This window comes from Papaver somniferum, chromosome 4 (genome assembly GCF_003573695.1).
Source record: "Papaver somniferum cultivar HN1 chromosome 4, ASM357369v1, whole genome shotgun sequence".
NCBI lineage: Eukaryota > Viridiplantae > Streptophyta > Magnoliopsida > Ranunculales > Papaveraceae > Papaver > Papaver somniferum.
In genome coordinates this window covers 41,245,777-41,317,865 of record NC_039361.1, presented here as the reverse complement: position 1 = coordinate 41,317,865, position 72,089 = coordinate 41,245,777, and the positions used below count along the sequence as shown (strand labels likewise).

Below are 72,089 nucleotides of genomic sequence, written 5' to 3'. Positions count from 1 at the left end.
GAAATTAGGGGGTTTTTTTTTTCTTACCTTGATGTGACAAATCTCCTCAATAAGCATCGACCCATGTCTTCTCTGCTTCTCCTGGTGCCTTTCCCATACCTTGATTTCTTCTCTAGGTCACCTACTTCATCAACCTCTCACGCTTAGGGTTTCAGGGAAGAAACGTGAGAGATTGAGGGAATAGGGGGATAGATAGTTAGGGGGTGATGATGGGTTGGTAGTTTAGGGATGTGATGTGAGACAGGTAGAGGTGGTGGCGTGGCGTGGAGTGGGTAGTGGTGATGATGGAGAAGGTGGTTCTGTTGCAGAGGGGGGGGGGGGGGGGGGGGGGGGGGGGAAGAGAAGAAGTCGATGAAGAAGAAGAAGGAGGGGGCGTTTGGTTAGGGTATAGGTATAGGATACTAGTGTGTTGAGCAGGTGTAGAGGATTTTGATGTTTCGCGAAGCGGGACCGTAGGATTATAGGATGATGGAATGATCCAACGGCGCGATGGAAATGGATGAGGGGAGACCGTTGGATGACGAGATACATCAAAACTGACGGCGAAGATCGAGTTTAGGTGTTGTAGTGTTAAGCGGAAGTATCGAGATTTGATGAGCAGGAAAAGAAGCGACCGTAGGATCTAAATGTGATCTAATCTGAAGGCTTGGAATTTAGGTACTATGGTGTTTTGCAGGGACTTCAGATTTTGATGAACGATGAAGAAGCGACCATTGGATGATGAGATGGATCTGATCTCACGGCTGAGAATGGAGGCGGGTATGGATATAGAAAATGGGTTTGGGTAAGGGTTTTGGGACTTGGGTATGCCAAGCCCATATCTTCTTTAAGAACAATTCTTCCTTCTTGAGCCCATTCCTAGCTTTTTGGACGTGCGCTCCATTCTTTGCGGCTTCCTTGCGTAATTCTTCCTGGATTTTCACCACTTTTCTGCTCCGCAAGTCATCCGACTTTATTTATTACCTAAAAATGCAAAATTAATTAAGAAAAATATTTATTCTTGAAAACAATGAAAATACAGAATATGGGATAAAATGTAGAATTAATGCACAAAAGATGAGTTAAATGCCAAGAAAAATATATAGAAATATGCGCTTTTTAGCACTCATCACCTAGCAATAGGTATGCCTCACATAAATCTGTAGAAATATTGTTCTTCTGAACTGGTGTAAACCCTAGCCGTGGGCATGCCTTTCATAAACTTGTAGAAATACTTCATCGTAAACAATTCCTCTTCGATATCACCGTAGTAACGTCGGCTACCTCATGAATAGTGACGTGATGGGTAATCATTATTATGCAAAGTAGACACTGTGTTTTGTTTTTCTTTGAAAGGAAAACAAAGCGCCTGGTTTATGGTTTGATTTGAATTGATAGATAACTGTTATCTATAAGGGTTTCGGATTATTCTTCTTGGAACGAATTGTTTTAGAATAACCTTGTCTTGGTTCACGCGAACATCCAGGAAACCATGGAACCGTGAGCGTTGCGTGTCAGTAGAGAGCATGGGATAAAACATAACATGGCTATCGGTTTTATCATTCCCGTGAAAACTTGAAGTAGTAAACCATGTATTTTGTCTAAGCAAGACTTACTCGGTTTTTCGGATCTCCTGACGAAAAAATGAATCTTCCAGGTGAAAGTCCAAGTTTTGTGGGAAGCACCGCCGTGATTGTGGAAAGTCCCCAGTCATCCCTTGTCGTCCCATGACTGGTAATCAGGCCGTATGGTAACTGAGTCGTCGATCCCTGGGCGGATCGTTTGCTTCTAACCCCTCGGAAGTCCCCAGTCGTCCCTTGTGTCACGACTGGTAATCGGGCCGTCTGGTAGCTGAGTCGTCGATCCCTGGGCGGATCGTTTGCTTCTAACCCCTCGGAAGTCCCCAGTCGTCCCTTCTGTTACGACTGGTAATCGGGATGTCTGGTAGCTGAGTCGTGGATCCCTGAGTGGATCGTTTGATTCTATCATCCTGATGTCTGGGTCGAAATATGAGATTGAGGAATGAAAATTGACATTGTAACTGAAAGATCAATCTCCCAGTGTGGTCGCCAATTGTTTGAGGGTGAAAACGGTTTCTGCTGATTCCGGTAATTCGCGTGAGTGGGTGAGAAACGAGTCTAAACCCTAAACAATGTACTACAAGGGAGTATTAGATTTGAGAGATCAATCTGTACAAGTACGGCCTAAACCACGAAATGGCCGTACAAGACTTGCTTCAGTCACAAAGAGGAGGAGAAGGGTTGGTTTTGGGGAGGGAAGCGAAGAGAGTGTTGAGACCAGAATAGTCGGTTATGGAAGAGTAGTTGTTTGACTTGTATCAGAAAGTGAAAGCTAACAGATGGGAAAGCTAACAAGTGATTTCTGAGTGTTGTATGTTCCTGACCGAAAACTTGTCGTTCGGTGGAAATAGGTAATGCCTATTTATACAAGTCGAAGTGAAACGTACTCTGGTCTCATTAAGAAATGGAAAACGGGTGAGTAAATTGGAGGAGGTGGTAACTGGTAACTCTTGGAATTGATATTCCATAAAAGAAAGCGTTTTACCATTACTCCCTGTATTTACTAACCGCCTCATCCTTATGACACTTTCTTATAACGAGCGTAGTGTATGTCGCACGCTGTAAACCGCCAAAACGATACCCAATGAGCATCCCCCAGTTTGTGACTTGTGTTGATGTCTCGAGTGTTTTCGTGGAAAACATGTAGCATGTTGTTGTTGTCTGGCAAGTTGAGCTTGGGAGACTTTCCGGCTCGGTGGTGACCTTCAACGGTCGAGATTTTGCATCTTAAGAGGAAGGTAGCCATTGATTATTGAAACCTTTCGTTTGGAAGCCAATGACATGAAAGTATGATCAGTATGGCTTTAATGTGGCCCAGTTTAGGCACATCCAAAAGTTAGGGTTTTGGCTTTGTTTAGGCGCGACCTAACTAGGGCCAAAGGTTGCCACGCGTTAGCTGGTAACCTTGGATGGCTAAGATGTGCATATTAGATGAAAAAGTGGCCGTTGATTGTTGCAGGCCTTCGTTTTGGTATCCGCAAAGGGAAGGCCGGCATGGTTTGGCGCAACAAGGTGGTTGGCATGACATTGGCACATGTGGCATGGCATGCCTTGGCGCGGTTTGGCGTGGCCAAAACTAGGGTTTTGGGCCAAAGGTTACCATGCGTTGTCTGGCGACCTTGGACGGCTAGGATTTGAATCCAGGATGGAAGGGTGGCCGTCGATCGTCGCACGCATTCATTTTGGTAGCCGCATGGGGAAGGCCGGCATGGTATGGGGCGACAAGGTGGTTGGCATGCCATTGGCACATGTGGCATGGCATGCCTTGGCACGGTTTGGCGTGACCTAAATTAGGGTTTTGGGCCAAAGGATACCATGCGTTGTTTGGCGACCTTGGACGGCTAGGATTTGCATCTAAGATGGAAGGGTGGTCGTTGATCGTCACACGTCTTCGTTTTGGTAGACGCATAGGGAAGGCCATCATGGTGTGACGCAGCAAGGTGGTTGGCATGCTATTGGCACATGTGGCATGACATGCCTTGGCGCGGTTTGGCGTGGCCAAAACTAGGGTTTTGGGCCAAAGGTTACCATGCGTTGTTTGGCGACCTTGGACGACTAGGATTTGCATCCAGGATGGAAGGGTGGTCGTCGATCGTCGCACGCCTTCGTTTTGGTATCCACATGGGGAAGGCCGGCATGGTATGGCGCAACAAGGTGGTTGGAATGCCATTGGCACATGTGGCATGGCATGCCTTGGCACGGTTTGGCGTGGGAAAAACTAGGGTTTTGGGACAAAGGATACCATGCGTTGTCTGGCGACCTTGGACGTCTAGGATTTGCATCTAGGATGGAATGGTGGTCGTTGATCGTCGCACGCCTTAGTTTTGGTAGCCACATAGGGAAGGCCGTCATGGTGTGGCGCGGCAAGGTGGTTGGCATGCTATTGGCACATGTGGCATGGCATGCCTTGGCGTGGATTGGCATGGCCAAAACTAGGGTTTTGGGCCAAAGGTTACCATGCGTTTTTTGGCGACCTTGGACGGCTAGGATTTGCATCCAGGATGGAAGGGTGGCCGTTGATCATCGCACTTCTACCGCGCCAAGGCATGAAAACCATGCTAGACGCACCATGCGCCAGTGGAATGCCAAACCCTTGGCCCCACTATGCAAAGCCAACCGCACCTTGCCTTGGCCCCAACTATGCTAGCCGCACCATGCGCCAATGGCATGCCAAACCCTTGGCCCCACCATGCCAATCCAACCGCACCTTGCCTTGTCCCCACCATGCCAAACCATCCGTGCCAAACCCTTGGCCCCACTATGCCAAGCCATCCGCGCCATTAGCCTTGGCCCCACCATGCCGGCCTTCCCCATGCGGCTACCAAAACGAAGACGTGCGCGATCAACGACCACCATTCCATCCTGGATGCAAATCCTAGCTGTCCAAGGTCTCCAAACAACGCATGGTAACCTTTGGCCCAAAACCCTAGTTTTGGCCACGCCAAACCGCGCCAAGGCATGCCATGCCACATGTGCTAATGGCATGCCAACCACCTTGTCGCGCCACACCATGCCGGCCTTCCCTATGCGGATACCAAAACCTGGCATGGTTTGCCATTGGCACAGTGGTTCGGCTGGCATGGTTGGCATGCCTTGGCGCGGAGATGTGGCTGACATGGTTTGCCATTGGCACAGTGGTCCGGCTGCATGGTTGGCATGCCTTGGCGCGGAGATGTGGATGTCATGGTTTGCCATTAGCACGGTGGTGCGGTTGGCATGGTTGGCATGCCTTGACGCAGAGACGTGGCTGGTATGGTTTGCACTGGCACGGTGGTGCGGTTGGCATGCCTTGACGTGGAGATGTGGCTGGCATGGTTTGCCATTGGCACGGTGGTGCGGTTAGCATGCCTTGGCGCGGAGACGTGGCTGACATGGTTTGCCATTGGCACGGTGGTGCGGATGGCATGCTTGGCATGCCTTGGCGCGGAGACATGGTTGGCATGGTTTGCCATTGGAACGGTGATGCGGTTGGCATGGTTGGAATGCCTTGTCGGGTAGATGTGGCTGCCATGGTTTGCCATTGGCACAGTAGCGTGAGAATTAGGGTTTGGTATAGATGATGTCGGTCAATGCTAAGGGTTCCTCCGTGGAACATGACATATGTAGAAAAAAGGTACCTTGGTAATTCTTACGTAGGCATGTTGATTGGTTCAATAAATACGCTAATGGTCATAGTGACGTCATGTCAGATGTGTGGTTTTACGATTTTAACCCCAAGGTAAAAACCACCATCAACACCGTTGGAGTTTGTGAACTGAAAACAAACTTAATCTGGGTACTTAAGTCCGCGTACCAGCATGCATACTTAAGTAGGTTATTTTCTAAAAACAGTTTAATTCGTGAACTAAGACATTTATATTTTAAGGAATGCAATCTTTGCAAACCGTGGATATAATGTTCATGAATCGATTCGAGTGAATCAAAAATGTTTTTGTTTCGATTGTGTCTTGTATAGTTTTATGAGATCTAAGCAATTGAACAACTTTCTAACTAGTGCATTTGAGTCATTTGAACAAGTTGTGGTAAAGAAGAATAAGGTTGATATGAAAGTGCTCATATGGCTAAACTATGGTTAACTACCGTTGAACCAATGAGTTGTACACGTTTAGGTACGGTTACTAAAACCTAAATGAAGTTACATTTCATGTGTGTATAACAAGCTAAGATTCGATCTAACGGTTGAAAGATATTAGCTTGAATCTAATTAAGTTTTCATCTAAAGGTGAATATTGAATGTTTTGTTACCAAGGTAGCATTGATTGCAAACCATGATTTGAAGACTGTATAAAGGAGAACTCTAGCAACTGGGAAACCTAATCCCCACACCTCATATGTGATACTAGTTGCGACTAGAGTCGATTCTCCTTTAACCTTAGGTTTCTATGGAAACCCTGTAGGTTAACGACTTGAAGACTTCATTGGGATTGTAAAGCCAGACCCAACTATTTTCTCTGTAGTTGCGTGATTTGATCTTGCTGTTTCTATCATATTTGAGTAAAATCGTAAGATTGGCTTGAGATTAATTTCTCTGATAGGCAAGATAGAAAAGTAGTCACAAACATCTTCGTCTCATCGTTTGTGATTCCGCAATATCTAGTTTCGCCATCATACGATATAAATAATTGTGAGGTGATTGATAATTCTAGGCTGTTCTTCGGAAATATAAGTCCGGGTTATTGATTGGTTCATGTTCACCTTGATTTATCAAAAGACGGAACTAAATTCGTAGGTATTTATGCGAGAGACAGATTTATCTATTCATGTAGACTTTTCTGTGAGATACAAATTTATTTATTAAAGTCTTCGACTTTGGGTCGTAGCAACTCTTAGTTGTGCGTGAGATCAGCTAAGGGAATCAAGTGCGTAGGATCATGCTGGGATCAGAGACGTAAGGAGCGGAACTGTACCTTGGATCAGTGTGAGATTGATTGGGGTTCAACTACAGTCTAGACCAAAGTTAGTTTGTAGTAGGCTAGTGTCTGTAGCGGCTTAATACAGTGTGTGTTCAATCTGGACTAGGTCCCGGGGTTTTTCTGCATTTGCGGTTTCCTCGTTAACAAAACTTCGGGTGTCTGTGTTTTTTCTTTTCCGCATTATATTTTGTCATGTAATTGAAATATCACAGGTTGTGAGTTGAATCGATCATTGGAAAATCCAATCTTTGGTTGTTGATTGAAATTGATTGATCCTTGAACATTGGTCTTTGGTACCGCTCAAGTGATTTTTCTTGTATTCAATTAGACTCGCAGATTTCTATTTTCTTGAGTAAGTATTGAATCGATAAATTGAGATATAACTCATTGATATACTTTTTATTAAGATTGAGTCTGATTGTCTAGTTGATTCTCTTAAAAGTATACTGAAGTTAATCCATACAGATTGCTTAGCGAAATATTGGGTGTGGTTGTTAGACCCCAGCTTTTTCACGTACCACTAAGTCACTATCGACATATAGGTACTCCGTTACGTGTACTGGGTACATGTACTGTGGCTCCGAACCTATAACAGTTTTCCCAGTTTGTGAAACTGGTACGCATATTTTCTTGTATCCAGATTTTCAGTAGTTCTATATTTTTCTCTGAATCAATTTGAAACATTCCTATAGTCTAATTATCTATGCGACAACGTCTCATAGATAGAAGGATGAATATAACTTGAGAAATAGGTGGTCCAGTCTTCACATACCTTTTGTTGAAGAAGTTCTCCAAAAGCTTCGGTTGATCTTCGACTTCAAACGGTAGATAGCAATGATGTTTGATTCTCAACTACATACTTCTATCCTAATCCGAGACTTAACTAATTGTAGACTAGAAATCAAGATATTGTTTTGAAAACTAAATTTTATAACAAGCTTGAGATAGAAACTCTTGTGAGTTCGACCGAGCAATGCTCTAAAAATCTCCCTCTTTGTCAATTTTAGTGACAAAACTATCAATTTTACTAGTTGCAGACTAGGAATCTTGTGAGAATTCTTGATTCCTTGGTTTCTTCAAATCCTTGAATTCTTTGTTGCTTCAATTTGCAATGATTCTGAACGTGTTCAACTCAGCATCGTTTTTGTTGAAGATCTGTAGCGATAGCAACCTTGAAAACAAATATTCTCAATCGTCTTTATACAGAAACATAGTATTATTATCTTCTCCAAAGTTGAATTGTATCACAACTTTGAAGTAATACTACGGCGATATGTTTCTACCCCTTAATCAATACTTACATCTTTTGCATAACAGGTGAAACCTATAGATATTGATTTACTCCCCCTTACATAGTGATCCGTAAACCATATATATGTAGTGCGAAACTACTAATTAATTCTTCCCCTTTTTGTCAATAAAAATTGGCAAAGGTACGAAAATCATGGGATTTTAATAAATTCAACCAAAAGGTACTTCAAGATTTAAAGGAAATTAGAGACAATACATAAGAACATAGTTAATATGTAACTCCTTATATAAACTTTTATTTAGATGATATCACATAATATGAAATACTTCATCTAGGAGATTTAAGATACAAGCATCCCCTGAAAATTCCACAACCACACACCCCACAAAGATATAGCAATTAAGCACAAGTTCATTTAAGAACTCTCCCCTATTTGATGTCATTACCAAGAGAATAACATGAGTGACCTTACTTTAATGAAAAATAAGGATTTTGTCGGACATTAACAAAACACATGGATTTGTATCCTGAACATCGACTTAAACTATTCTCAACGTCAGTCATGAACAAGGAGATAATTTTAATCGGTATGACTCAACATAAGAAAACCTTACAGAGTGAAAAGGCGAGGGTACCCAAATATACCTCAAGCTAAAACTTTTCTACCTATAAGTCCTTTCTCCGAAAGTGATCGTCTATGGACTGAGTCGAGACAATACAACTAATCGGTTCACACTTCGTGTGATCGTCTATGGGTACGAGATCGAAACAATACAACACGAAGTATGTTTACTTGATATAAAGGTTCGGACTTAACCAAACACAATAGGATTGCTTATCAAGTAAATAGGAATTAACGTTTGTGTAATTTACTTTAATTATAATAAAACAATTATAATGCGAAAAATAAAAGTAAATGACAACGCAAGATTTTGTTGACGAGGAAAATTGCAAATGTAGAAAAACCCCGGGACCTATTCCATAATTGAATACTCTCAGGATTAAGCCGCTACACAAAATTACACTAACTTCGTATAGTTGAGACCAAGTAACTAACCCTATTGTTCACCTAGTTCCGTCTGTATTCCCACGCCTCCAACTTATAAATAAGTCACGTACTTGGATCAATCCCTTTGGTTCGTATTCCAAACAGTAAAGGAACAAGAAATCTGTTTGGTATCAACTCTATTCAACCAAGTGATATGAGTAGGACAAAGGCTCTTCCGTTTTTCTCAACATAAACTCCTTTGTCAGGTATAGATCTATCTTATGTTCAATCACCCAAAGGTAATCGATTAAGATTAAGCCAACAACACCTTTAATTCGAAGAACCGTGTTGATGTCGATCTACTTAATTAATCAATCCAATCCACAATAAGGATAAACCGATTATTAATTGGATCCTCTTTTACCGAAACAAGTATTGTGCACACCACATATTGTAATACCCAAGTCAGATCTTCAATGTCTTCTTTGTCTTCAAATCTTCTTAAATCTTCAGTAAAACCTACACACAATCACTTGAATCTCTTGTGATCAATCACGCACAGAACGGAGTCTGTTAACAATGGATTATCACAAGATCGTCTTTAGAACTAACAACAGTGTAAAGATCCTTGTCAAAACTTTGAACTAGTTTGAGTGAATCTTATATCAGAAGAGAAGATTCTCAAGAATAAACAAACTAGGTGCATTCAGATTTCAACTACCGTTAGTCAATCAAATCAATCGAAAACAAAGATAAACCGCAATTGTCTAGTTTCCCACCAACGGGTCGCGCTAGAGCTTCTCAATCCCAAATAAGACTTTAAACTGAGCGGCCTTAAGAGATTTCACCTAATTAGATTACTCTCCTCTCCGATAGGCGGCTACACCAGTCACATCAACAAAAGAGTAAATCTGTTGTTACGAAGGATTAATTTGCTAGAAAGGCAAACTTCGTGTATTTATAGACAAGGAAGTTTGGACACCAAGGAATTTTCAAAACCGAAAATATTCTCAATATATTCATTAATACAAAAATTATGTTTCCATAATTCCTGGAAATGTTCTGTCCAAAAATAAGGATCGAAATCTCTCGGAAAATCTAATTAGTAAATGCACATTACTAATTTTGTAATTTCCCTACAAAATGAAATTAATAACCTTAATTGAAAGATTCTTAACTTACTTATGTTTCGATCCTGGTATTCTCTTCCCTTAGCCGTTAAGGAATATCTTTGAACAATTATAGAAATAAACATTCACAGCACGTGTTCAAAGTTTGTCGACATCTTTACTTTATAAGTTCTCTTTAACACTTACAACCTTGAAACCGATTTGACACAATTCCAAACAAGTTTAGAATTGGTTAATCTGACTTTCAATAACTATGTGATTGATCAAACCAAAATTCAATCACAATCATGGGTTTAACGGTTCTACCAAAACAAGTTTCAGTTCTACCTCCATGTGAGTACTACGCATAGTCACACTAACTTCCCAAAGATTCGGTTGACTAGGTACTAGGATCGGTTCCCCACATATATATGGTATCTAACTTATATGTGTTGCACATGTCCATAGGATCAGTTCCCCTTTCTATTATAAACCTTGATGCACCCCATACAAGGATCGGTTCCCCTTGATGTACTGCACCCCTTACAAGGATCGGTTCCCTTTCCCTTACAAGGATCGGTTCCCTTTCCCCAACATAATCAGATCATACCACAGGTGATTACTTAAGATTGGTTTTACTAATAAAAGTTATACCAATACATAAGTCAGGACTTTGTGAATAGTTCTACCAAGAACACAACAAGTTGTGAGCGGTTATACTCTATCACACATATTGGTTGTTCATAAGATATGCAATAAAATAACAAAACCAATAACTCCTAGAAATTTTGTTTTTTGTTCACAAACAAGTTTATGAACTTACTTCCTTAGAACACATGTAAAAATTGTTCCCTAGGATGAAATCCTCACCTCATACCCATACATAATCACAATAACATTCAAATGATTATGGCGATGTCTTATCTACAAAGTTTAATGGTTAAGAAATAAACCTCGTATTGTATTCCTTAATAATATGTTTATCTAGAGTTCAAATATGCTTCGCAGTTATGTTTTCAATATGCACGACTTGAAAGATACGTTAGGGAATGAAACAGTTCAAGTCAAATATCACTAACCTCAAGTGGAATGATGATTGTTGTCGTTGTAGCTCCTTGCTTCTTCACATATTTAAGACTTCGCAATACTTGTAATGTCTCATATACTAATACTTTCAAGCTAACCTATACGAAGTTTAACTCTAGTACATAATCAAGCGACTCTTAATATGAGTTTTGATTCACTAAAATATGACAACTAAACTTGACATACCAACGTTTGGTGGGTTCAACCGAGCAATGCTCTAACAATCTCCCCCTTTGTCAATTTTAGTGACAAAACTCTTATATCATATGGATAAACAAATTACAAGAATTCATGACACTCCGCTTGATTCCCGATTCAACAGCACAGTAAAACTGCTTACATTCAATCCTTGAAAATGCCGCTGTTGACATTATAATAACAAAAAAAATACTCCCCCTAAGGAAGATAGGTAGATATTCAATCCGCACGTCTTTGTTATACCAATCTATATGACATGTTACTCCTCCTTCGTCTGTGATTTCACTATTTCTTTAGATAAAACATTCAAGTACCAATAATCTTTTCCCTAGCGATGCCAATCAATATAAAATCAATACCAGAACCACCTGTTTATTCCATATATTTCTCCCCCCTTTTGTCACAAAAATGACAAAGAAACGAAAAAATAAAGGACAACATGAAAAGAATCTTACAAATCTCAGAATAGACTTGCAAACCTGTAGATTTAGGCACGAGGGTTCCACACATCATGTTCTGATAACCACTATCAAAACCGAAAATACAAGTAGTCTTATTTTGATATGTTACCAAGGAAACAATTGTCCGAAACAATATTTCCCATTTAGTTTAGCAACCCAAATACAACTAATCACATTAGTCCCTTTGCTAAACCGATTGTTAAAAAAAAATGCTTACTTCGATAAGACCAAAATAAAGATAAACTCCATTTTTCTCATCAGGTTCTAATTATCCATAAACTTGGACCTTTAAATTTTAAACAAGACAAACACTAGGTTAGTTAACTAGCGTTTTCTTATTTAGGCATTCGATTAGACTTGAATAACCGAAACCTCACTTTGATAAGACAAACTAAGATCAGAATTAACTTAGTTTCTTATCCGGAATTGAATTGGACTAAACAACTCATCTCGTTCACAAATTATTTCGTTAAGCCATAAATAATTCATACAAACCAAAATAAATCAAATTGCATAATTATTCACCTCAACCGGAAGCAATTGAAACAACATAGACATTAAAAGCACCGCAATTGCACCGTAATTTTGTAAGCCTAAACAATTGATACCATACAAAAGCAAGATAATAATAGTTTTTCTTAACCGGAACCAATTTAATCACACATACATCAATTGTACTGAAATTTTGTAAGCCTAAACGATTGATACCACACAATAAAGCAAGATAACAATAGTTTATCCTAACAAGAACCAATTGAAACACACATCCACACACACATCATGGAATAAATATCAATTGAACCTAAATTTTGTTAAGCAAAAGCAACAAATATATATAATATAAACTCAGGCTTTTCTTAAACAGGAAAACAATTAACTAACAAGATTGTTACCTCAAATTTCGCATCCACTTCTCTAATATGATAACATCTTCGTCCAGGGAGAATTGATATCGAAATATCACCACGTTGTCATCCTTATGCATAAACAAAATAATAACAACACACCTCAACCTTTACCAGAGAAAGGTTGAAAACCGGTTTTAACAATTGCAAGCAAAAGTTGAAAACCATCGAAACACATATGCTTTTATGCTAAACCAAAACCGATTCAACATATTGTGACTTTTTCACATACTGTTTTTATTATAACCCCTCATGATCCTTTGATAAATCCTACCTACTAGGGCTATAACTTAATCCCGCTAAATCAAAAAGTCACCCAAACCGAAAGGGTTCACAATATATGGGATCGAATATTAAGGTAGTAAAAACGAAATCAAACATCTCATAAATCAATTTGCAATACACCATAAATGTTTAACATAAAATCAAGTATTGCAATTACCTCAATCTTGTAGGAAATTGAATTACGAAAACAACGCAAAAAGAACGAGGTCATTCCGAGTTCGGACGATGAAGTTATGTGTAGAACAGTTTTTACACTTCTTCGTAAGGGGACCTCTCACTAGGATCGATTACCTTACCATGACATGGTACTAGGATCGATTCCCTCACTATGACAGGGTACTAGGATCGGTTCCCAACAGTTACTTGTGACAGATCACAACACTAAACTGTTTTCAACATAACTTTTGCATACGATGTCCGAATTCAGTGATTTTTGGCTCGTTTTGACCACAAAAGCCAGACATACACATATATGATCAGTATATATCAACATAATAAACTCACAATTACGGTTTCTTTCAAAACCCAAATATAGATAAAGAAAGTATGAGTATAGAAGAAAAGAAATCTCCTAAAGATGTTAATTAGTCATAAAGTAACCGAGAGATCATGTGCTCAGTTTTTCACGTGCTTCCTCACCTTTTAAAAATATTGAGCACTAATGGTGAGCATGCACATTATAACACAACTAGGTTGTGTTGAGTTGATCCTTGTCTAGTTCGTCACGAGTGACTAAGACGGAATCATCATTCTTGACCTCTCGCTTGGTTTGTTTTCTCTTATTCCATCTCATGTTTTTCTTCTTTGACTTTTGATGTAGAGTGTCATTATCACAACCTTTACTAGTACAAGAGATTTCAGACATAATGTCTTTCTTTATCCTTTCAAGAAGACTCTTGTAATTATTGTCACCAACAATTAACAGCTGAGAGTCATTCTTGTGACTAAATTTTGGTCCCTTCTTGGATATGGAGGACTTAGGGACCCATTTAGAGTTGGGTTTCGCAGGAACAACTTTCTCCTTCACAATACCATTAGGATCATCTCCCTTTTGAATATTTTGCGAAACACCCTTTCTCAAATTTGGAACATCATATCTTGTCTTTGCATTTACAAAGTTATCTCTCTTTCTATATTCGGGTCATTTATGAGATGACCTTGTCGAGTGATATGCAAAATTTGAACTATTATTATAATAATTCTTTTTCCTAAACTTAGGACAATAACGATCTGAGTTCTTATGAGGAGAAAACTTAGCCAATTTGTTTGATACAGAAGAAAGTGCATAATGCATCTTACAAATTTTGCAACCCCATTGCAAGTGTCCTTTATATACACAATAATAACAATGCTTAGTATAAATATACGAAGTATGAGTTTTAATGTTACCTTTTTGTGGATCCTCTTGCATTGGAGCTCGACGAGTTTTCTTATTCTTCTTCTTCTTATCCGTGTTCAACGTTGTTGCTTTCTTGACATTAGTGGAAGCCTCTGATTGAGAAGAATTTTTAGCTTTAGCAAATTTTACCTCTTTGTTAATATTTGAAGCATCTATTCCCTTATATCCCAATCCTCGTGTATCACGATGATTTCTACTTGCTTCTAACATTGAGGTTAACTTGTTTGAGCTTTCACTGGATTTTTTCAGATCCAAATTTTCTTCTTCTAACGTATTGATTTTATCAAGAGCACCGGCTAGATCAGCCTCAAGGTGTTTTTCTCGTGAGAGATATACACCTTCTTACTCTTCAAAACTCTTTTGTTGAGAGTTAATCCTTGCATCAGATTCAACAAGTTTCTCTTCTAACAAGTGAATTTTTTATAGAGCAACATCACGCTCTTTCTCTAAAAATTTTGTTTGAGAGAGACTAGCACTGGCTTTTTCTTCAAGACCCTGTACTTGTCGAGAATTAAACATTGCTTCCGATTCAGCACGTTTCTTTTCCGATAAAAACAGTTCTCTTCGAAGATTTTCACATTCTAATTTCTTAGAATTTAGATCGTTTGTACGATCATTAAGAAGATAATCATGGTTTTGGAATCCAATATAATAACCTTGAAAAACCTTCTTCAATTTCTTGGTTTCACGACAAAGAGGAGTCATAAAACCAAGAAAATCCGAAGTTCTCAGATTTTCATTTTTCAAAGGTTCCATCAGCTTAGAGTATTCTAAGATATCCTCTTCTACTTCTTGTTTAAAATATGAGTCATCATCATCGGAAATTTCATCTAACCCTTCTTGTAGATGTATTTTCCAGTCATCATCGGTTTCTACATTATTAACAAGATTAACTTGTCCCGTAGAATCTCTAGAGATGATTTCTTCAGATATTGAATCGTAGATGCCATCATCAAGTGTTAATTCAGAACTCTTGATGTCTTGCTTTATGTTAATTGAATCATTCATTAGATTCAATTCTCATAGGTTGGATCGTACCAAACACAGATTGTTAGATCTTTTCTTGTTCGCCTGCTCTGATACCAATTGTAAAGGCGAGGGTACCCAAATATACCTCAAGCTAAAAAAATTCCTACCTATAAGTCCTTTCTCCGAAAGTGATTGTCTATGGACTGAGTCAAGACAATACAGCTAATCGGTTCACACTTCGTGTGATCGTCTATGGATACGAGATTGGGACAATACAACAACGAAGTATGTTTACTTGATACACAGGTTCAGACTTAACCAAACACAATAGGATTGCTTATCAAGTAAATAGGAATTAACGTTTATGTAATTTACTTTAATTATAATAAAACAATTCTAATGCGGAAAATAAAAGTAAATGACACAACAAGATTTTGTTGACGAGGAAAACTGCAAATGCAGAAAAACCCCAGGACCTAGTCCAAAATTGAATACTCTCAGGATTAAGCCACTACACAAAATTACACTAACTTCGTATAGTTGATACCAAGTAACTAACCCTATAGTTCACCTAGTTCCGTCTGTATTCCCGCGCCTCAACTTATAAATAAGTCACGTACTTGGATCAATCCCTTTGGTTCGTATTCCAAACAGTAAAGGAACAAGAAATATGTTTGGTATAAACTCTATTCAACCAAGTGATATGAGCCGGACAAAGGCTCTTCCATTTATCTCAACATAAACTCCTTCGTCAGGTCTAGATCTATCTTATGTTCAATCACCCAAAGGTAATCCATTAATATTAAGCCAACAAGACCTTTAATTCGAAGAACCGTGTTGATACCGATCTACTCAATTAATCAATCCAATCTACTACAAGGATAAACCGATTATTAATTGGATCCTCTTTTACAGAAACAAGTATTGTGCACACCAAAGATTGTAAAACCCAAGTCAGATCTTCAATATCTTCTTTGTCTTCAAATCTTCTTAAATCTTCAATAAAAACCTGCACACAATCACTTGAATCTCTTGTGATCAATCACGCACAGAACGGAGTCTGTTAACAATGGATTATCAAATATCGTCTTTAGAACTAACAACAGTCTAAAGATCCCTGTTGAAACTCTGAACTAGTTTGAGTGAATCTTACATCAGAAGAGAAGATTCTCAAGAATAAACAAACTAGGTGCAATCAGATTTCAACAACCGTTAGTCAATCAAATCAATCGAAAACAAAGATAAACCGCAATTATCTAGTTTTCCACCAACGGGTCACGCTAGAGCTTCTCAATCCCAAAGAAGACTTTAAACTGAGCGGCCATAAGAGATTTCACCTAATTAGATTAGTCTCCTCTCCGATAGGCGGCTACACCAGTAACAACAACAAAAGAGTAAATCTGTTGTTACGAAGGATTAGTTTGCTAGAAAGGCAAACTTCGTGTATTTATAGACTAGGAATTTTGGAAACCAAGGAATTTCCAAAACCGAAAATATTCTCAAGATATTCATTAAAGCACAAATTCTGTTTCCATAATTCCTGGAAATGTTCTGTCCAAAAATAACGATCGAAATCTCTCGGAAAATCTAATTAGTAAATGCACATTACTAATTCTGTAATTTCCCTACAAAATGAAATTAATAACCTTAATTAAAAGATTCTTAACTTACTTATGTTTCGATCCTGGGATTCTCTTCCCTTAGCCGTTAAGGAATATCTTTGAACAACTATAGAAATAAACATTCACAGCACGTGTTCAAAGTTTGTCGACATATTTACTTTGTAATTTCTCTTTCACACTTACAACCTTGAAACCGATTTGCTACACTTCCAAACAAGTTTAGAATTGGTTCATCTGACTTTCAAGAACTATGTGATTCATCAAACCAACATTCAATCACAATCATGGGTTCAACGGTTCTACCAAAACAAGTTTATGTTCTACCTCCATGTGAGTACTGCGCATAGTCACACTAGCTTCCCAAAGATTAGGTTGACTAGGTACTAGGATCGGTTCCTCACATATATATGGTATCTAACTTATATGTGTTGCACATGTCCATAAGATCGGTTCCCATTTCTGCTATAAACCTTGCTGCACCCCATAAAAGGATCGGTTCCCCTTGATGTACTGCACCCTTACAAGGATCGGTTCTCTTTCCCTTACTAGGATCAGTTCCCTTTCCCTTACAAGGATCGGTTCCCTTTTCCTTACTAGGATCGTTCCCTTTCCCCAAGGTCAGACATAATCCGATCATACCAAAGGTGATTACTTAAGATTGGTTTTACTAATAAAAGTTATACCAATACATAAGTCAGGAATTTGTGAATAGTTATACCAAGAACACAACAAGTTGTGAGCGGTTATACTCTATCACACATATTGGTTGTTCATAAGATATGCAATGAATAACAAAACCAATAACTCCTGACAATTTCATTTTCGGTTCACAAACAAGTTTATGAACTTATTTCCTTAGAACACATGTAAACATTGTTCCCTAGGATGAAATCCTCACCTCATGCCCATACATAATCACAATAGCATTAAAATGATTATGGAGATGTCTTATCTACAAAGTTTAATGGTTAAGCAATAAACCTCGTATTGTACTCCTTAATACTATGTCTATCTAGAGTTCATATATGCTTCGCAGTTATGTTTTCAATATGCACGACTTGAAAGATATGTTAGGGAATGAAACAATTCAAGTCAAGTATCACTAACCTCAAGTGGAAGGATGATTGTTGTCGTTGTAGCTCTTTGCTTCTTCGCATCTTCAAGACTTCACAATATTTGTAATGTCTCATATCCTAATACTTTCAAGCTAACCTATACGAAGTTTAACTTTAGTACATAATCAAGCGACTCTTAACATGAGTTTTTATTCACTAAAATATGACAACCAAACTTGACATAACAACGCTTGGTGGGTTCATCCGAGCAATGCTCTAACACGGAGTGTATAATGCTGCAATAACACAGAAGTGTGATCACGAGTAGATCGATACTGCGAGAAAATTCTCACAAAGTTTGTTCTATTTTTAGTTTATATAAAACATAATAGGTTTAACTTCTCAGCATATATGAGATATCAGTTCAATTTACAAAAAGTAAAGGACACATATATCTCATAAGACTTTGTAATATGTTAAACCAATAATGATTACATACTGCAAGTTCATCTTCCAAAAACTCTAGATTTTAAATAAATAAATCTAAAAACATGTAAGATGAAAATCGTTGGAAATAACTTGTGCAATCGCAATTTTTTCTTTACCAAACCCTAGTTATCCTTCTCAAAAGCAAGAATAAATTCTCACAAGAAGTTTCCTATAAAATAATATAGAAAACAAAATAAGAAGAATTATAACTCATATGTAGTCTGCGACTTGTGTTTTGAGAGAACCAAGATCATCAGATGCTTTTCCCAATTCTGAATTAAGAAGCTTGAGATCTCTTTTGGAAGCAGACAATTGTTCGAACACCACTTTGATGTCACTCAAAATATTCCCGACCAAATCATGGGACATTTGAACCTGTCTTGATTATGTATGTTCTTGAGCAGAGTAACAGGATATGGTGACAAGATTATCGTAAAACTCAACAATTCCTTTGGAACTATCATCCTCTATCTTCTTGTTATCTTTTTTTTATGTTGTTTGAAATCTTAGAAACATCCATGGTTTGTGAAGGTTCACGAGTTATTCCAGTCTTAACACACATATATATACATATATACAGTTTCTAGGTCAAGAAAATTAAAGGAAGAGAGATCCTTTATAGAATCTTCTGAAGATGTTTAACTCATTACTTCCATAGATTTGGACCGGCTTTGGAACTCATATGGACGGGTTCGTGGTCACGTGAAATTGTGACCAAACAAATTTCCAAGATAGATCATGCAGACAAATATAAATCAACCTTGTTCCTAGCTCAATAAATATATATTTAGAGCACAAGAGGTAGTTAATATCAAGATGCTTGACGTAACCATTTAGAGATCAACTTATGGAGAAACTCATAATAACAAGAGATAATGTACACAAAACAAAATACAGTATGTGTCAAGAAGGAATTGGTTACCTTTCTTGAGCATGTTGTGCGTCCTCCTTTTCATGCTACAGGAGGAGGAAAAATTTACCATAATCAAGTTATGTTATGGTAGGCATCTGTTAAAAGCCCATCATGAACAACAAGATTCTTTCATATACTCCCTTGTTTAGTACCTGTTGTGTCTTTAGAACAATTTATTTTTGATGAATTACTAAGAGATAAGGTGGCAGAATGTTACTTGTATTTAGCATTTTCCTTGTCCTTCTAATTCCTTGTAATTGGTTAACCTGTTTAATGAGATCAGAAATGCTATCACCAACCCTTGTCTAAAGGTTCAAAATTATGTGCTTATGTGTTTTTAAAAGAGCTTTCTTCGATATCCTCTTCTGAGTACGTTTAGGAATACTCGGAACCTTCTTCCCATTATTCTCTTCATGATTTCTTGAAAGAGAATCATATTGACTATTCTTTTACAAGTCAGTATTTATCCAATTTGGAGCATCGGATTTTGTATTTATATTTACAAAGTTACCCTTTTTATAATCATTACAATTGTGAATAGGATTTGCATGATGTTTATAGGAAAATGTAGGTTTATCACAACACTGATTACTTTGCCTAAGGTTGGACGTTGGCAACCCGTACTGTCAAGAGTATTAGTCTTAACATATGATCTAGGTTTAATCACTTCTTGTGATGCCCAAATAAGAACATCGTGAAGTTTTTCATTCCTTATACGAAAACGACATCCCCTTTGCAGGTGACCTTTATTTCGGAAATAATAGAAAACATAAGGAATGTTATTACCTGGATTTTGTGTATATATGCTGATTTCAGAGGTTGATATAATTTGCTCTTTTGAACTTTAACTGCCTGTGTGAGTATTCACTTTTGCTGTCAGTGGAAACATTTGGTTGAGAAGAAGCGCTATCCTTGACAAAATTTACACTTTGCTACTTGGAGTATCTATTCCCTTATATCCCAATCATCATGTATCACGATGATTTTTACTTGCTCATAGCATAATGGTTAATTTGTTTGAACTGGTATTTAACTTTTTCAAGTCCTCTTCCAACTTCTTGATTTTATCAAGAGCAGCAGTTAAATCACCCCCTAGTTGTCTTTCTCGAGTAAGAAAAACACTTTCTATGTCTTCAAAACAAATTTGTTGAGATTTAATCCTTGCTTTGTTCTCTGCAAGTTTTTCTTTCAACAAAATGAGATTTCTACGAAGATTTTCACATTCAAATTTTTTTGAACGCACATCGTCTTCACGATCTTTAAGAAGGGGTTGTATTATTTTATAATCACAATCATAACATTTAAATAACTTTCTCAATTTCTTGTTTTCTCGACATAGAGGAGTCAGAAAACCAATCAGACATGACGTTGACCTTTTTTTTCTTTATCAAATGGTCAAACAGTTTGGTATATTGTAAGACTTCCTCATCAACATATTTATCGACATCAACATCACTTTCCTCAAGAAGTTCATCCAGCTGTTTCTCTAGGCATGTCTCCCAGTTATTCACAGTATTAGATGATGCCTTAGATGTGACAGTTTTCTCTCGTGAACCCAAACCTTGAAAGTGGTCTGAATGATTCTGTACTGGTGATATGTTCATCGAGATTGCACTCTTTTCCATATAGTCAGATTGCTTCAAACACAGACTTATTAGGTCTTAAACGTGTTTGCCTGCTCTGATACCAATTCAAAACGCGGGGGGCACCAAAATACACAACCAACCTTTTCTTAGGAAACCTGTATGGACAAAGTTAAATACAATTCAGAGAGTTCAACTTAATGAATCTCAATGAAGGTATAATATTTAGAGTTATGTTTCTTTATCCCAGAATCAGAAAGTTTACAGAGACAAGTTCGTGAACCTGATTTACGTGTGAGAGTACTTGGACGATTTCAAAGATCAATATCCATCAAGTCGTATCCAACAAACAAGGATGGCTGTATTTACTTTGATTGATTTACGTATAACCTGTAATATTTCAATTATAAAGATAACCAATATAATGCGTAAAGAGAAATAACACAGACACCAGAAATTTTGTTAACGAGGAAATCGCAATTGCAGAAAAAGCCCCGGACCTAGTCCAGATTAAACACCAAACTATATTAAGCTGCTACAGATACTAGCCTACTACCAGTTAACTTCAGACTGGAATGTATTTCAGACTTAATTAAACCCTCACAACAATTCAGTCACTGTCGCGTTCCTTACGCCTCTTGAATCCAAGTAGGACTCCGTGCAATTGATTCCCTTAGCTGACATTTTTACAGGCTAAGAGTTGCTTCGACTCAATTGAAGAATTTAAACCAATCTGCCTCCCACAGATAAGCTTATATGGTGATTTCCTTTTTGATCGTAGATCAAGGTGAGACTGGAAATTGATAAAAATATACAAAGTCTATCTAACCTCAAAATCCGGAGTTAGGCTTCCTGAAAAGCAGCCTAGATTATTATTCACCTCACAAGTATTAAACCTGTGGAATCACAAAGTCTCAGACGATGAGAACTTTGCAATTCATCTATCTTATTCGAGTGAGCATCTCAACAATCAAACAAGATTAGGATGCACGAACTATCAAGATAAAAGATAGTGGGACTTGGCTTCACGAATTCCTATGAAGTATATTTAGTCGCTAAAACATAAAAGGTTTTTAGGAAGATGATGACTCTAGTTTACATCTAGGACATACAAAGATAGTGTCAGAATTCAAATATCTCAGTTGTTTCATGTTCCCTTTTTATAGACTTTCAAAGTATAGGTTGCTTTAGGTTTAAGCTTAGATAGCTTAACCAAGCAGGAAATATCCATCGTCAGATGAATCTTTGAAATGTGATTGACATATCAAGATATACACTCTGGTTAGCATGAACCGTGACTAAACCGTGTACAAAGACATTGTTCATAAACAGTTAGACGAAACTAGTCGGTTGAACTATAAGCTTAATCATTTTCATAAACACTTAAGACTTTAAGTTTGATTCACAACCATAGGTTATAATGTGATCAATCATGTCTATATAGTGTTCTTAGAGATTTATTCAAATGCTAATTATCTCATATAGATAATTTTATGTGCATTTGGAAATATTCGACAAGGTAAGTACTTGTACCAGATACGTGTACTCAACCTTGTTCGTGACTATATTTTTCATGGTATATGTACCCTTAAGACAAATATAAGTTCCACAACATAAAAAACTTTTCCGGTTTGCATACCGGTATGGATACCATAACGGTTTCAAAATCAACAGTTCTTTTTCGGTATGCTACCATTCCAGTTTCAAGAGTTCACAGACTTTTTGTGGTGTGGATACCAGGTTTGCGTACAACTAAGTCAGTTTCGACATATAGCTACTCCATTACGTGTACTGGGTACATGAACTGTGGATCTAGACCTATAACAGTTTTCCCAGTTTGTGAAACTGGCATGCATACTGTCCTGTATCCAGATTTTCAATAGTTCTATATTTCTCTCTGAATCAATTCGAAGCATTCCCAAATAACATCAATGACACATATCATTTTTGCAGGCTATTTTCGAATGATAATATTGAATCGTAATTTAGATTATGAACAATAAATTATTCTTAACCAAAATTCAGCAAGTATGAACAAATGTTCATTAAGCTTAGTCATATATATTCCTAGAACTAATTACCAAGATAAACTTGACTCGGAATTCTTGATATGCTTAAGATAGTCTAATTAGTTATGCGACAACGACTCATATATAGAAGTATGAATATAACTTGAGAAATAGGTGGTTTAGTCTTTACTTACCTTTTGTTGAAGAAGTTATCCAAAAGCTTTGGTTGATCTCCAAATAGTAGAACGCAGTGATGTCTGATTCTGAACTACATACTTTTATCCTAATCCGAGACTTAACTAATTGTAGACTAAAAATCAAGATATAGTTTTAATAACTAAATTTGACAACAAGCTTGAGATAGCAACACTTATGAGTTCGACCTAGCAATGCTCTAACAACTACCATTAGCCTCGTGGTGCTAATTTAGGACATTAAAAGTCGGATATTAAGGCCGACTTTTGAGATAATAAAAATGGATGATGTGTTTGTTCGGTGCATAACATGATAGTACCCGATCAAAATATGCTAGGAAAATATAAATGGTTATATCAGGGAATAAATTTCTTCTACCTACAAGCTTCTCTGATTGTTAATTTTGATGACTAAAGACATTATGCCACCACATAAACATGTACAACCATTTTCATAAAAAATTACCTACATTGTATTAATCCAATACGAAAATGATATGACAAATATTTGTGAAGACATCTATTTAGTAAATCTTTTGTTTTAGAGGTTTTCTATAAGAGGATGTCTTCCCATCATAATTATAATTCCTATTATCGGAGCTGCAAGGAGAATATTTTGGGGATGAACAAAGAAGATAAAGGACTTATCAAATAGTAATCTTTGAAACTCCTTATCTAACTAATTTTGGTAATTGGTAATATGCCCTCGGTTAGTGATAATATCATTGATTAAATATTAACGGTTATATGATTTGATATTTATTCAGAGGATAAGGATGAAGTTTTTGAATTTTATTTTTGAAAACCTTGGAATAATACGAAGAAACATATGTTTAATACTCTCTACGATATATTGAAAAGTTCTCGAGGATGGAAAAATTGTATTGAAAAATTCTTGAGGATGGCAAAATGAGCTTCGTAGTTGAAATTTGAACCTTTCCAATTTTCGTCACTCATTTCTAACTTGAGCTACGTCATCAACATTAGTTTCACCTCTAAGCCGAAGTTGATTGCAAATACGAAGTCAAGCCAAGTATTCTTCAACTTGTCTACGTATATCTCCAAATCGACAAAACAAGTCAACTTCATCATGGTTATTAGTGTTACCGGTTTCACTACAAAAGTTTTCATAATTTTTTTTTCCAGTAACCAACACTCACTACACGACCTTCCTTTTGTTCTTTTCCATTCTTTGGATAACATAACACATAGTTTTGGAAAATAGATAAATCTTCATCCAAAGTAATTAAGGTAATAAGTATTTTAATTAATTAGGGAACATATAATTATTTGGTAAGGATTTATCTATTTAAAGAGCTCCATGTTTTGATATAGGGAGAAGTTTTTGATTAATAAAAATTAGCAATTTCTTTGAGAGAATCATGAGTTTTAGATTTTAGTTCCATTTCACACTTTCGCCCTGCATCAACTATCTAGAGATACAATTCAGAAAAGCCTTTCTACCCTCTGGACCCGTAGTTTCTGAGACACCCACCTCCAGAGCCGATCCTGAAACTTAAAGTTCCATGTGCAAACTTGATCAAATGGCCTTTATAGATTTAAAAAGAAATATTTCTCAGTAACTTCATAACAACAATTAAAAAGAATTTTTTATCGTGGACTAACAAAAATGAAAACTCAAAGTAGTTAAGGATTGCACTATTATGTAACCATTATCAAGTTATGTTGAATTGATACGATAAAAAAAAGTAAAAGGCTTGGTTGTGTTCTTCTATAATTTATATGTCTTAGATATATATAACCTATATACTTTAGAAAACAGTTGAAATCATATAGCTCAGTGGTTGGCATCGTGTTCAAGTAAAAAATCTTCACATCTTCACCAAAGAGTTCTAAAAGCAAGTGTTATTTCCAATAATTTTGATAAAATTGAGTTTGTAAATATATTGTATTATATTCTTTATTTATATTATATTATAAACTTTCCATAAAAAGAAAAAGAAAAACATCATGCTTTAACACATTTTGTATATAGGTTAGATGTTCGAATATGCGGGGGTAAATAGTGAATTGAATATACAAGTTGTTTGTACCGTCAATAAAATTGACGGGAAGCCCGTTAATCAAGCCTGCTTAGCCCGTGAAAGAAGATTCCAGAAGTTTCCAAAAGTCTTGTTTCCCAAGTTGCTTGCATATCAAGTTTACATCGGAATTAGGGTTACATAAGCACTATAAATACATGTATCCTAAACCTTAAGAGGATATGGAATTTTAGGTTAGCCAACCCGGAGAAAAAACTTTGTATTATCATAATCAATAAAATATCTCTTCGTTCCTTCGTGGATGTAGGCAACACTTGCCGAACCACGTTAAATCCTTTTCTCCTCAATTTATATATGTTTTCTATCCCTAATTCATCATGATCAACATCAAATCATCGTGTTTAGTGCCTAAAAGTAATTTTGGGTACAAACATTGGCGCCAACTAAGGGGATTCAAGAAAACAATCGTATTTTACCATTGAGAAAAGTGCGGAAGAAATTGTACACGAAATTCTAAAAAAAAATCGCAGAAGGAAAGAAAAATTGAAAAAAGTTTAGAGGTCAGGAAATAAAGACGAAAACGTGTTGCAAACGGAAAAAAGCGTTGCAAAAAGGTTAGGCGAAAGTGTTGCCAAAACCAGAGAAACAGTAACAGAGGAAGGTGTTGCAGAAAGAGTTACCAAAGCATCTCTTTTGTACAACCATATAGGTTCAGCCTCAGGTACACCTCCAGATCGAGCCAATCATATTTTTCAGATCGACGAAATATGGACTGTTAGATCTGTCCATCCACGGATCCAGCTCTCAGTTCAGAGAACCGGTTCAGGCATGCTCAGCTAACCAGGCAACGACATGTGTAACAGGTCCAATCTGGTCAAGCATCTCCGGTCCAACCGAACCACCACCCGATTCATCTGGTCCAGACCGTTCGGGTCCGACCAGATGACACATCAGCATAAACTATACAGTCAGCAGATACCATATCAGCATTTTTTCTGCCAAGTCAGCAATAATCGTCCGGTCATCAATGCCATGTCAGCGACACTACTGCCATGTCAACAATAGTTGTCCAATCAGTAGAACTGCCACGCCAGCGCCCATTAGTAACGGTTTCGTTTGATGTTGCCACGTCAGCACCGTTCAGGTGCCACGTCATCATCTCCGTCCATTCAGCAGTTCCGTGTCAGCCTTTTGATCCAGCCAGCACTGCCACGTATGCAACAACACGCGCACATCATGAGAATCTTGTTTCGTCAATAACTTCTTCGCTTTAAGTCCGAATTGAGTGATTTTTGGCTCGTTCGAATCGTCTTTCAATTCCCTACAACATTGAAACAAACATTTTAGTGTTTGAGAAACTTTGATGTGTACTTGGAGCAGCAGCATGATCGAGTTCGAGGTTCGTGGATAGCGATATGATCGAGTTCGAGATGAGGATTGCTTAGACCCTTCAATATTTAGCCTTGCATCACTTCGCAAGCACCTAAAGACTCACCTTGCACGTGAGCACTTAAGTCTTTCTTTCGCAAGCATAAAATCTCGCCTTGCACGCGAGTATGAAAGACTTGCACCTTGGCAAGCATAAAGTGTCGTCTCGACCACGAGCCTAACGTCCGATGATGGTCGACAAAAAGTCTCATCTCAACCACGAGCCCAATGCCCGATATTGGTCCAAAGACTCGTGCTCAACACAAGCAACAGCCAGCCTGCCCGACCAACAAGAGCTACAACCTTGTTACGTTGCGAGCAAAAAGTCTTGCCCCGGCTACAAGCATGCACACTTCATTCCATTCAAGACTCGATTCGCTCTTGAGAGTCACAAGTCCACCACGTGATTAAAAGTCTCGCCTAGCACGCGAGCAAATTTTATTGCATATTATCACAGTTGGGGGCGTCTTGGTAATGCATCTACTCACGCTTGAGGGCGATTTTCATCATCAACGATCGATGCAAAAGGATAAACAAACTTCTTAACACCCAACAAGTTGGTGGTTAAGAGGGGGCGATGTTTGTACCGTCAATAAAATTGACGGGAAACCCGTTAATCAAGCCCGCTTAGCCTGTGAAAGAAGATTCCAGAAGTTTCCAGAAGTCTTGTTGCTCAAGTTGCTTTCATATCAAGTTTACATCAGAATTAGGGTTCCATAAACACTATAAGTACATGTATCATAGACCCTAAGAGGATATGGAATTTTAGGTTAGCTAATCCGGAGAAAACCCTTTGTATTATCATAATCAATAAAATATCTCTCCGTTCCTCCATGGATGTAGGAAACACTTGTCGAACCACGTTAAATCCTTTTCTCCTCAATTTAGCTATGTTTTCGAGCCCTAATTCATCATGATCAACATCAAATCATCGTGTTTAGTGCCTACAAGTAATTTTGGGTACAAATACAAGTTAAGGCAGAAATTTATTAAAATTTAGGCCCCTAAGAAAGAGACGGGTCCTATGTGACCGCCCATCTCGTGTTGCCTCAGGTTCGGCGCTCCCCACTTCCACTTTAGATGAGAAGTGAAACAAGTGGATTTGTGGATTCAAGAAAGGATTAATTGTCTATTGTGCATTTGAAAGTCAACCTAACATAGAATAAACATGGGTTCCTGGAACTGGTTTGGCTTTGGAACATACTGGCTTACCATTTTTGGTTGCACTGAAACTACCAAACGGATATAATTCGGTCGAGGAAGTGCGTCCATAAGAGTTTATAGACATTGTGAAAGGGAGAGGATACTGAGTCACCCTTACTTAGGCCTGCACATGGTTCGGTTCGGTGTGGTTAGTTGTAAAACCGTTCAACTAACCGTTTATAGTGCGGTGAGCACATTTAAAACCGTAACCAAACTCAATAGTATTCGGTTCGGTTATTTTTCTGTTCGGTTCGGTTTTAACCATAAATTAATCTGTCAAAAATTCTGACAGATTTTGTACCTGTACCTGCACATGTACAGTGTACTTCCATTCCATACTTAAAGAAATAATAGCTTACCATACTTAATAGATTAAACAGATCCATTCCATAAGAGTCTAAACTCTAAAGATCAAACACACAGTCACACACATAATGAAGTCCAAAAGCAAGGAGTCTAAACTCTAAAGATCAAACACACACACAATAGTCTTAAAGTTTAACATAATAAAGTAGCACGAAGAGTCTAAGACAAGTAAAAGACTCCAGAGTCCAGTCCATCCATCCAATTCGCAAGCCAAAAATCCCCTTAATCCTCATCCTTTCCCAAAATGTCTACAAAGAGAAAAACTCAATTGTCAGATCAAAATTCTTCACATCATGGGTAATGTACTTCAAGTATCTACAACTAGTACACCACACAACTTGAAACTCCAAGTTCAAAAAGGACAGGGAATGAGGGAATATAGAAAGTAACATAAAAAGGACAGGGATTACAAAAGTAACATAAAAAGCACCAGCCCCACACAACTTGAAGAATCAAGTATCAACCACTTCTCTTTAATCTTCATATGCAAGCCCTAAGCAATTACATAATCATAGATAATGAAAATGAGTGCAACTGACTGCAAGTTTGAAACTCCACTAACCATAAATCATGATATGCAAAATAAATGACAACTATAGAACTTTTAAGTCAAATAAGAAGTCAATCATGATATGTAAAAGGTGAGTGCATTCATTCAAGTGAAACTCTAACTGGATTCATTCAAGTGACAAGCAATTCTAACTGGATTCATTCAACTATAGAAATTTTAAGTCAAATAAGAAGAGAAGAGATTCAATTACCTTCTTCAATGCTGGCATTGTCATCTAGTACATAGTCACATATGAAATCAACTATTCTGGCAGATAGCGAGTTTCTCCATGGAGTAAGAATGGCTTCCCGGTACTGAATGCAGACTCTGAAGCAACTGAGGACACTGGTATTGCCAAAATATCCTTCTCCATAAGTGATAGTACCTTATACTTGGTACTATTAGCCTGCCACCATGCCAGAATATCAAAATCCCTTGTTGATGTTTCACAGTCATCAAGAAAATAACTTTCCAGTTCATACTTTGGATGAGTAGAGTGAACATTCATTCTTCTCCTTTTATTCCTCGACTCAAGCATATCCTCAATGTTCTCTTCTTGCACTCAAACTACCATGTCATCCACTCCTGCAACAGTTGTTGACCCAGTACCTTAGACATCAGCACAAATGCATAATCAATATTAGTAAATGATGATGATAACAACATTTATAATATATAAGTATGTAACCGTAGAACAAAAGCAGATAACTAAAGTTCAAAAGCTGATGTCACCTTCATCTGCATTAGCATTTGAATACATGGTGTTGTACTCTTTATAAAGTCTACCCATGTCTTGTTTCACAGCTTTCAAAACAGTCACAAACCTGAAATCTTCTTGCTCATACAAACATTCAAGATCAAACTTCAAACCAGACTCTTTCTCTCGAGGATCAAGCAACTTAGCAAAAAAAAAAAAGAACAGAGTTCATGTCTTCATAATCCCCCCAATATGAGTTGTACTTTTTAAACATTACTTCTGCCATCTTAGAAATATGAGCATCTCGGTTTCCTAATTCTCTAAGATGAACCAACTGTTCATGAATCAAAGCTAACTTCCATAAAAACTCATGCGTAGTAACCTGTGTTGAAGCAGAGAATTTAATAGTAGCATCAAAGAAATTTTTTAAACATTTTACAAGACTCCTAGCATATGATCAGTCTGCAACATATGGAGCATGATGACGAGGCATGTTGCTTTTCTTCGTGTTCCTCTTTTTATTTACATCACATTCACTTTCATATTCACTAGAACTAAGAAAATAAGCTTCATCATCAATTACAACAGTGTCATCATCAGTATTAGGTAAAGCTTCACATTCAGATTCTTTAAAAATATACTTATCTCGAAAGCTCTTGTCTTCTCTTTATAACCTCTTAAAGACCTTCTCATATGGGATGGCAGCTTCAAGAATTAGATATGTAGCATTCCACCGGGTCTTCACATCCAAGAAAACAATCTTCTTACAATCAATCTTCTCAAGAGCAACACATTCTTTGAATTTGGTCAACCTAGAGGGAGATCCAGTGAAATAATTGACAACTGATCTGATCCTGCTAATTGACTTGTGATACAACAACATATCATCTCTAATAACAAGCACAAGAACATGCGCAACACACCTACCTGATAAAATAATGAAACAAGGAAATATAAACATGTTGCATATACAGAAAGCATGAAACAAGGAAATACAAAGTGTACAAGCAATGCTACTGATAATTTGTAACAGTAATGTAAACATGTTGCATACTGATTATCTAAGTACTCATGCTTTCTAAAGCTACATTTAGGATAAAATAACACTACAACTTAAGTACAAATGGAAACATATTCTCCATTCCATACAACATGACTAAGCAAAATAACATCAAAAGATTCAAAAATACTCTACAGCTTTACATAATTAATAAATTTCATGGTTGAAATGAGCAGTACTCAAATGGCTAAATGAAACAATCAAACTAACAACAAGAAGAAAAGCAATCTAACCTGTATGTATTCATCTCTAACTGTTGCTCCAGTCTAATTAATGACACTGTTTTGAAGATACTCGATCGCCACATTATTTTCACTGACATTGTCCAAAGTCACACCAAAAATATCTTTTATCCCCAATCCAGCAAACATTTCTCAAGTGTTTTCCCAATATCCACTCCAGTATGACCCTTGATTTGGCAGAACATGATGATTCTCTTTTGGAGCTTCCAATGAATATCAATGAAGTGCACAGCCACATACATGCAGTTGAAGTTGTTTGGAGAGGTCCATGTATCAGTTGTGAGAGAGACTCTTTTTTTACATTCCTTGAAACATTTCTTCAACTTATCTTTCTCATATTTGTAGATTGTTAAGAGATCTCTGTATATGGTCATCCTGCTTGGCACCTTGAATCTAGGATCCAACTGTTCACTGTATCTTCTAAACCCTTCTCCTTGTACAATTCTAAATGGCAGTTCATCTATTGTGACAAACTCAACCAATATTCTTCCACACATATCCTTGTCATAGCTAACAACAGCCAATTGGGATGACTGTCCTGGTCTTGGTGGTGGAAACAATAAACTTTGTTGACCCTTCAGCTTCTTGTTTGGATTCTCAGGACATGTGATGAGTGCTAAAAAGTGCATATTTCTATATATTTTTCTTGGCATTTAACTCATCTTTTGTGCATTAATTCTACATTTTATCCCATATTCTGTATTTTCATTGTTTTCAAGAATAAATATTTTTCTTAATTAATTTTGCATTTTTAGGTACTAAATAAAGCCTGGTTATCTCACGGAGCGAAAAGAGCAAAGGAACGTCAAAGACTCTCGCTAGGAGGAAGCGAAGAATGATGTTTGCAAGAGCCGGATCAACTAGAAGTGGGCTTGAAGAGGAAGAATTCTTTTTAAAGAAGATATGGGCTTGGCATACTCAAGGCCCAAAACCCTTACCCAAACCCATTTCCAATATCCATACACGTCTCCATCGTTAGCCGTCAGATTGGATCACATCTGAATCCAATGGTCGCAACATCGCCAGTACATCAAAGTCTGAAGCTCCTGTCTAACACTACAACACCTAACTCCATCTTGAGCCGTCAGTTTCGTTGTACTTCCGCATCCAACAGTCGCTCCTCGCTTCCTTCCATCTCACCGTTAGATCAATCCTTCATCTCCACATCCCACGGCTCACCGTCGCGAAACATCAAAACTTGATGTCCCCGCCTAACATCCTAGTACCTAAATCAGTATACCCAAAACAAACACTCCCTCTCCTCAAACCCATCGACCTCCATCTTTCTCCCCTACCCCCGACAGTTGCAGAACCACCACCAGCATACCCTGTCTCTGCAACTGCCACCACCTCACCTTCTGCGCCACCATCACCTCTTCCCTGACCATCGCAGACACCACCATCACATCCCCTACCTCTCTAGCCACTTATTACATCAACTTCTCAACCCTAGAACCCTAGTTTAGAAGTTGATGAAATAGGTGAGGTTAGAGACAGAAATTGAAGCATGAGAGAGGAGCAGGAAGGTCAGAAGAAGCATGGGTCGAGTCTATTTGCATCAGAGGGTGAGTTAATTTTATTTATTCTCGAAACCCTAATCCTGCTGATTTGGGGATTTTCAAATTAGGGTTTGTAGAAATTTAGGATTTTGTTGTAAGCTATAAAAGGGAAGCTGTAGAGAATGCAAAACTTGTTCTTGGGTCATCCGAGAAACCCCCTAATTGGGTTAAGTTCATGTTCAGTTTCAATTTAATCTCATGTTTAGTTTAATTCCATGTTTATCTGTATCTTCATGTTAAGTATGTTCTAAATCACTGGTGCTAAGGTTGAGATGAAATTTAATTCCTGTTAGGTGGTAAAATATTAGGAAGGAATTCTTGTAGTGATCAGTTTCCTAGGGAAGTGATGAACTTAGTATGTAATATCACCTGTGATTGAGTGTGCCTTAAACAGACACTCAATGCTAAGGGTGATTGAGTAACTTAGCTCATTAACTTTCCACAAATGCATACCCTGGACTAAGGAAGGCATGAACCTCCCCCTTTTTCCATTAGGGACAAGAATATGAACTAGAATTGCTACTATCTAGCTATGTATAAGATGGATTCAAGACCTTAGTGTTTTACTTCTTTGTCACTGTTTTACTTAGAGAACTCACTGCTCATTTCTCACTGCCTTAGGCTCATTGCCTTTGATTCTTTGCCACTGTCAATCTTTGCATCTTTGGCTCACTGCCACTGTCACTTACTGTCACTGCTTAGCTTAGGAAACTTCAACTACACACACAAGTCTCTGTGGATCGACCCGTATTTGCACATTAGCTTCAATCGACACCGTGCACTTGCGGTTATCATTTGTAGGATTTTTAGAAGCCTACCAACATGTGCCTAAATGGGTCTTCATGTTGGAGGTGCCATTTCCTTGACTATCTGCTTGCAACTTCTTCTTGCAGTGCTTACATTGAGCTTGTTTGTCATTGAGCCTTGTAGAATCATTCCATACTATCGACCTCACTTTTCCCTTCTTCTTTGGTTCAGTTTCAGCTGCTGGGTCATGTGTAGCCTGCTGAGTTTCTTGTGTAGCATCAAATTGAGGTGTTGGTGTTGCAGAAGCTGTCACTTGAGTAGACTCAGCTGCAGGGGATTGAGAGGCTGGAGATGCACCTTCCATCTTGCAGCTCGATAATGAAATTGGACTTGATCCAAGCATTACCACCTGCAACAAACATAATTTCCAACATTTAGTTCAAGAAGCAACAATACAAGCACACATATCACTACTCAAGAAGATAAGGAAGAAAAAAGGATTCTACTTAAGCTCGGGCAACAATTTGGGAACCAATCAGCATTACAATCATGGATTTTATAATCAAACCCTAGCCACTAAACTAATAAGCATTATAATTTTTAACTCTAACAACTCAGTTACCAAAATCTCACTTCAGAGTATTACACAAATAGTTCCAACAATAATTTCTCAAAGAGTAATTAATATAACAACAATACCTCATAGATTTAAACACCCAATAAAACCCTTTTGCTCATAGATTCATAGTCACAGACTTACAGATCCTAAATCACTTCAAGGTTTTACATCAAAAAACCTTTTTCATAATCAACACTGAAGATTGAACTCAAATCAAACAGAACAAGTCAAGTGAAGGGTTTTACCTGTTTGATCTGACAATCCTCTTTTAATGAAGAACTCCAGGTGCTGGTAATTGATAAGCATATATATGCTACATTTTATACCCATATTTATATTAGATATGATACAATATTTTAGTTACTAATACTATTTTAGTGATTTTGTAGAAAGTACAAGTGAATTCGATCATCCAGCGAATAAACAACAAAATGTGAGACTTAATGGTGTTTGCGACGAAAATGAAAAAATGTGGTTAACCTGGTACTTCCATATATTAGCAACCACAATGATGAAATGTGGTTGGCCTGGTATTTCCATGTATCATCAACCACAATGATCAATTATGCTGGCCTGGTATTTCTATATATCAACAACACTTATAATGCTGTCCTGGTATTTCCATGTATCAGCAGCCACAATTCCTATATATCAGCAACACTTAGAAATACCATGTGGTTGGCCTGGTATTTCTATATATCAGCAACACTTATAATGTTGGCCTGGTATTTCCATGTATCAGCAGCCGGGTTGGCCTGGTATTTCCATGTATCAGCAACCACAATTATGAAATGGGGTTGACCTGGTATTTCCATATATCAGCAACCACAATGATGAAATGAGGTTGTCCTGGTATTTCCATACATCAGCAACCACAATGAAAAAAATGACAAAATGTAGCTGGCCTGGTATCTCCATATATATCAGCAGCATAAAATTGTTTCATAAGCGAGGCACAAACGTAGCAAATGAATTGAAATCAAAGTGGGGTTGACACATGCAAACTGAAAATGGGAGTATTTTATCTTTCTTACTTTATTACAAATATATTCCACCGGGAAAGATAATTTATTTGCCATGTGAAGAATTAATTGAGGAATATTTACACGTGAGATTATTTTGGAAATAAAGTAACTCTTTCTTCATTTGGGAGATTTTGGAAATAAGGAGAGATTATTATTTCATTGGAAGAACGAGGTGGCAATACTATTTGGGGAAAGATACTGATGACGACATCAACTTGCATGCAAGATATTTTCATAGAATAATTCATTTTGATTCTTTGATTAATGAAATAAAAGAAAGGGAAGGTTACAAGAAGGAGGCAGTTTTGGAGGAGAGAGCGGGGGCTGCGGCTACAGAGCCGAAAGCCGCAAGAAGACGAGGGTTTGAAGTTTCATTCTTTCGATATCGTTTCTTTGATTAGATTGTCAAATTGATTTCTATTTTAACATGTTTATGGCTTTAGAGAAAGCCATGTCTTGTTAATAGTATTGTAACTAGGGTTCTTATAGTTGAAGCTACTCGGGGTTTTAGGCTATTTTTGATTGAATTGAATTATGAAGCAATAGACCATTATGATTTGAATAAATTAATTCTTGAATATTGTTTATTGATTGATTGAAAAATGAGTTATTGAATTGTCGGTTCTAGAAACCTTTGTGCGTAATCGATAGCTTTATATATATGCTTGTCTCATTATTTGATAGTCCATGCTTTGGTTAAGTTCTTTGATGGGTTATGCTTAGAATATCCAAGTAATATTCGTGAACTAGTAATTAGTTTCGTATAATTTTATCGGTAATACAATTTGATAGTGCATGCTTAGGTTTATTCTTTTGATGTGATATGATTTTAGTATACTAACGATATTTGTGATTCTATGCTTATAATAGGTGATGTAAATAGAACAGAGGATAAACATATATTCATAATTATGTTTCATTTCAGTAATAAAATAGAAGTAGTAGTTGATTCCATAAAATTCTGGTTACCGACTCTCACATCCTTGGTTACGTTTTTATTATTTTGCTTTCATTGTTCCATAGATTTCTGAAAAATATTGAATTTAATTGGTTATTTTTGATTCTAATTAGTAGTAGTATTTTCACACTCCTCGTGGGAACGACCTGTACTTGCCATTGTTCTACTAGTTAGACACTTTGCACTTGCAGTATTTTATTGTAGGTTTCGAGCCTACCAAGTTTTTGGCGCCGCTGCCGGGGAGTGGTTGCATAATACACTCTGAATGATATCAATTTTTGTATATATCTTATTTTTATTTTTTATTTTTTATAATTTATTTTTCTTTTTATTTTAGATTTATTTTAGTTCTTTTGTTTATGCAGTTTGTTTGAATATTTTCCAGGTACCTTGGTTTGAAGTGCTACAGGCGAAAAGATGCACTCGCAAAGCTTTTGCAAGGACCACTTGGAAGATCCACTAGAGGTTTGCTTAGCTCATTTTGGGTTTGGTTTTGATGATGATAGTGTTATTTGTGAAGTCAATGCCTTGTTAGACTCCGTATCGTTGCTATACACTAGTAAATGGAACCCCAAATTAGAACCTCTAGTTTTTTCCAAGTATCGACTAGTTCCATCAGTCGAGAAAGATCCGACCTTGACCCTTAAGCCATTAAGTTCTGAATTTTTTCGTCTTGATGATATTAATAATGAAACCATTTTAGATGATAATGGGTCTATGAGTCGTGATATTATTGCTCCATTGAGCTCTTGTTCCGCGGAAATTATTTCAGCTGATTTAGAACCTGATTTAGAGCGTGTTCCGCCAATAAAACCTGTCAAACAATCTGAATTTGTTGCGTATGGGAATGATTTACTTATCCCATCTATGCATTATTTGAATATCACTTACAGTTTTCGATTGAGAATGAATTTACATACCGTTTTGGAGGTTTATAGTGTTCACAGGGACATATCTTCAGCTGACCGGATTAGTTGGTATGATCCTCAACTTTTTAGACTCTATATATATGATTGGATGTCTACTTTGGGGTACCAACCTCACCTTGTTTGAGACTACATGCTATTGGAAAGTAGGGAAACAAATACATTTCGCTTCATGGGATTCAACCCATCAGATTTGTTCCCTCTACTCTATCTCTTATTTTTATTGTTTATTTTTGTATTTCCCATCTTAATTTCTACGTTGGATGACTCAATTACATTAAGGACAATGTAATGTTTAAGTGTGGGGAGTGGGTAATTATCCATATTTTTGCAGCTTTTCACTTTTCTAAGAATTAAAAAAAATAAAAAAAATAATCAATTGCATAATATCTCTGTTTTGCTCGAGGACTAGCAAAATATAAGTGCGGGGGTGTTGATAAGCATGTATATGCTACATTCTATACCCATATTTATATTAGCTATGATACAATATTTTAGTTACTAATACTATTTTAGTGCTTTTGTAGAAAGTACAAGTGAATTCGATCATCCAGCGAATAAACAACAAAATGTGAGACTTAATGGTGTTTGCGACGAAAATGGAAAAATGTGGTTATCCTGGTACTTCCATATATCATCAACCACAATGATGAAATGTGGTTGGCCTGGTATTTCCATGTATCAACAACCACAATGATCAATTATGGTGGCCTGGTATTTCTATATATCAGCAACACTTAAAATGCTGGCATGGTATTTCCATGTATCAGCAGTCACAATGATCAATTATGCTGGCCTGGTATTTCTATATATCAGCAACACTTATAATGTTGGCCTAGTATTTCCATGTATCAGCAGCCGGGTTGGCCTGGTATTTCCATGTATCAGCAACCACAATTATGAAATGGGGTTGGCCTGGTATTTCCATATATCAGCAACCACAATGATGAAATGAGGTTGGCCTGGTATTTCCATACATCAGCAACCACAATGAAAAAAATGACAAAATGTATCTGGCCTGGTATCTCCATATATATCAGCAGCATAAAATTGTTTCATAGGCGAGGCACAAACGCCACAAATGAATTGAAATCAAAGTGGGGTTAACACATGCAAACTGAAAATGGGAGTATTTTATCTTTCTTACTTTATTACAAATATATTCCACCGGGAAAGATAATTTATTTGCCATGTGAAGAATTAATTGAGGAATATTTACACATGAGATTATTTTGGAAATAAAGTAACTCTTTCTTCATTTGGGAGATTTTGGAAATAAGGAGAGATTATTATTTCATTGGAAGAACGAGGTGGAAATACTATTTGGGGAAAGATACTGATGATGACATCAACTTGCATGCAAGATATTTCATAGAATAATTTATTTTGATTCTTTGATTAATGAAATAAAAGAAAGGGAAGGTTATAAGAAGGAGGATGTTTTGGAGGAGAGAGCGGGGGCTGCGGCTACAGAGCCGAAAGCCGCAAGAAGACGAGGGTTTGAAGTTTCATTCTTTCGATATCGTTTCTTTTATTAGCTTGTCAAATTGATTTCTATTTTAACATGTTTATGGCTTTAGAGAAAGCCATGTCTTGCTAATAGTATTGTAACTAAGGTTCTTATGGTTGAAGCTACTCGGGATTTTAGGCTATTTTTGATTGAATTGAATTATGAAGCAATAGACCATTATGATTTGAATAAATTAATTCTTGAATATTGTTTATTTATTGATTGAAAAATGAGTTGTTGCATCGTCGGTTCTAGAAACCTTTGTGCGTAATCGATAGATTTACATATATGCTTGTCTCATTATTTGATAGTCCATGCTTTGGTTAAGTTCTTTGATGGGTTATGCTTAGAATATCCAAGTAATATTTGTGAACTAGTAATTAGTTTCGTATAATTTTCTCGCTAATACAATTTGATAGTGCATGCTTAGGTTTATTCTTTTGATGTGCTATGCTTTTAGTATACTAACGATATTTGCGATTCTATGCTTATAATAGGTGATGTCAATAGAACAGAGGATAAACATATATTCATAATTATGTTTCAGTAATAAACATATATTCATATATTCATAATTATGTTTCATTTCAGTAATAAAATAGAAGTAGTAGTTGATTCCATAAAACTCTGGTTACCAATTCTCACATCCTTAATTACGTTTTTATTATTTTGCTTTCATTGTTCCACAGATTTCTGAAAAATATTGAATTTAATTGGTTATTTTTGATACTAATTAGTAGTAGTATTTTCACATTCCTCTTGGGAACGACCTGTACTTGCCATTGTTCTACTAGTTAGACACTGTGCACTTGCAGTATTTTATTGTAGGTTTTCGAGTCTACCAGTAATTCAATACTCTTCAAGTACTGAGAACATAAAACAAAAAAAAACAAAAAAAATAATTATAACCCTAAATTGATTGATAAATAGTAATCGATCGACTTAACAAATCGATTCATTAAACATATTTCAAACCATCTCGAGTATCAAAAGAAACCCTAAAATAAAATAAAAAAAACTTAGAAATTGATAAAAAAAAAGAGATCAATCAAAGAGAAAACAACTTACTAGATCATAGAGGTGGTGGTGGTCTTAAGTCTTGAATCTTGATGGAGGTGGAAGAGGCGAATCAGGCGACTATATGCGGGAAGAGAAGATTCTGGTAATTGAGGCGACTGGAAAGAGACGGAGTCGGAGAGGAAGAGAAGAAGAAATGAAATGGCTGCAGAAATAGTTTAGGGTTTCCAGTTTTTATACTCTAGGGTTACCCGATTTTAGACGGTTAGGATTAATCCTAAGAGAAATAAATCAACGGTCTATAATAATCAGTTATCGGTACGGTTAGGGTGCGGTTAGTAGTGAAACCGATAGCTGAACCGAATATCCAACGGTTACCAAAATTAAAACAGACACCGACCGTTGGATTATCGGTTACGGTTTGGTTAGTGCGGTTAACCCAAAAGATTACCCTGCTGATATGTCGCCACCATACTGGTTCATGGCATTCAGTCTAGAACCCACCACGAGTCCCAACAAGGTCAAGGACTCAGATCTATGACACAACGGTATAGAGATGTGGTTGGGTGTGTGTGGCTGCTTCCCGGTTTTGCGACCGATTGTGGATCAGGCTCGACAACAGAGGCACTAGTACAAGACTGTCGGATAGTGCTGCCTTTGTGATTATGTGTTTTATCAATCAATAACAATTGAACGAACACGTTCATTCCCACAAATAAATGATTTAATTTGTATATATTAATGAAAGATGTACAATATGCATCCAGCTACAAGAATTTGAATTTTTATAAAATGAGATCACAATGAACATCGAAATTACTTTGATCAGAACACATAATCCGAGTTCGGCTTCTTGACAGATTTCCATTCTATATACTTCGCAAAGAAACGTTAGATCTGGTGGGATTCTTGGGTTTGTTATTAGTTTGGGCACTCATTTTATCCGTTGTCTTTGTTTTCGAGAATTCAAATGAAAGTCAATAGACTGTAATACAAATTATACTAAAACAAGTTCACATCCTATTACAATTTATTTCAAAGCCTTAAGGGAACCTAAGACACATCTATGAGAGTGCATACTACAGACAACAGATAACAAATTACAAGTCCTCCGTAATCAATCTTTACCTTTTCTTCCAAGTGAATAATGAACAAAAGAGTGCATTTTTCTCGTCAATCTTTACAAACTATCTCTGCCAGAGTATTGAAATTCTTGGTAGAACTCCCTTCTAGACCAACAGCATGTTTTGCAAGACTTCTGAGGGCACCAATCCTCTCTCTGAATTTCTCCTCATATAAGATCATATCTAAACAATCCTTCGTTCCGTCTTTCGTGAACACTCCATCTTTAATCCTAGTACCTATCCCCCAAACGTCCGACACCATCCGACAGTTAATTCTCTGATCGCCGAAAAATGGACGGCATATCATTGGCACACCAGCCGTTATGCTTTCCATCACTGAATTCCATCCACAATGTGTCACAAAAACACCAACTGCATGGTGCCCAAGTACTCGTTGTTGCGGCGTCCATGGAACAATGAACCCCGTCTTGCTAGTCCTTTCAAGGAATCCATTAGGCAATTGGCAAACCAAATGGTCTTTCAATGACCACAAAAATGGTACACCACTTTCTTCCAACCCTTCTGCTAAGGCAGCGAGTTCATGTGGTGGTGGTGTAGTCAATGTGCCAAAACTAATATAAGCTACTGAATTTGGGCTTTGCTTGTCTAACCATGTAAGACCCCCACTGGGATCATCATGAATATGAGATGAATTTTTAGAAGTTAGTGTAAATGGACCTTGTGAACACACAAACCACGAAGGGATTCGAGTGCTCACAATCAATCATCCGAGTGCTCACAATCAATCATCATCATCTAAGGAGATTTGTGATGATGATATCCTAGTGTTGATTCATTGGCTCAAAACCTTCGGGTTTATCATAGCCTCATCTAACAACTCCATGCGAGGCGTTTGCGCACGTGATATAAGTACAAGCAAAGAAAACAAAACGTATAAGTAAAGATCCATGGGGCTAAATAAATATAAAGTGCTGAAATGTAAATAAGACCAAGGTTTACGTGGTTCAGCACTAAGGCCTACGTCCACGGGGTTTGTTGTTTTACTATATTCTTCACGGTTACACGAATAGTCGAATGACTTTTTGGGTTTACATGTTTCTCTCTTCTAAATGATTAACTTACACTTGCAAACTCTCTCTCTCTCTCCTTCCCTTCCTGATTCTTCCGATCCCCTTTCCTCTTGGTGGAGACGGGGTATTTATAAGGTTAGAATGTGGGACCCATCTCTGATGACCGTTGGAACCTTATCCTCTTGTGTCCTTGCGTCTATTACGCAGGGGTCTGCGTTTGCCCCTTGATCCCGCAGAGGCATCCTCGCTCGTTCCACAGGTTGATCGACACGTACACTGCTCAGAGTGTTTAATGTGGGTAGTTGAGGGGTCTGCTCGTGTCAGACAAGTGTCTTCTGCCCCTGTCACGTCCGTGTCAGCTAACTTTCTCTCCACCGTTGATCCTAGCTTCTCTTTTGGGGATGCGATAAAGTAACTCCTCGGGGTTTATTTGGTGTTTCGTGGCGCATCATGTTTTGATGTTTTGGCCTGCATGCTTTCCACGTATCTTTTTATATACACGTGTCTGATAGTGAGATATATGTGTACGCAATTTGCCCCTTTTTTTAGGGCTTGAATGTCTAATGGGTGCCTTGAAGAAAAACTATCGTCGCATATTCTTCTCACTCCTAATAACTTCTCCTAGATACTTGGGAACGTCTTTTATTCGTGCATTAACTGCTTATGTAACGGACACGTTTCTCATTCCTCCATTAATTTACTTCTCTTTCTTTCGGGTATATTAAGGAGAGAGAAAATTAATTTCATTCTTCCTAAACATTCTCTCAATTTTCATTCTTTGTTTTTCAGCCCTTAAATTCTCTGTCTGTCTTCATTGAACCTGTGACCTTAAATTGTCTGTCAGTCTTCATTGAACCTGTGATCTTAAATTCTCTGCACCTTAGCATTAATCACGCCCGCTTCCACTGTTTGTTTCTTCTGCTGCTGTTTTTGCCGGTAAGTTTTTCTTTTCTTTGTTTCCACTGTTTTACGCTGTGTTGATTTGTAAATTCTCTGCTACTGTTGTTCCTTGTTTGTGATGAAGAACTTCTTTTTGATGCTTGCATACTAGTTTGCCCCTGTTCTTTATCTTAAATCAAGGAAGCCACTGTTTTGCTTGTGTTTGAGTTTTTGAGGGTCTGAATTTTATGGAATTTTGAGCATGTATACTAATTTTAGGGTTTCTGCGTTATCGTGTGTGTATTGCTATTGATGTGGTTTTTTTTATCTTTGGTAATGTTTTTGAATGTGTGTAACTTGTTCTTGATTTTAATCTTTTCGCAGCCATGTCTGACCGTCCGCGGCTTACTTGTCAGACTCCTGGTTCTGGTCTATCGAGATCTCCTCCGCGTAGAGAGTCTCAAGATGATGTTCGTCGGAGTCGAGTTTCTTCTGGAGCGAAGGCCTCGTCTTCTAGGGAAGAGATTCCTCCTAAAAATCCTTTTGGTTCCCGAAGAGTCTTCGATCGCGCAGCGTCTCGTCCTCGTGATGATATTAGGAGTACGCAGGCTCTGCCTCGTGTTGTTGGTTTTGACGTTCCTCCTCTACGTTTGTTAGTGCCCGAGCATCATCTGCGGTCCCCTCCAACTTTTAAAGGGAAGAATACGAAGGGTGTAGTTCCGAGGGCTGAATCTTCAAAGAATCCTCCGGTGAAGAGAAAAGCTTCCGAAGCGTTCATTAGTTCATCCGGCCCCGCCGAGGAGGATGAGGCTGCCCCCTTGATACGTAGTGTCTCGGTTAGTAAGAAAAAAGTAACCTTCAAGCATATTGATCTCGAAATATTCAAGGAAAATCATGAGCTCCAAGCCTTCGGGGTTCGTTTCTATGCCCCTGAGGATGATATTACTTATGAGCTTATCTCAAAGTATGAGTTCGATGAATTTCATTTGTTAACGACGGTTGGAGCGTTCGAAGCTGGTCTTATGCTGCCGTTGTACAAATCAGGTGATTCCTTCTACTATGACGTGCTCGCTAGTCGTGAAGGCTCTTCCACCAATACTCACAGCCATTCCGTATCCCAACTATCGGGGAATTATCTCCGCGCCCTGAAGGAGTGCTATCTGCGGAGTAAGGGGGAGACGTCGATGACTTGCTACGTCCCCAATCCCGCGGAGAAGGAATGGTATACTCCTGATAATTTCAATAACTCCTTCGGTGATTACGTCAATAGTAGGAACCGCAAGCCGTGGAGTGTCAGCCTTCGGAATCTCGCTGCTCCTCGGGGCGAGATTCGTCTGTTAAATGAGGTCAGCGATGCCAAGCTGAAGTATGTTACTGGCACGGAGGGGTCTAGTCATCGGAAACTCTTCCCAGCGCTCGAGAGGATCAAACGCGATCATGACTACGAGTGGCACGCCACCGTTATCGAAATAGTTGGTCCGTGGGCTTACGGTTGGATTCCTGGTCCCCGCGGTTGGCGGCCTACCGAGAGTAGTAAGCCACGCGAGTCTCCTCCTGCTCGTTATGGAGATTTCTGTCCCTGGCGTTTGAACTTTGCGGGTATGAATTTTCCTTATGCCCTTGACGTCGTAGAGGGAGACGAGGAGGAAGGTTCTGGTGCTATACTTCCACCGAAGAATACCTCAACTGCTCAAGTACGCGGATTCTAGCGGCGCTTCTCTTTTTTTTTTAGAAATTCATCTGACGGGAAAAATAATTCTTTTTGTGGTGTTGTTTTCAGGTGTTGAAGAATAAAAAGATTAAGCCGAAGCAGTCTTCTACTATTGTGATGGGCGAGGCTGAGTCCCAAGAAGAAGTTACTAGTCCAGTGAACGAAGAGTTTGCTGAGGATGAGGAGATTACAGATGGGGAGGAACGTACTGGTACTTCCCCTATCAATGTCGAAGAAGAGGTCTTCGTTGGTCATGTTGGTGATGAAGGAAGGAACAAAGCCGTGGTGGCTGATGACGTTGTTATTGGGGACATTTCTGTCCCTGCTGGTGATGTCGCGGATCCCCTTACCTCCTCTCAAGAATTTTCTTTTGATCGGATGTACTCCACGGGGGAGTTCTTTGACGATGCCCTCGATTTTCCCGAGGACTTCTCTTTACTTTCCCCCAATGATAATTGGGATGTTCTTGGTGGTGATGGTAATGGAGACGCTACTGTTGAAGATGGTGGCGCGGAGGAGCATGTTGCGCATGTAGGCGCGGAGGAGCATGCCGACATTTGTGCTGAGGGGGCCGTGTCAGAGAAGGGGAAATCGGTCATTGATGCGCTTGTTGATAATCTTCCACAGTCGCCGACGTCTGAGGGCGAGGACGCCATCATGGATTGGTTCAAGGAAAAGAATCTTCTATTTGTCCGTCATCCTGCCCCTGTTGTTGCTGGGGAAAAGGAATCTACTGCGTATACTCGTCGCATGATGGAGATGTCTTCTAAGGCTCGGGTGTCTGAAGCCTGGGGAAAAAATTTGAGTGTTCCCGAAGCTACCCTTGTGCCGGAGCTTCCTACTTCCGTTGCAGATATGATGGCCATCGCCGACGGTTATCAATATGGCTTTCCGCAGCAGCGTGTCTTGGAGGTAAATTTTCGTACATACTTTTTTGTGACAATCGAATGCTTCGGTGAAATAATGTTTGTCATCTTGATGTGTAGATGATGAGGAGTGAGCATTGTAACCACGTGCTGTATCAGTTCTTCAAAGCGAAATTTCTGAAGCTCGAGGCTAAGCTTCGTCACAGAGAAAAGGAATTATCTGCGGCTGAGGTCGAAATAGAAGAACTGAGAAAAAGCCTCAAGGAGAAAGAGAAGCTGGGTGAAGCAGAGGCCGGTCTTCGTTCCGAGCTTGTTGCTGTTCGCGCTGAGTTAGAGCAAACTTGCAGCCAAGTTTCAACTTTCACAGGTTTGGTTCTTTTTCCCTCGCAGTATGTCGTCATTCCTTTATTTCTTAGTTGTTCTGTCTGAGTCTCCCCACCCTATCTCCAGTGGGTGGCGTCCCCGAGCTGATATGGCTTCGAAACGAAAGAGCTCGGCAAAAATCTCGTATTAGAGATCTGGTTGAGAAAATTAAGAATGAAGCCAAGAAATGGGATGCTCGGGCTGAGGTATGGCGCGCGAGGCATGTTCAGATGGTCGACATGCAAAATCTGTACAACCATGATCGTGCTTTATTTAATGGCACACTGCTGTGGACACGTGATGGTCTGCGGGAAGCCCGTGAGCGTACTTCCTTGCTGGAGTCTAGGATTCAGCTGCTGGAAGAAGAATTACAGAAGGCTCGGTCCATTCCTCTTTCAGGGGTTAAGGATAATATGCTCTGTCTTGTCAGAGAAAGAGATGATGCCCGTGCCGAAGCCCATGCTCTAAGCAAGGCCCTTGCCGCGTCCCGCGTTGAAGTAGCTCGTCAGGCTGAGTCTGAGAGGAATCTTGAAGTGTGTATGTACAGACTTAGCAAAGAGGTCTCAGAGATAAATAAAGAGGTCGACCATCTTCGTCACATGGACTCGATGAAGCAGGTAGAATTAGATGCCTGTCAATTTACTCTCACCAACCTTCAACTAGACTATAAGAAATTATCCGCGGAATATGACCATCTTCATGAAGCGCGAGATGCGGTTGTTAATGAGTATGAAGAGGCTTCGGCTTGTGTCGAAGGTATAATCCTATTTCATCGAGTGTGACCGTGTTTTTTTTCTGCGCTAACTCCGTGGTGTTGTCTTTTTCAGAGCTCGAGGGACACCTTCGTGTCACAAATGAAAAAATTGAAAAGGCTCAATCTTCCTTAGCGCAGCAGGAAGAACAGACCAATCATTTCAAGAATTTAGTGGCAACCCGCGAGGAGGCCGTTGGTGCTGCTTCTAGAGAAGTGAATCGGCTATCTTCGTTATTATCCCAAGCCCAACAGCGGACAACAGTTATTAAGCACAAGGCTCGTTGTCAATTGGCTGAGGAGACGAACAAGATGCTGGAGAGGATAGAACTTGGCCTAAAGAACGAGCATGGTCTCGTGAAGAACTATCCTCGTCGTCCAGTTCCTTCTGCCTTGCCTGACTCCTCGGGACCCTCTTCTGGTGGGAGCGTCCCTTCAAGTCTTCGGAATAATCCTGCCGATGGGGCAGCAATCTAGGCAGAGACCACAACATTTTGTAGGGGCCGCGACATCATTATCCTTCCCTTTTTGTAATCATGTAACAAGAATATTTTTTGCTGATATCCTGTAAAAGGAATATTTTTTGATGTGTATCCTTGAATTGGCCTTTCACTTTTTGTAATCATCCTTTATGAAATGGATCCTTTTCTTGATATACCTGCAATGTTGGTTTGTTTTTATTTTAAGCATTTGTGAAAAAACAAAATAAAAGTTTTTAAGTGTTTGAGTGCGATACTGAAGGAAGGTACCTTCGTGATCGTCTTGAGACCTGTCACCCCGCTGGCGAATCCTGGGCCAGAGGATTCCCAGACGGTGGGGGCCGGGGCAACGTTCTAGGATATGGGATTAAAATATTTACACACCCATTCCTTCGACCCGTTGCCTTAAGATTGGTTGGGTATCTCTTTCTGCTGGGTGCCTTCCCCCTGGTCTTACACTTATGGACACTGATGGGGGAGCCCTGAGAGATTGTAGATTAACTACTTTCCCCAATATTGTCGATAGATTCCGCTGACTTGATAATTTGAAAGCTTGTTTGATTGATAAGTTGAGGCCTGCAATTCCTCTTCCAGAGATAGAAACATGTGGAGAGGTCAGGCTCCCTTCTTCTTCTTCTGGTACACTTCAAGCAGATTCAAGTCTGCGTTGCTCCTATGGGAAGTATGGTTTGAGCCACTTAGCATTCCAAGGATGCCGGAGGACCTCGCCTTTTAGATTACGAAGGTAGTAGGAACCGTTACCCGCAACGTCGTGTATTACAAAAGGTCCTCCCCACGTAGGTGCTAATTTTCCCCATTTCTTTTCTTGCTGATACCGTGGGATTGTTCTCAACACATACTTCCCCTCTACAAAATTCCGCAGCTTTACCTTTTTGTTGTACTCCCTTGCTAGTCTTCGTTGATAATTTTCCATCTTTTGTAATGCGACTTCCCTTCTTCCTTCCAAGTCGTCCAACCTTTCTAACATCATATCTGTTGTGAGGTTTTTTTCCCAAGCTTCGGTCTTCGTGGTTGGCATGAGGATTTCCGTAGGTATGACTGCTTCAACTCCATAAGTTAGAAGAAACGGGGATTCCCCGGTGTCGGATCTTCGTGTTGTCCTGTATGCCCATAACACATTGTGCAGTTGTTCGCACCATCTTCCTTTATGCTCGTCTAATTGTTTTTTGAGTATAAGGGCGAGGGTGTTGTTGGTAGCTTCCGATTGTCCGTTGCTTTGAGGGTATATGGGGGTGAAATTGTTCTTTCTTATTTTGAAAGTATCGAAGAGCATGTCTATATTTTTCCCCTGTAATTGCTTGCCATTATCAGATACGATTTCAGCGGGTATACCAAATCTGCAAATGATGTTCTGGAATATGAAAGTAAACACATCCACGTATCTGATCCTGGCCAAGGCCTTATCCTCCACCCATTTACTGAAGTAGTCCGTGGCTACTATCAAAAATCGTCTTTTCCCTGATCCTTCGGTGAGAGGCCCGACGATGTCTACGCCCCATTTTGCAAATGGCCACGGGCTATCGACGGAGTTTAACATTGTCGCCGGCGCGTGGATCTTTTTTGCGAAGCGCTGAAATTCTTCACATCGTCGGGACATCCTCGCGGCATTCGGCCAGTAATATCCTTGCGTTTTTGCTTTGTCAGCTAGTGATCTCATGCCGCTATGATTCCCCGCGTCACCATAATGGATATCATTTAGAATTCGATGCCCCTCTTTCCGGGACAAGCAACGTAGTAATGGTCCAAGGAAGGATTTCTTATACAGGACCCCATCCCGAAGATCGTATCTTCCCACTTTGGAGAGTATCTTCCTAGCTTGTTTCTGATCCGCAGGTAAGCTTCCTTTTTCGAGAAAGGCATGGATTGTCACTCTCCAGTCATCTTCGTTGCTGAAGTATTCGTCTTGATTTTCTCTTGACAGGATATCTTCTTCGTCATAGTCATTATGGATGTCTTCTCCTACCTGATCTTCGATATTTTCTTCCACTGTATCTTGATTGGTAGCGAAGGAGAATTGAGATGCAATCGAAGGCTCGTATACCCTTGCTATTTTAATAGCTTCGACATTTTTATCCCTCAGCATGGATGATTTATATGCTAGGGCATCCGCGTGCCTGAGGTCCCTTCTGCATAAGTGTCGTAACTTAATGTTCGGGATTTGTGATGCCAATGTTTGGACCAAGGCCATGTAAGCTGAGAGGGTGTCATCGTACACATTATACTCGAGCCCTATTTGCCGTATGACAAGCTGCGAATCACTTGTCAGCCTTACATCGGTTACCCCCATCTCTATTATTATACGGAGGGCGTGTACGACAGCTTCGTATTCAACAATGTTGTTGGTATGCTCTTTGAATTCCAATCTAAGTGCCTGTATAATCCTTTCTCCAGTTGGGGTGATAATGACAATGCTTATTCCTGCTCCTTCCTTATTTTTGGATCCGTCGACGAAGACTTCCCATTGTCTTTGACTCGCAGGTTCGAGGATATCCATTGTATCCTTGTTTTCTTCCTCGGCTTATGGTATTCCCTTAATATCTTCGTCGTTGTCAAGGGGGAGGTCTGCTAAGAAATCCGCCAGAACTTGGGACTTCCGAGAATGTTGAATTTCATGAATGATGTTGAATTGATCCAGATGGGTGTTCCATTTGGCTATTCGGCCCACTTTTCTCGTGCTTTTGAGGACTGCTTCCAATGGTGCTTTGCATGGGACCCTGACGAGGTAAGTTAGGAAGTAGGTTCTCAGTTTTTGGGTAGCCCATACCAGTGCGAGGATGAGTTGTTCAATCTTAGTATAATTTCTTTCCGCAGAATTGAGGGTCTTGCTGACGTAATATATAGGTTGTTCTATCTTTGTATTGGTTTTGACTAATACCGCGCTGACTGCGTCCTCTGTTGCTGCTATGTATAGTGCCAAAACCTCGTCAGGGTCTGGCTTCTGCAGGATCGGGATTGAGGCTAGGTGTTCTTTGATTTTTTGGAATGCTTCCTCGCATTCAGTGGTCCATTCGAACCTGCTCCCTTTTTTGAGAATATTGAAGAAATGTTTGCATTTGTCTGAAGACCGTGCAATAAATCTGCCCAACGCTGCTATAGATCCATTGAGCTTCTGCACTTCCTTTAAATTCTTTGGGGACGGCATCTCTACTATGGCTTGAATCTTTGCTGGGTCTACCTCGATGCCCCTTTTTGTTACCAGATACCCGAGGAACTTCCCCGAGGTGACACCGAAAGTACAGTTCTCCGGATTCACTTTCATGTGATGCTGTCTCATTGCTTCGAAGATATTCCTCAGGTCCTGGTGGTGATCTTTACGCAGCTTGCTTTTGACGAGCATGTCGTCAACGTAGACTTCTAGGGTTCCTCCAATCCATGGCTTGAAGATAGCATCGACCATCCTTTGGTATGTTTCCCCTGCGTTTCGAAGTCCGAAAGGCATTCTAGTATAGAAATAAAGGCCATGTGGGGTGTAGAACGCTGTGTGTGGCTGATCTTCTTCTGCCAGGGCTACTTGGTTGTAACCAGAATATCCGTCCATGAACGACAGCTCTTCGTACCCTTCCACTGCTTCAACCAGTTGATCTATGCTCGGCAGGGGATAGCTGTCCTTTGGACATGCCTTGTTGAGATTAGTAAAGTCGATGCATATTCTAACCCCTCCATTTTTCTTAGGAACAATGATCATGTTGGAGATCCAGGTAGGATACTTGACTTCCTTGATAAATCCTGCGTCTAGTAGTTTCCGAAGTTCTGTTTCTACTGCCTCATGATACTCTGGAGCTACTTTTCGTATTTTCTGCTTGAACGGGGGCGTGCCCGGTTTGATGCGTAGTTCATGTTGGATTACTTTTGGGTCAATCCCCGGCATATCTCCTAGCTTCCAGGCGAACACATCCGCGTATTCCTTAAGTAATTTGGTTAAGGAATGTTCCCTTCCTTCGTCCATTATGGTCCCGATTTTGATCATCTTCGGGTTTTCTTCCGTTCCTATGTTGATTTCCTTTACGGGCTCCACTGGTGTGAACACAGGCTTCGGGTTTCCGAGGACTGGGATGTTCTTTAATTGCTATTTAGCGTGTTTCTGTTCTTCGCTGGTTGTTGAAGTACTTGTTTCTGTGCTTAGGACATTATCATCTTTCGTCAAGCCCTTCCCTGTAGTTTCCTTGAGGAACATGTCTATGGCCTTCTCTTTCGCGGTTTCTTGATTTTTTACTCTTCGGATTTTTCGTTGCTCTTCTTGCTCGTTGTTGATATGATCCTGAGTGGCCTGGCACTCTCGCGTAGTGATCCGATCTCCCTTGATTTCCATTACTCCCTCAGGTGTTGGAAATCTGAGATATTGGTGGTACGTTTCCGCAACTCCTTTGAGCTTATGTATCCATTTTCGTCCAATAATAGCGTTGTAGGGGGAAGGGATGTCCACCACACTGAATCGGGTTTCCAGTTTCATGGGCCCTGCGTTAACCTGCAACACAATGTCTCCCAAGGGCTTCGTGGCTGCTCCATTGAATCCATAGATGATGTGATAAGAGGTCATTAACTGTTCATCATGGAGCTTCATCCGTTTGAATGCATCGTAAAATAGGACGTTTACGGAGCTTCCCCCGTCTATGAGGATCTTTTTTAGGTTACATCCAGCTACTGGTAGTGTTAGGACCAAGGGATCGTTATGGTCTTCCATATCTTCTTCGATATCCTCGGCATCGAAGATGATAGGAGATTCCATCCATTCTTCGTGTTCGTCCACTACTATCCCATCGACCTTATATAATTCGCAGCGGTCTTCGAATTGCTTCCGTAACCTCTTTCCTATCTGCGCTGTAAGTGAGGGTCCTGTGGCTTCAGAACACGAGATGGTGTTGATTGTTCGGTTTCCTTCCGGAAGTTGGACTGGTTTGGTTCGCTTAGATCTGTCCTCGGTAACATCCTTTCGTACTTAATGTTTGAGCTCTCCCGCATCAATTAATTTTTGGATCATTATTTTAAGGTTCTTGCACTTTTCGGTCTGGTGTCTGTTGAAACAGTGATATTCACAGTAATCTTTAGACTTCTCGGATCTCGGGGGATGCTTTCCCTTAGACCATGGCCACTCCAAGTTTTCCCTCCCTTTGATCTCTCGTAGTATACGAGCATAGCTAGCGTTGAGTTTCGTGTAAACTTGATCTTCGAATTTTCGGTCACCTGCTCTTCGTTCATCCCTTCGTTCCTTCCTATCTTCGTGAGGTCTCTCCCCTGAGCAACTCCTTTTGGCCCCATTGGTTTGTTCCGCTGAATTGGTGCGGTGAGACCTCTGCGGATATGCCCTCGGGTTTTCCCGTTGAATTTCTTCAAGTCGAGCGTGCTTTTCGATAATTATTCGAAGATCTCCCTCTGTCTTAGGAACGCTCCCATGAATTTCAACAAATAAGGGACTCATTCGGTCTAAGCCCCATTTGTAGCAATTGATGCTTACCACTGGGTCCACACTACCTATGGCTTGGCAGATCTTGTGCCATCTGTTAGTGTACTTCCTCGTGGTTTCCTTGTAGCCAATCGCTAGTGAAAAGATCTTATCCATTCCGGTGTTTACAGTCTTGTTGTACATATACGTTCTTAAGAATTTCTCTGCGAGTTGGTCGTATGAGTGGATAGAGTTTGGTGGCAGATTATCGAACCATGATAACGCCGATCCCTTCAGGCTTGACGGGAAGTATCTGCAGAGTACGGCGTCGTTCTGACCCCATCTAGCTAAGACACGGTTGTAGTACCGAATATGTGCAGCAGGGTCGCTGGATCCATCATAGCATTCGAACGTTGGGACAGGGCATTTCAGCGGAATAGGGGTGTTGGCCAAGCGATGAGTTAAGGGAGTGGAGTTAGCGTCTCTCATGACCTCTTCTAACCTCCCCCCGCCTTGTTTATTTTTTAATTGCCTGATCTCGGCCATCATCTCATCTCGTAGTTCTTCCATTGCGCGGTGGTGCCCTAAATTCTTCTGTTCGTTACCGTCTGACTCTCCATCGTCATAATCCGGGTCAGATACGCTACTTCCCCTTATCGCGTCTTCATTAGCCGCTATGACGACTCTATAGTCTCGGTTTGGCTCTGGTGCTTTGGAGTTTGCTTCATCAAGTTGTTGGCTGGTCTTCGTGCTTAGAGCAATCCGCTCCTTTAAATCTTGATTTTCTCTGGCCAACAGGGCTACAACATCTGCGTAAACCTGCTGGCTCTTCTTCAGTTCCTCAAGCTCAGCCATCAGTCGGTGTGATTGGTTGGACCCCTGATTGGGGGTCCCAGCGCGTGCTACTACAGCCATGGTGCCGCCCTCCTCCACGGTCTGCACTAAAGGTGGAAGGGGTTCAGCTTCGGTCGCTGGCATTTCCAAATTGGGGTGGGTGCCCCTCTGCGGTGCTAGAGCCGCCGGTATGGTTTGATTTTTATCATTTGTTGGTGGCATTCCAAAAGTTAGAAGGTGCACGGGTTGGAATGTTCTGGATTCATCCACCCTTTCTCTTGGTTGATTAAGTTGATTCATGGCGCAAGTATTGCTAGCCTCTGCAGCCTTCGGGACTACCGCAGCCGCACCGTACTTTGTCGCTGCTGCTCTGAGAGCCGCCGCTGCAACTGAATTAGCGTTCATAGGTGAAGTGATTTCCGCAGTATCTTGCCTTTGACTGGTCATTTTAGCTTTATGTCCCTTCTGCTTGCTTCGGGTGATGACCGGGGTTGTCGTGGGTGTTTCTTTTGACAAAGCTTTGGATTTTCCTGCTTCCTGCGTCTTTTCCATCACGTGTCCTTTTGTTGACAATGAAATCTCGCCGAAACTCGCCTTCTTTACTCACAATACGTCCTTTCTGCATAAGGCATTTCAAACGAAAAACGGGAATATCCGCGTGAAGCGGGTTAGTTGACGAAATACATTCTTCCTGGAGAGGATTAATACACGCAAGTTACAATATACGGGTTAAAGTTTTACTAAAGGAGATCCTTAGTATAAAAACTACGAAAAACCCCCCAGAGAGACGGGTTCGCATGAGATCTAAAGAAAATCGTAAATCCGCGGATTAGAACAATAAATCTTATCGAAGATAAAAGGTGGGTTTTTAATACAATACAGTTAACAAATGATCTATACGGTCCGAGCTGATAAATCAGAGCAATCATATGCCAATTTAAAATGAAATCACGGGATAAGATAAATCTTTTACCGGGACGAAGTCCCTGTTTCTAGCGCCAAATTGTGAACACACAAACCACGAAGGGATCCGAGTGCTCACAATCAATCATCCGAGTGCTCACAATCAATCATCATCATCTAAGGAGATTTGTGATGATGATATCCTAGTGTTGATTCATTGGCTCAAAACCTTCGGGTTTATCATAGCCTCATCTAACAACTCCATGCGAGGCGTTTGCGCACGGGATATAAGTACAAGCAAAGAAAACAAAACGTATAAGTAAAGATCCATGGGGCTAAATAAATATAAAGTGTTGAAATGTAAATAAGACCAAGGTTTACGTGGTTCATCACTAAGGCCTACGTCCACGGGGTTTGTTGTTTTATTATATTCTTCACGGTTACACGAATAGTCGAATGACTTTTTGGGTTTACATGTTTCTCTCTTCTAAATGATTAACTTACACTTGCAAACTCTCTCTCTCCTTCCCTTCCTGATTCTTCCGATCCCCTTTCCTCTTGGTGGAGACGGGGTATTTATAAGGTTAGAATGTGGGACCCATCTCTGATGACCGTTGGAACCTTATCCTCTTGTGTCCTTGCGTCTATTACGCAGGGGTCTGCGTTTGCCCCTTGATCCCGCAGAGGCATCCTCGCTCGTTCCACAGGTTGATCGACACGTACACTGCTCAGAGTGTTTAATGTGGGTAGTTGAGGGGTCTGCTCGTGTCAGACAAGTGTCTTCTGCCCCTGTCACGTCCGTGTCAGCTAACTTTCTCTCCACCGTTGATCCTAGCTTCTCTTTTGGGGATGCGATAAAGTAACTCCTCGGGATTTATTTGGTGTTTCGTGGCGCATCATGTTTTGATGTTTTGGCCTGCATGTTTTCCACGTATCTTTTTATATACACGTGTCTGATAGTGAGATATATGTGTACACAGACCTAATGTCAGACACTTCTGAAACTTGCATTTGAAATCTTCGATAATCGGCAAGTCTAGTTCCGCAAAGGAATTCATGGTAACCGCAGCAGCGCGTGGCAACGTTGATCCCATTTTATGCAACATAATTGAGAATTCTGATTCCAAGCCTCCGAAAATAATACCTTCTTGCAAGTCTCTGATTCTTATAAGAGATAATCCTGGGACGAAGTCAATGATTTCTTCTTCGCGTCCTTCAATACCCGTAAAACATATCAAAGTTCCAATAATTGGACTATTAACAAAATTTAGAAAGAACAAAGGAAAGAGCAGAAAAGTTACCATTAGGCCCCAGAGTAATGGATTGACGGATAAGATCAGTATAAAAATGAGTGGATAAAGAACAAGGACCAGCGGTCCAGAACGAAACCATAGGAACACCCAGTTCATCAGCCATATCACTTCCAAAATACATGAAAGAATCACATATGAAACACTTGATCATCTTCATCTCATCACCATACACAGAATGAATCCCATTTTTATAATTCTCAACCATAGATTTCAGAAAGAAAATCATCTCAGCCATATGATGTCCTGTAAAATCTTTTGGTACTCCATCATCAACATCATACGACTTGATATTACTTGGTATGTTATCATTTGATGATGTTCCAAAAACTGATTGATTGGATTTAGATGTTGAGAAGAATGAAAACGTTAATGTTGGTGCTTGTATTGCTAATCTGCGTACAAGATTGAACAATGGCATTGCATGTGTTCCGTATGGAAATGCCATCACCACTACATGGTTTGGCTTTTTTGATGCCATTTTTTTACTGAGAAAGAAAGAGTTGGAACTATTATCTGGACAGTGAGTGTGATGAGGAGAATTTATATGCAGAGGAGAGGGGAATTAGGCGGAGGAATGGGGGTTAAAAGGTGGTGGTTAGAGTGAGATTTTTTTTTTTTTTCGTGGTAACCACCACTACCAGCTGGTGTGGTAGGAGTCGTAGGACGATTGGGATGGTAAAATTAATGAGTGAAGATGTGTCTGTTTAGTGAACCGCATATTGACGACGAGACTCCTGAAGTTAGGTGGGGAAGATGCGTCATAACTCACACGCGTTTGCTTTTAGTACATTCGCATGTAACCAAAATATCCGGTCTGATTTTATTATTTTCTTTCCAGAACAAAATAGAGGCGCATTACGGGCGCCCCCATGACTAGCATATTGTTTGTAGTAGGATCTCTATAATTACCTTGCCTTGCTCGATGGTCCATGTGATTAAGAAATTATTTTCTTCTATCTGGATTTTATTTCTGCCCAAACATATTTACCTGCACAGGTACGCAACATATTTCAAGAATCTCAAATTCTCTATCATCCCATGTTTGTATTTCTAATTGTAAGCGATCCAGAAGTTCAGAAATTAACATGGTTAATGCTCTTACCAGGGGCGGAGCCAAGAATCATGGGAAGGGGTGCAAAAATTTGCCATAGGTGCAACCAAAAATTTTAGGGATGCAAAAATGCAAAAATAAGCTTATTTATAAAAAAAATATTTTTTTAGGCCTAAAATGGGCTTTGGAGCCAGCTGGACAGGAGGTGCAAGTGCAACCCCTTGCAATGGGCTGGCTCCACCCCTGGCTCTTACAACTACTACTTTTATGACAAAAGTTTACATGTGTTAGGTTACAATGGTAGATAAAGGTTTATATAGACTTCCTGTCCAGAAAGGTTTAATTGTCTACGGAGCTGATAGTCTAAGACTAGCCTCTTGCAGAACCATATAATTTCCATGTATCATATTAGCATGATGCCCTGCTTATGTTATGGACTTCTCCTTTTCAATGCATGACGTACGAGTCGCGCTTCGACTCATATGATTTTTGTCACAAATTCTGAAAACGCTTCGACTCGTAATTCTGAAGCGGTCAGACTGTGAAGCGTGAGAGTCAACCCTGAGTCGACGCTTGATGACTTAATTCTTGGTCATCAATCAAGGTGTTCGGATAACAATTCTTTTTGAAGGAATAAAAAGGAAGGTGTGGGGTTTGACCTTTTTTTTTAAAGGAGAATTTTATTGAAAGGCTCGAATAGTCAAGGATTACATAGTTTAGGAATATAACATTCCCAGTCTTTACAATCGGGTAAATAAACATTAGCGTAACTAATTCCCAATTATAAGCATTAACTTCTGATCATCTTGTTCGATTAGACCTTATCTCCTTGATATCGTGGATGTTCTTGCGATTTTTGGTTCCTGTTTTGATCCCTGTTACCTGTATAATTTCATCACAACGTTGGTTATTTCTTGACCCCGGTGTCTGAATCCATAGTTGGTATAAATGGTTATTTCTTGATCCCTGTGTCTGAATCCATAATTGGTGTAAAACACAATAGTTACAGTCATCCCAATAGTTGTTGATGGTGTGATGGTGGTAGATCCGGAGTTATGAAACCTTCTTCAATGACTATCAACAAGAATAGTCTAAATTTTGAAGGATACTTCAGAGTCTAAAAAATGAAGTGATCCATTGGTATTGATGATGAAGATGGATACTTCAGAGTCCGAGCCTTGAAGTGATCCATTGATGTTGATGATGGTTATGTAGCTGACCAGCTGGTGGATAGGTATATGTCAGACCGTGAAGCGTGAGAGTCAACCCAGAATCAATGCTTCATGACTTAATTCTTGGTCAATCAAGGTGTTTGAATATCAAATTTTTTTGGAGGAATAAAAAGGAAGGTGTGAGGTTTGACTTTTTTGGAGGAATAAAAAGGAAGGTGTGAGGCGGGGGAATGCATGGCTGTGCGTGAGGCATTATACTGGGCTAAAAGGCAACAGCTGACGAAAATCCAAATAAAAAGGAGTTGCAAAGCTAGTATTTCAGTCCATCAACAGTCATTCATTACTCATTCAATGGGAAAATAGGAATTTAATAAAGGAGATTAAACATTTAATTTCTAGTTTTATTTCTTGTTCTTTTGATTTTGTTAGTCATGATGATAACCAAGTTGCTAATGCAATTGTAAGATCATCAAGAAAAACTAGACAGACTTGTGAGAGCTATGGGAATTTTAACTCTTCTATATATAGTCTTCTAACAGGAGACCAACATTTCACCAATTAATGAAATTTCTTTCTTATAAAAAAAAAGAAAAGGTTTGACTTTATTTTTTTTTGAAAAGGAGATATTTATTTAAAGGCTCAAATAGGACTTTCGTAATATTTCTAAAATCTGGGTATCATTTTTTTTTTAAAAGAGAGTATATTATCTGTAAAAAGCAGATGGGTAATCAGAGGGCTAGTTTTGGGAAATTTTATCCCTGAAACCGTTTTTTTATACTCTACACTTTAGATCATTCTCGGAGAACATCCGTACAAATTATAAGGAGGTAGGAAATAACATTTTTGACGCTACAAGGAGATGGATCAGACTTTCCTCACATGGGACAAAACCCGCTCCGTCATCAATTGTTATAGGGTAGTGATATAAGTCGTCAGAGATAATTGATATAAATAAGTCATCTATAAGAAAGAAAAAAATAATATTCTTTAAAATACCAACAAAAATTAATATTCTTTAAAATCCTCAATAATAACAAACTACAAGTCCTCTATAAGAAGTGCATGTATCTCATCTTCAATCTTTATCTTTTGTTCCTAGTGAATGATCTGCAAACTTTTACGATGAAAAAAGCACGCATATTCAGTATCAATCTTTACAGACTATCTCTGCCAAAGTGTTGAAATTTTTGGTCGAACTCCCCTTTGGCCCAACAGCATGTTTCGCAAGACCTCTGAGGGCCCCAACCTTCTCTCTCAATTTCTCCTCTGAGAAGATCATATCTAAACATTTTATCGTTCCGGCCTTCGTGAACACTCCATCTTTAATCCTAGTTCCTATCCCCCAAACATCTGATACCATACGACAATTAATTCTCTGATCACCAAAAAAGGGACGACATATCATTGGTACACCAGCCGTTATGCTTTCTATCACTGAATTCCATCCACCATGTGTCACGAAAACACCAACTGCATTGTGCCCAAGTACTCGTTGTTGCGGCGCCCATGAAACAATGAGTCCTCTCTTGATAGTCCTTTCAAGGAATCCATTAGGCAGTTGACCTACCGAATGGTCTTTTAATGACCATATAAATGGTACACCAGATTCTTCCAATCCTTCGGCTAAGGCAGCAAGTTCGTACGGTGGTGGTGTAGTCACTGTACCAAAACTGATATACGCTACTGAAGTTGGGTTGTGCTTGTCTAACCATGCAAGACAGCCGTTGGGATCATCATGAGTATGTGATGGATTATGAGAAGTTAGTGTAAATGGACCTAATGTCAGACACTTTTGAAACTTGGATCTGAAGTCTTCTAGAATTAGCAGGTCTAGTTCCGCGAAGGAATTCATGGTCACTGCAGTAGCCCGTGGCAATGTTAAACCCATCTTATGCATCATAAGTGAGAACTCTGGATCCAAACATCCATAAAGCACACCTTCTTGCAAGTCTTTGATTCTTATTAGAGATAAACCTGGAATGAAGTCAATGAGTTCTTCTTCGCGTCCTTCAACACCTGCCAAGTATCTCAATGTACATAATTAGATACTTTTAGGTGGATCAAACTGGAATTTGCCTGCTACATAATTTGCGAACCAAAATAAATAAAGGAGCGGAATAATTACGTACCGTTAGGTCCAAGAGGAATGGACTGACGAATAAGATCTGTATAAAAATTAGTAGATAAAGAACAAGGACCAGCAGTCCAGAATGAAATCAAAGGAACACCCAATTCATCAGCCATATCACTTCCAAAATACAAGAATGAATCACAAATGAAACACTTAATCATCTTCATCTCATCACCATACACAGAATGAATCCCATTTCTATAATTCTCAACCATAGATTTCAAAAAGAAATTTATCTCAGCCATAGGGTGTCCTGTAAAATCTTTTGGTACCCCATCATCAACATCATATGGCTTAATATTACTTGGTACGTATTTTTTTGTTGATGTTCCAAAAACTGATTGATTGGATTTTGATGTTGAGAAGAATGAAAATGTTAATGCTGGTGCTTGTATTGCTAATCTACGTACTAGATTCAATAATGGTATTGCATGTGTTCCATATGGAAATGCCATCACTACCACATGGTTTGGCTTTTTTGATGCCATTTGTTTACTGAGAAGGAAAGAGTTGAAAGGAGGTGTAGAGTGGGATTTTTTTTTGTTACCGTACGATGAGACTTAGTGAAACTGAAATCATCTTCTTTTAATGAAAAATATTAATGGAACTTAATATTCCTTAAAATTCCCAACTGTAATAAAACGTAACTTCATTTATAGAAAATAAATATATACATTTATTATCATTAACAAAATTTGGAAACAGTTAGCAGCAATAGTGAAAACTGAAAAATCTTTGATTTTATTGTAGTCATGTGGAATTGTAGTCATGTCATGTGGGAACACTTTGTGATTATGGTACAGGGTACAATGACATAAGGGGCTATCTGGTATAACAGAAACTCTATTTGAACCGTCAAAATTAAACAACGAAAAAACCACACTCGCAGAATTCACTGGGAAAATGTTTGTTCCCTCTCTCCCTTTCCAAAACTAACCGTATTTTCCCAAAAATTATTCATGAACTTTCATCTTCGTCATCTCCATCTTTCTAATCTAGATTTACTCCGTTCAATCAGGTAGATCTAGTGAATCTTTCCAAATATATATCTTAATAGTATATAATTACTATCAATAAAATTATAATCCCTGTTTAGGTGATTATTATGTTCCTTTTATATCTTATTTTAGTTTTATATCTGATTGTTTGTTGTAGACAATTAGTTTTTTAATTATATACTGCAATTTCATACAGCCTTGTAGGCGCTTCCAACGATTCTCATAATCGTTTCCAACACATATGTGAGGGAGATCTACATCGACTTGACGAAGATGTATATGTGGATCCTTGGCGACAAGATTTGATCGCAATTTCTTTCAATTGTGCTAATTACTCCTCTTTAGGAGCATCTAGTCTTATTGAAGACAATAGTTTCTCAATTAAGAAGAATATTGAAGAGATTTTCAAATGGTGGATTCAAAATTATCAGGCCATCTCTAAATCGAATTCCTCAACGAAGCACATGTATATGATGCTTTTGTATTTTAGTATTTTTTCATGTATTTCAATTGGTACGTTGTTCTTTGATGTAATTGCATGTACTCATGGCTTCCAGTTGGCCATTGTAACCCTTCTAACCTCAATTAAATGAGGTATTTGAAATAAAAGTTTGGGGCAGTAGCCCCTGATTCCTTCAAAAAAAAAAAAACACAAATATGGGACTCCTGTTTTCCTCCAACGATGAGCCCAACCATTGTGTGAGTGTGCGGTTTTTTCTTTGTCTAAAATTACGGTTCATAGAGAACTGCTGGGCCAAATTATATAAATGGACCACTAATAACTTGTTGATTTATATGTTTAGTTTTAAAAATTTTGAATACGGTAAATTTATTTATTATCTATTTAGATTTTTGGATTTAACTTTTTATTTGCAAATTGACATTACCTAAGGAATATGCAAAATTTAGGATGCGGGAAATTTAGATTATGCTAAATTTGGGATATGTAAACCTTAGATGTTGCAATGTGCTAAAGATTTTGATTATGTAAATTTTAGGATGCACAAAATTTAGAATATGCAAAATTTAATTATGAGAATGTTGTTTATAGGAGTTACACCGTTAGATATGTATATGTTGACAACAATATTATGTGAGGGAGAATGCTTCCATTTGACCAAGGAAGATGAGAGTCACCAGGGAAATGGAAAGACCAACTTCAATATCTTGTGTTGATGAAAAAGGAAACGCCATGCAAAGTATTATGCATACATGTGGAATAAGGGTGTCTGGGTTGTAGAGTTTTACAGAGCTATCATTGGAAAGTGAAGGGGACTATACATATTCGAACCTTAACCATTATGGTGAGCTTGAAAAAGTGTCTGTGTTATGGATAATAAGACAATGTCTTTTCCAAATTCTATCTCAATAAAAACTTTGGTTTTGTCGAAGGACTCGGTCTCTGCAATCTTAGCTGACTGCAATTTTAGCCGAACTATGCATGGGATTTCGCGAATGCTCGAGCTCCAATATAAGCTTAAATGGTTTTGGGAATCATGGAGATAAAGCCTATATTTCATTTCCATCGTTTATTTTTATTTATTCTATTTTTTTTAAATGGTGATGTATCAAAGTGTCAATGTTATTATTTTAAGTATTGGTGTTATATTTTTATTTCCATGTTGGTAGCTAGAACTACTTAGATTTAGGTTTAGGTTAAACAAGAATATAACAGACAAAAGAAGAGATAAACTGAAACTGAATTTTATTGATTGTTAGACAATTACAAGTTGAGTTGAATACAGTTTATATACATGAGTTTCCTTGAACTCTAAGATACAATATTTCCTAAACAAATCTGGTTTCCTAATATACGAGTAACCAAAACTTCTTGAAAAACAAGGTACTGTGTGTTATGTCACACACGTATCTGATGATGTGTCAACACCCTCCCGCAAGCGTAACGGGTTATCCTGAACCGTTAGCTTGAACCTTAAAAATGAAAAACGATCCTTGGATAGTGGTTTTGTGAAAATATCCGCAATTTGATCCTTAGACGATATAAACCTGACATCAAGAAGTTTATAAGCAACTTGATCACGAAAAAAATGACAGTCAATCTCAATATGCTTTGTCCTTGCATGAAAAATAGGATTGACAGTGAGATAAGTAGCACCAAGATTGTCACACCATAGAACAGGAGGAGATTAAGTAGATACACGAAGTTCTGAAAGAAGTGATTGAATCCACATAATTTCACCAGTGGCAATCGCAAGTCTCATGTATTCATCTTCAGTACTAGAACGAGACACTGTTTTCTGCTTACGAGCACTCCAAGAGATAATATTACCACCCAATTAAACACAATAACCACTAGTAGAACGACGATCATCAATAGAACCAGCTTGATCAGAGTCAGTATAGGCACTGAATAATAACTGTAGAGAAGGAGATGGTCGAAGAAGGATACCAAAAGTTGGAGTATTTTTAAGATAACGTAGTATACGTTTTACTAGACCCCAGTGAAAGACAGTGGGTGCATGCATAAAATGACATACCTTATTGACAACATAAGCCAAATCAGGACGAGTAAATGTCAAATATTATAACACGCAACAATACTACGATACTTAGTAGCATCATTTAATAAGGTACTACGATCCGAAGAGATGTCTCCCGAAGTACTAAGTGGGGTTTGAATAGGTTTAACACCATCCATTTTTGCTCGAATAAGAAGATCATGAGCATACCTTTGTTGAGAAAGAAACAATCCTGAAGAAGTACGAATCACTTCAATTCCAAGAAAATAAGACAAGGATCCAAGATCTTTAATTACAAATTCTTGTTGCAGACGATCAAGAGTGGATTTAATACCAGCAGAATTGGAACCTGTAACAATAATATCATCCACACACCAATAGATAAATAGTACCATGTTAACCATTGTAGATAAATAGAGACGAGTCACATTTTGGAGTGACAAACCCGATTTGTAATAAAAATGTATTGAGACGTTGGTACCATGCACGAGGAGATTGTTTAAGACCATAGAGAGAACGATGCAACTTGCAAACGTGTGTAGGAAATCGGGAATCAACATAACCTGGAGGTTTTTTCATGTATACCTCTTCTTTAAGTTCACCATGTAAGAAAGCATTCTGCATTTCAAGTTGATGAATAGGCCAATTGGAAGACAAAGCCAATATAAGAATAATACGAATAGTACATGGTTTAGTAACCGGACTAAACATTTCAGTAAAATCTATTCCCTCTTGTTGATTGTAACCTTTTGCAACCATGCGAGACTTACGATGTTCAATTTCACCATTAGGCTTCCGTTTGATACAAAATACCCATTTACATCCAATAACATTCATGAAAGGATGATAGAGTACTAGTGTCCAAGTGCCATTTCGGATTAATGCATTGATTTCATCATCTGATGAAACTCGCCAATATGGATCTTTATGAGCCTTCGAAATACAGGTGGGTTCACGAAGAGAATCACATACCAGGGCATATTTTGAATTAGGTTTGAAAATTCCATCTTTGGCTCTAGTAACCATTGGATGTGTTGCACGAGCGGGATCTGTATCTGAAGGACGTTGCACTGAAACTTCAGTCGAAGTTGGAGCTGGCACTGAAGTCAAAGCCGGTGCTATAGGTGAACTTGAATTGGATATTGACAAGGTAGGTGCAGTAGGTGAACATGAAACTGGTGCCAATGTGGAACTCGAAGCTGGTGTTGTAGATTCACTTAGAACGCCACTGTTGCTGGAACTCAAGGTTCATACTAAACTAGAAGTAGCCGGTACTTTAGATACAACCAAAGTGATGTCGTCCACTGAATCAGAACGTAAAACGGGCAGAGACAAGTTCTGACGCTGGTATCGAGGTGATGCACCACGTGTAATATGATGAGAATCATCTTGAGCTGTGGAAACTGACAACACAGGTGTAACATTGGAGCGAATCACAGAAACAGGTGGTAATGAAGCCGAGAGGGGTGAATAAGGTGTTACTTGAGAAGCAATCGATGTCGGCGAAGGGGTATAGGCAAAGGGAAATGTAGTCTCATCAAAAACAACATGACGACTTACATAAATACGACCAGTAGGGATATGAAGACACTTGTAGCCCTTTTGAGATGGACTATTGCCGATAAACACACATGGAGAGGAAAGAGGCTCCATTTTGTGAGACCTATATGGACGTAGGTGAGGATAACATAAACAACCAAATACACGAAGGGAAGGGTAATCCGGTGGAAGACCAAAAAGAGCTTTATATGGAGATGAATTATTGATAAAAGTGGAAGGAACGCGATTCATTAAATAGCAAGCAGTGTAAAACGAATCATACCAATACGAGGATGGTACAAAAGCCATGTTTAAAATTGTAAGTCCAGTTTCACGAAAATAACGATGATGGCATTCTACTAAACCGTTTTGTTCAGAAGTGTGTGGACATGAAAATCGATGGAAAATACCAATTTGCTGAAGATACGGAGTAAGTTTGCGATACTCTAGTGCATTATCAGATTAAATTTTTTTGATTTTTCGATTAAATATTTCAACATGCTTTTGAAACAAAAAGAATATAGAAAATACATCATACTTTTGAGACATAGGAAACATCCAAGTAAAACAACTAAACGCATCAATAAAAATGATATAATATCTGTATCCTTCATTAGATAAAATATGAGAGGGTCCCCAAACATCTGAGACAAATAAATCCAATGGATTGAAATAAGTAGTTTTACTAGGATTGCAAGGTAACTTATGACTCCTATGTTCATGAAAAGATGAACACAACTTAATAGTCTGACTGGAAACTGGAAGTGAAAACTGAGAAACAACTTTATGAACTGTGCGCATCATTGGATGTCCCAATCTAGAGTGGCAATCTTGTAAGCTAGCACGTTCTCCTATGCGAACTTTAGGAGACTTAGACGAATCATCAAGTTGATAGAGACCACCCCTACTACTGCCGCGAAGAAGAACCTTCTCGGTACATCGATCCTTCACAAAACAAAAATCCGGATGAAATTCAAATAAGACATTGTTAACAGCAGTGAGACAAGAAACTGACAAAAGATTATGAGAAATTTTTGGTGCATACAGGACATTACGAAGCTGCAACTTACGATCGGGATTTCCCAAAACAGAAGATCCAACATTAGAAATTGGAATAGAAGAGCCATTACCCATCTGAATTTGATCAGGACCAGTATACTCGGTTGAAAACTGAAGACGAGAAAGATCATTTGTTATATGATCTGTGGCACCACTGTCAGGAGTCCATGGAGGAGTTGGCTGCAAGCCAGTATGAGAAGTATAGGCACGCGGTGCGGAAGCTGGTGGTTGACGACGCGGAGGACGAAAACTGCGATCAAATCTGTTCCAACAATCTGGGGATTCATGATTCGGACGACCACATAGTTGACACGGGAGTTCTGAACGGTCACGTTGTGCTAACGGTACTGGAGAACGTCCTGAAGCAGGGAACCGAGACGAGCTGGAGTAGCTGGATGCATTGTTGAACCAATTTGGTGCAACTGCAAAATGATTAGGAGAAGAGTTGTACGCAGCTAAGAACTGATTAGAGGACTGGGATGAGTTTGAAACAACATTACGAGCAGGTGCTGCAAGATTAGCCACGAGCTAAGAGTTCAAGTCTTTTCCCTGATGCTCAATTCGTAATTCAAAAGTGAGAAGAAAGGTAAAAAAATCTTCGATAGTAAGAGAACCCATCGTGGTAGTCAAGGATGTAACAATAGCATCATACGAGTTGTCAAGGCCGGCGAGAAGACAATGACGGAATTATTTGTCCGTAATGGTCGTATTAGCAGCTGCAAGATTATCCACTAAGTTTCGAGTGTGATTGATATATTCGCGCATAGTCTTTGACTCTTTCTGAAGAGTACGTAGCTCACAGTGGAGATAGTGAATTTGGGCATCATATTTAGAGTCATATTGAGCTTCAAGAGAATCCCAGATTTCTTTGCAAGTTGTGAGACGACGAACGTGACGAAAAACAGCAGGTGTCATAGATGAGAACAACCAACTTACCAGGATTTTATCTTGTTTTGTCCATGAAAGAAACGCCATAGTAGGAGCTGCATCGACAATAGGAGATGTTGGGCATGTTTTCCTACCAGTAATATGACCATTAAGATCATAACCTTAGAGATACAACAAAAACTGAGCTCGCCACAAAGAATAGTTGGTTTCATCCAGCTTAATAGTGATGACATGATGTGGTTGAGAGAATTGAACAGAGGCCGTGGTTGAAATTTGAGAAGGAGAAGTTGATTGAATAACTGCAGAGGTTGTAGAGGGTTCAGTAGACATGGTTTTGGAGGATCTAAAACCTAACTGATACCAAGCTAGAATTACTTAGGTTTAGGTTTAGGTTAAACAAGAATATAACAGACAGAAGAAGAGATAAAATGAAACTGAATTTTATTGATTATTAGACAATTACACGTTGGGTTGAATACAGTTTATATATATGAGTTTACTTGAACTCTAAGATACAATACTTCCAAAACAAATCTGGTTTCCTAATATACAAGTAACCAAAACGTCTTGGTAAACAAGGTATCGTGTGTTATGTCACACACGTACCTGATGATGTGACAACATTGGTGAACATATTCTTCACGATACCCGTAATGTTTTTATAGTCATGGAGAAATACCAATACCAAGAAAACTATTGGGTTCCTGATTAGGTAGACGATGGTCGACGCTCTAACCAGACTTATAACATTCAACAAGTGTGTATAACAAGCCATAATATTGTTGGCAGGCCATATCGGGATTTTGCAGAGTATCACAGTCACAAGACCATAAAATGCTAGACAAAATCTTAAGGAAGTCTGTATCACACAGTTTTATTTCTATATAAAGTGTTTGGTATTTCGGTGAGAGACACCTTCTATAGATAGAAAACGGAAAAGTAAGAGCCATCAATCCATGTCTAAGCGGGATAATTTCTCATGAGGATTTTCATGTAGTTGTTAAACGATGTTGAGCCTTGGGAACCAGCGAAGACTTAGTCAAAGAGTTTTGCAATAAAATTGAATACCTCAATTAGTTCAATAGAATTTGGAAGCTTAACATTGTTGTGCGGTCACAAAATTTGAGTATGAAATATATGTCGGCTTTAGGTGGGATACCACTTGATCCCGATTTTCATCCTTCTCAACTTCCACCATCACCACCAAGAGCGGAAGTATCTAGATTGGATATGTCAAACATCACGTTATCCCTCAACTGGTTCATTTCCTAAAGTGTAATGTCTGATCCTGATATATCTAGTGATAGTCTCCCAACCAGTGTCGTTTGTACCCTTTAATATGGATCAGTCTGAAGAAGAGACCTGGAGAACTAATTGCAATCGTAACAATCTCTCCTTTTGAGGATATACTCGGCACCTCCCAAGAAAATTATGGCATAATGAACGATGATGAAGCTCTTTGATGCATGAAGGCAATTGGTGTTGATACTGAAAATCTGAGAAGTAGTTGAAGTCATCGGTAATCCCAAATATGCTGCAACAGACTTAAGCACCTTAGCTATAAACTCCTAGTGTTGTCTTTAACATGGAAGCAGATGAGCAACAAGCTCCTGATCGGTTGTTAGTAGTCAAATATAATTTCACTTTCTTACTTAACTACAGTAAATATAGTATGTGGTAGGAAAGAGTTCGTATCCACATAGAGGCTTTTGTTGTTATAAAATTTTAGTTCTTAAGTAACCAAGGGGGGATTTTTGTTGTTGTAGCAAAGAAAATAAAATAATTGAAAGCAATAAAGATAATTTGAATAATCAATAAGGAGAAGACATTGGTCACGGGATAGTATCATTCACAAACATGTATTTTCATCAATGACTAGAATTGATATTTTAATCTCTCATCTATTAAAAGCCCTAGGATACCTTGATCGCAATAATATCCCGCTAATTCCCTAATTTCATCACAACCACATTAAAAGATGCATATGTGAATTCTTCCTAGAAAGTAAACCCAAAGTGTAAAAGCACAATTAAGTTTAACTCCCTAAAAAATCTTTAAGATTTATGGAATAAGACTAATCAAATCAATCAAACGTGTAAAAGCACTAATTCGATTTAACCAAGGTTATGATTCATATATGACTAGTAGGATATATCGCTACAAGCACTACCCACAATTATGCTACTTAAAATCAGGGACAAACAACTTTTTCGTATTGAAAACCCTAATATATCTTTAGAGATGAATGCAAATCGGATTGATTCCGGACTCAACCAATCAAAAAATCAAATCCTATAACAATATAGACCATGAATCATAAACAATAAAATATTGAGACAAAACTAATCCAGAAATTCAAATAACATATTTGAGAAATCAACTTTTATCTCATAACCAATAGTAGTATTTAGTTACTCATAATAATAGAGTTCATCATAATCATAATCAATAAAATAAAATAAAGAAGATTAAAACAAACGAAAGCAAACCCTAGAAGAAATTCTCTTTAAAGCTTCAAGTAGAAAATAACACGTGAGATCCCGAAGGAGTAGAAGACTTTTCCTTCAGTAGATTTTCTCCCAAAATTAGGTCAAGTCTCAAAATCCCATATCTAATGTGTCCACAAAGCCCACACAAGAGAAATACCCATTTAAAAATGAGACATTTCTTATTTAGTCCAGTAATTCCGACCCGTGTTACTGGCTAGTCCAGAGGGATAACACATTTATCGGTTGGTCCAATAAAGTTTAAACCTTCCTAAAATTACCTATCTACCCATAGACACGTTAAAAGTAATTTTCAGTTTCATTTTCGATTCTCTCTCTCTTGTTTCTTCAGTTACAGAACCGCTCCTTTAGACTTTCAATTTCTTCTTTACCAATCACTTCTATCTCTTCTTTCTTCTCAACCAAACTCATCTGAAAAAAGATTTCGGAAATCATTAATTACAGAAAAATCATCAGTTCCTGACCTAATCAATTACATAAATCATCAGTTCCTAACCTAATTTTTATTCATTCAATTGAAGAGAAAAAATGGTTAGAACTATCAAGCGGACAATTACAGAAGAAATTGTAGAAGAAACCCAGGTAAAAAGAAGAAGAAAAAATGTTGATGATTCACCAACACAATCCTCCCCTGCTGCTAAATCTCCAACAACAAGGAGTATGAGTAAAGTTGGTACTCCGTCACGAACAAATGTTCCTCGGGTAGAAGGTAAGCAAAAATCAGAAGAAAGTAAAGCCTAATTTTGTACTTCATATTGACATGCAATACTTAGAAAACTGTTGTTGAATTTCATATTGACATGCAATACATATCAATATGTAATGATGATGAAAAACTGTAGATATGTAGTGATGTTCAACTAATATCCTACATATGCTCAATAGAATCACTACATCTCTGTATGTAGTGTTTGTTTTACATGTTTTCAACTGTTGTATATGCAATTTACTCTTACATATTGACATGCAGTGTGTGTTTCTATGCTCAATGGAATCACTAAATATTTGTATGTAGTGTCTGGTATACATGTTTTCATATGTTGTATATGTAACTTGAGACAACATATTGACATGCAATGTGTGATTCATATGTTTTTTGTTCAATAGAAACACAACATCTCTGTGAGTCATATGTTTTACATGTTTTTCATCTGTTGTGTATGTAATTTGACACAACATATTGACATGCAGTGTGTGATTCATATGTTTTATATCTGTACTACATATCAATATGTTGTCTGCAATTTGTAGTTATTGATATGTAATGATAGCATCTCAAATTGATATGTGTGCTACATATTATTATCTGCCTGTAATATGTAATGTATACAAAACTTTTGGATTACAAAAACAGCACAAACCAAAGGAAAGAAAGCAGCTGCTGCTCCTGAAGCAAAAAGCAAAAGAAAAACAGCAGCGGCAACTACTAACGCAAAAGGAAAAACAGCGACAACGGCTGCTACTCCTTCACCACCAGCAAAGTGGGACAAATCACTTGTCCTGAGAGATGCTACTCCTTCTCCAAAAGGAAAGGGAAAATAAAAAAGGGGGAAAGCAAAAGCGCTCCTGAAAGAAGGTTTGTAATGTTAAAACTGAAGATAATTCTTAACAGCGCCCCCTCGACCCCCGTAAATTGTGGTTCATATGTAGTTATCAGTATGTAGTTATAAAATTACTAGTATGTTGTGGTATTTGATATGTAGTTGTTTCATGTTCATGGTAGATACATTAACTACATATTTTATATGGTGTAGGGGAAGAGAAGGGGAAGAAAGCAGTTGCCTTAAGAGCTGCTACTCATTCACCAAAAACAAAAGGGGGGAAAGAAAATGTAGAAGGTATGTAGTACAACTACATATAAGAACAAAGCGTATGAATAATATGTATCCTTAATAACATATGTTTATGAGTATGTAATGATGCATTGTTGTGCTTGTTTTTGGTATTAAGTGTTTTTACATTTTTACTGTATCAAAGCAGATACATATGCCATACGTACTATTACAAATCGATATGTAGTTAAAATAATACGTAGTGGTATCTACTATTATATATCAATATGTAGAGGTAAATACTTATATTCTCATAACATATTACATATCAATATGTAGAGGTAGATACTTATATTCTCGTATGTACTGTTAATAATATGTAGTTTCAAGACTTGGTAGATATTACAACTACATATTGATGATGTAACTACATATTTGATATACCATATTGATATGTACTGTATTAGTTTTTGGTTCTTGTTATTGTGTAGGTGCTAATAAGCGTAAGAAAGGAGCTGGAAAACCACGAAGTTTATACCGTGGCGGTTTCAGGGGCTTCTGGGGGCTTGCGAAGACTATTAGGACCACTAAGAAGGCTATTGCGAAGTCCACTGAAAACCTTGAGTTGAGTGAGTTGCAGCTGAAGATGATTTCTGAAGAATCATTCGGTAACCTGTTCCTAATGTTCTGGTACACAAGATTTGAGTTGGAACATTGGTTGAAGATTGAAGATGCAATGACGAAAATGTTACGCTGTTACGTTAGGGGTCAAGATCCAAACAAGCTTAGATTTGTCTTTAAAAGGCATGGCCAACCGAATGAGCTAGTATCCACACCAGAAGAAATGGCACTTATTTATGGGATGCCGAGAATTCCAAATAGGGAATATCTTGATTATAGGCTTACACAAGTCAATAAAAAAAGTGGATGGCGTGAAACAGAATTTTTCAAAAAGGACTTTTCCTACTGATATGAAAGCTGGTGATAAAGTGACTAGGCCAATGATTGTGAAGGCAATATTGAATATCCTTAAACGAACACCAATTAATCTGAAAAAGAAGAAGTCTGATGAAAAGTCTCTGCAAAGCGTGGGTGATCAATCAAATGAAGATTCTGAAGAAGACGAGGAAGACGAGGAAGATGCCGAAGATCTTGTTAGGCTTATCTGCTTGTATATGTGCACTTCATTATTTTTCGCTACAAGTGATGCAAACGCTTTGACTGAAAAATATATTGGTTTCTTTCTTGATCTTGAGAAGGCTAAGAATATTTCATGGCCTGACCTCATCCATTCTCATTTAGAGAAAGAGCTGAATGAAAACGTGGAATCCGTAGAACGCACAAATGGTTGTGCTATTTATTTGTTGGTAAGAATCTATTTATTTGTTTATTCTACTTCAAAATGTTTTTGTTTTATGTGTTTTCTACATTTTGATAGTATATCTAATACTGCATATCAATATTTTGCAGCCATGGTTTGCGGAGAATACCCGTTTGGTGGCGCCCGAGGATATAGTGACAGAACCTGCAGGAATGTATGTGCCAAGAGTGGCTAGGTGGAATCATACAAAGATATGTGCTGAGTTCCTAAAGGATATTGATCTTTCTGAGTATCAGGTAAACTTGCCGTACATATTTTGTCATAATAAAAATATATATTGATAAGTACACGTAGTTCGACATATTGATATGTAATTATTAGCATATCAATATGCTACTACATATTAGCATATCAATATGCTACTACATATTAGCATATCAATATGTATTAGTTATTAGCATATTAATTTGTGGTGATACATATTGATATGTAGTTATTAGCATATCAATATGTACTTCTCCCTGTGTATCTAATAGAGAAAGAACTACGACATGTTTTTTTTTGGTAATATCTAATATGTAGTTGCTTTTTTACATTTATTTGATTTTTACCAGTTC

General features: G+C 38.5%; 2 protein-coding genes across 2 annotated transcripts; both read right to left on the bottom strand.

The window, feature by feature from the left end:
• Nucleotides 1-32,911: 32,911 nt before the first annotated feature.
• LOC113272403 (anthocyanidin 3-O-glucosyltransferase 7-like) lies at nucleotides 32,912-55,209 on the bottom strand. Its single transcript, XM_026522243.1, has 4 exons — nucleotides 54,543-55,209; nucleotides 54,224-54,454; nucleotides 40,088-40,701; nucleotides 32,912-33,253 (listed from the first exon to the last, which is right to left on the bottom strand). Exons 1-4 carry the CDS (start codon nucleotides 55,030-55,032, stop codon nucleotides 32,912-32,914), a joined length of 1,677 nt encoding a protein of 558 aa, XP_026378028.1. The 5' UTR covers nucleotides 55,033-55,209.
• A 2,665-nt stretch (nucleotides 55,210-57,874) lies between these two features.
• On the bottom strand, nucleotides 57,875-59,396 carry LOC113272402 (anthocyanidin 3-O-glucosyltransferase 7-like). Its single transcript, XM_026522242.1, has 2 exons — nucleotides 58,907-59,396; nucleotides 57,875-58,793 (listed from the first exon to the last, which is right to left on the bottom strand). Exons 1-2 carry the CDS (start codon nucleotides 59,394-59,396, stop codon nucleotides 57,925-57,927), a joined length of 1,359 nt encoding a protein of 452 aa, XP_026378027.1. The 3' UTR covers nucleotides 57,875-57,924.
• Nucleotides 59,397-72,089: the final 12,693 nt, after the last annotated feature.

Bases quoted from the DNA above. Each gene is read 5' to 3' on its own strand.
- LOC113272403 (XM_026522243.1), bottom strand. From the start codon at position 55,032: ATGGCATCAAAAAAGCCAAACCATGTAGTGGTGATGGCATTTCCATAC. The intron at 54,455-54,542 runs GTAACTTTTCTG...CGGGTATTGAAG, and splicing joins CATTACTCTGGGGCCTAATG to GACGCGAAGAAGAAATCATT. The intron at 33,254-40,087 runs GTTTGTAAAGAT...TGTTTGTTGCAG, and splicing joins TCAATACTCTGGCAGAGATA to GTGGTAATGCTTGGATCAAG.
- LOC113272402 (XM_026522242.1), bottom strand. From the start codon at position 59,396: ATGGCATCAAAAAAGCCAAACCATGTGGTAGTGATGGCATTTCCATAT. The intron at 58,794-58,906 runs GTACGTAATTAT...GATACTTGGCAG, and splicing joins CATTCCTCTTGGACCTAACG to GTGTTGAAGGACGCGAAGAA.